Consider the following 72,089-nt stretch of genomic DNA (forward strand, 5'->3'; position numbering starts at 1 on the left):
GAGCATCCAAGACTGATTCATCTTTTGTGAGCACTTAGACATAACTGTAGCTTATGAGACATAAGAGAATCTTTCATTTAATACATTAAGAGAAAATAAGTCTTTGGGAACAAGTTTTGTTAATTAAAGAAGCATCTAAGAAAATAAGCAATGGAATTAGATACTTTGGCCTAACTAAAATTTAATACACTAAAATGGAATAAATCTTTAACCAAGTTTTATTGCTAACTCTCCTAATACAACTCTTTGAGGGTAGAGGTCCTGCATGGGAGGTTAGTGCATGGTGACTCCTGTTGTTAATTTTAAAACACTCTTATGTATGACCTCAGTGATCACCTAGGGCTCTTTACATGAGCTGCCAAGGCTATGGAAGGCTTTTGAATCCAAACTCCATCAATAAGGTTGTCACCAAAGTGGAAGTTCTCTCCTCCCTTCAGGAAAAAGTACATCCTTCTATGATGACCACTTCTTTCCACTGGGATCTCATCCATAGAGGTCTCTCAGGTAGGACAGTTTTTGCCACAGTCTCTTAGCTTTCCATATCTGAAATGCTGTCATGGTCTTTTCAGCCAGTATCTCTCTCTTTAGGCCAATTAACATTTGTTTTAAATAGCCAGGCACCTTGGTATTGGGTGCATACACATTTATTATAGTCTAATCTTTGTGTTGAATTGATACCTTAATTATTATATAGTGCCCTTCGTTGTCTCTTTTAACAGTTATTGTGTTAAAGCCTATTTTATCTGATTTTAGGATGGCTACACCTGCAAAATTTTGCTTTCCATTAGCATGGAATATCTTTTTCCATCATTTCACTTTTAGTTTGCATTTATCTTTGTTGGTGAGTTGTGATTCTTATATACAGCAAATAAATGGGTCTTGTTTTTAATCCATTCAGGCATTCTATATCTTTTAACTGGAGGATTTAAGCTATTTGCTTTCAAAGTTACTATTGATAAGTAATGACTTGGTCCTGTCATTTTCCCATTCCTATTGTTTACTTTGGGATTCCTTTGTACTTTTACTGGGAAATTTTCTGCTCTCACATTCATTCATAGCGATGATTATCTTTCTGTGTTTCTGTGTGTAACACTTCCTTAAATGTCTTTTTTAAGGCTGGATGAGTCATGACAAATTCTTTCAGTTTCAGTTTGTTTTGGATCTATTTCACCTTCACTTATAAAAGATAGCTTTGCAGGGTATATTATTCTGGGTTGACAGTTTCTTTTAGGACTTGGACAATTTCCATTCTGTCCTAGATTGTAGCGTTTGTGATTAGAAAACAAAATGTTATTCTCATTGACGTCTTCTGAACATTTTCTGGTGTTTCTCCCTTGCTTATTTTGGAATCTTTATGTTTGTGTTGAAAGGTTGACCATAGTGTTTCATGGTGAAGACCTTTTCTGATCAGGTCTGTTAGAAGTTCTGTGTACTTCCTGTACTCAGATGTCACTTTCTTTCTCCAAATTATGGATGTTTTCTGGTATTATTTTGATGAATAAGCCCTCTAATCTATTCTAAATTTCTGTACCTTTAGGAACTCCTAAGACATGTGTGCTTGGTTGTTTGATATTATTCCATGAATCTCGATCACTATTTTCAGTTTTTGTAAATTTTTCATCTTTTTTGTCTAATATATTTCCAAAGATTTATCTTCTACCTTGTATATTCTTTCTTTTTGCCTCACCAAGTTTGTTGTTGCCACCTTCCACTGTGTTTCATATCTGACATATTGAATTCTTCATTTCTAATATTTCAGTTTTATTTCTCTTGAATATCCCTATCTCTCAGTAAAATTTTATCTATATCATTCATGGATTTCTTTATCTCATGAATTTGCTTCTTGTGATTCTAAGTAATCTTATAATCATTGTTTTGAATTCCATATCAGGCATCTCATCAGTCTCTTCATCTTCACATTCTATATTCAGGTATTGTTGTGTTCCTTTTGGGGAGTCATATTGTCTTCCTTGTTCTTATTCCTTGTAGTTATGCTTTTATTTTTAGGCATTTTTGGAAAAACATGTTGGTTTTCTCCTCTAATGGATTTTATCTTTGAACTATGCCTGTATTGCCTTGTGGTATGTCTGCTCCTTCAGTGGCTATGCAGAGACATGGCCAGGGAGCTTTAGTCAATTCTCCAAGGTTGGGTGAGAGTTCAGAATGACAGCCAAGTTGAGCATGGTAGATCTCCTCTATTGTCAGCAGCAAGGTTGGGGTGGGGGGGAGAGCATAATTAGGTCTGCTGGCATAATCACAGCCTTACCTTCTCTCTTGCAAGGTGATCAGTGCTTGGGCTTGGCCCACAGTGGCTACAACCCCCACCCATGTAGGTGCATGAACTGCACAAAGGATCTGTGCAGTCCTCATTATAAGTTCAGAACTCTCTGCAGTGAACCACCCCAGGCCAGACACATTGAGCTACACCCCATGGCCTATTGTGAAGTCACAGAATTTCCACAGCCATAGTGCAAAAGGCTACCAAGGTGACAGACTACAGTCCCATGAGTCTTCCCTGTCCACACAAAGCAGAGGCATTCCCAAAGTTAGCTGTCTGAGTGCTCCACCTTGGCAGTTTGTGCCCCAGAGCCTGTGATAGGGTGGGAAATGAGTGTGCCTCACAGTCCTAAGTGAGTGTTCAGCCTCCTGCTATCCCTCCATGCCAGCCTCAAAGTCAGTGGGGAACACTGGTTTATCCCTCTGGTAAAATTCCCTAGTTGCATATGAGAGCCACTACAGCCTCTACTGGCATTAAGATAGCACTTTCTGCTGGTCACCAGCCACCCTTGTGGGCAGTTTGGGAGAAAGAAATCCGTTTTCATTTGATGGGGTTAGGTGGGTACCTTGCCCCCTACCAGGGCTCCAATGCCAGACTCAAAGTCTGTGTGGTCTGTAGGAACTCTCTGCCAATATGACCAGTGACACAGGGCTGCTGCAGTGTACTCTCATCTCACTCAGAAGCTGGTGTCTCCTCCAGCCCTTGGAGATGGGAGTATGGATGGAGTCTCCATTCGCTGCTGCATGTTTGTACTGTCCACAGTGCTCCATGCTGTCTTTTGTCTTTCTGTGGAATTTTCACTGCAAACTCTCTGCAACTCTCCCCTGAGAACGCACTTCCTTTACTTTTCTTCTGTTATCTTACCTTGGTCAAAATCGCATATCTTTTTCCTCTTCATCCACTTGGAATCTCATCAGGGTGTCATTATATCTGAATCTAATAATCATGTTCTTTGGAAAGCTAATTAATATCATGCATATATATCTATTCCCATACATCTCATTTCCAGTTAATTAACAGAAAAGTATTAATAGATTTTGAAATTGTTAGCACTTGTTAAGTTATAAGATTAAGATTATATATATATATATATATATAGGTTCAAATTCCAATTCCCCATGATGCTAACCAATGACTTAGTTTTTCTAAGTCTCATGTTTTTATTTGTAAATGGTAATTTGTGACAATTTCAGAAAGTTGTTATAAGCAATAAAAAAGTTATGTATAAAAATTATTATACTACTTGACATAGTACACAGTAATTATTATACACTTTATTTGCTTTCTTATGATAAGCATTCAAAGATGAATATTTTAGGTTGTTTTCTACTAGAAAGTTTAACATTCAGCTTGATTTAATGACATTTTTGAAATCAACTTTTCCTGAACTATTGGAGGATTTCTCTAAGAAAAATTTTTACAGGAGAAGAACACAAAGATAAATATTCTTCTGGTTACCTAACATTTTTAACAAAACAGAAAGTTTTGTTCTATCACTGTCCCTGATCCCAATCCATTGGCATGGTCTTTGCCCCTTTAGCCTTGAAGCATTCCAAACTTAGAAAAATGTTCTCTCTACTTATGCAAAGAGAGACAAGAGAATATTTGTGAAGTTCAACCGAATTGGAGCAATCTCAAGTCTGTTCTTTAGGCTTTCATATATTTTAAAGCCTGGTGACATAAAAGAGAACTATAGGGACAAACAGAAGGTCAAATATATCAAGGTGGATAGTGCCAGGGCTCAGGCAATCTTCCAGAGAACAAATAACATTTAGCAGTTCACACCTGTAAAGTATTTTGAATTAACTGCAAGTTTTCCAAGGCTGCATTTGATTTTTTTTTGTTGGCTTTATCATTTTCTCCACCATAGGATTAGGGTATCATTTCATATCACAACAGTTTTATGTTTGAACTCCTAAATCACTTATGTATTATTCTTCAGTCATAAAACATACCATATGTTATATTAAAGTCCTTTTAGTTTTATTAGGCTGTAACTATGTTGAGGACTGGAATTATTCCTGATCCACTTTTGCATATCATGGAAACTAGCCTTGTGCCTGCTGTTATTTACACTGACATGAGTTGAAAATAATGCCAAGAAGTTCTTTGAAGTCAGCAAGTGTCTGGAGCTTGCAGATTTTCCAGCATAGAGTAAATGCTCCTCCTTCTAGTAGCTTCTGTGATGAATTGTGCTGTGCAGGTATACAGGTAAATCCAGATATTCATGTATAAGTTTTTTTAAGAGTTATTTTATTTATTTAAAAGACAGAGTTATAGAGAGAGAGATAGAGAGAGAGAGAGGTCTTCCATCTGCTGGTGCACTCCCCAGATGGCCGCAATGGCAGGAGCTGCGCCGATCCGAAGCCAGGAGCCAAGAGCTTCTTTTTGATCTCTCACGTGGGTGCAGGGTCCCAAGGACTTGGGCCATCTTCTACTGCTTTCCCAGGCCATAGGAGAGAGCTGGATCGGGAGAGGAGCAGCCAGGACTACAACCAGCGCCCATATGGAATGCTGGTGCTTCAGGCCAGGGTGTTAATCTGCTGTGCCACAGCGCCGGCCCCTAAGGTTTTTTTTTTTTTTTTTTTTTAATTTATTTTGTTTATTTGAATGAGTTACAGAGAGAGGTAGAGACAGGGAGAAATGTCTTCCATCTGCTGGTTCACTCCCCAGATGACTGCAACAGCCAGAGCTGTGCCGATCTGAAGCCAGGAGCCAAGAGCCTAGGGCCCAAGGACTTGGGTCATCTTCCACTGCTATCCCAGGCCATAGCAGAGAGCTGGATCAGAAGTGGAGCAGCTGGGACTAGAACCAGCGCCCATATAGAATGCTGGTACTTCATGCCAGGGCATTAACCCGCTGCACCACAGTGCCGGCCCCACATGTATAAGTTTATATATGTGGATGAGAGTATCATCAATATGTATTCATTTGAAATAAAAAATTTTTATAACCCTACAATAATTTAGATTATTGAGGAAGAGGCTCCTATAAATCTTATCATTCTTCTGAAGTATTTCTCTTGGCAGAATGCTATTAATAAAAATTCATGCCCACTTAATGAACCTCAAGTTATTACTTCAAGCAATTCATCAGGGAAAACATAAGACATTCCCAAAAACTTTTTTTTTAATTGTGAAAATTATTCCAAAATCCTGCAAAAGAAGACATAAAATAGTGGGCTGTGACTGGAAAATGTCTGCATGCTTGCATTTTGGCACCACAGCCAACCATGGTAAAAGAATCAACATTTTAAATAAAGTGAGAAAAGGAAATGACAGCTGTCTGCGTCATCTCTTGATCAGGGGCCTTCTCCTCTAATCACCCTGCCTTCTACTTTACTTTGTCAACCCTAATCGCTGTGGTTTCCTGGAGGGTTCTCTATTACATTCTTTGGGTAGACTTGGGAGTTAAGTCCCTACACAGCTACACTGGAGCTGCTCAGCTCCGTTTATTCCCAAGGAATCTCTCAGAACTCCTTTGCCTTGGCTCTGTCACAGAACAATATTCTTCTGGAAGAAAATTGCTGGCTGGCTCCCTGTTATCACCTAATTCGCTTTCATTTGATGAAATCCTAGATCGCTCTTTCAGAGTCTCATTGAGAGACTGGAGTTGGAACAAAGTGAAATATCTGGAACCGAAGAGTACGTGACATTACGCTTCCTCTGTGGCATCCTGGGAAGGTGTGGAAGCTTCAGCTGCCTCCGTGTGAATGTAGTTAATTGAGAAAGTGGCGCTTTGCAGGATAAACACATTTCTTCAGTGTTCTATCAGGGAGGCAAGTCTTCCACGGGGAGGAGACCTGGGTGTGAGGTGATGGCAGGTGCTGTGGATGGCTTCCCCATTGCTCCCCACCCATCTGAACTCACCTGCAGCCATGAGGGACAGTTTCCTGCATGTTGATTCTCACCTGGTTCTCTCATTCACCTGAGGATGGACACTGGAGCCCTGGAACTTACTCTGCTGCTCAGAAATGCGAGAATGTTTGGTCCCCAACATAACCCTCACTGCATGGTGTATAGAAACCCAGTTTGCTAATTCCTTTGTTAGATAACTCAGAAACATGATAGCCATGGTTCAGCAGAGATTCAGCAGTAAAACTGAGTACCAGTGGCCCCAGGTGGTAACCCACACTCTAACATACATCCCCAACATAACATCCTTTTATTGGATTGTTTTTCCTTCTCTGTCTCGCTTTCCTTATTCTCACTCCTGTTTCTGAGAAGCATTCCCCCCCCCCCCCCAAAAAAAAAAAAAAACTATCTGAACACAAGTTTTCATCTTAGGATTTGCCTCTAGGAGAAGGCAAACCATGACAGGGTCCTAGTTAGCTCAGGCCTCTGCCTAACAAGCACAAACTTTGAGGTGGTTATTTGCTTTGTTTGGCCTAAGTTTCTTCATCTGTCAAATGAGGCAGCTGGACTAAATGGATAATTTTTCTATTTGTTTAGCTACAGAACTGAAATCTTAAATAGAAGCCTATAATTAAAAATAGCTAAGCGCTGAACATTCAAATGGCGTTTTGGCACAGCAGGTTAAGCTGCTGCCTGGGACACCCGGATCCCATTTTGGAGTACCTGGGGTCAAGTCCTGTTCCCGCTCTGATGCAGCTTCTTGCTAATGGGCATCCTGGGCAGAGCAGGAAATGACCCAAGCACTTCAGTCCCTGCCACTCACATCGGACGCTTGGACTGAGCTCCTGATTCCTGGTTTGGGCCTGGCCCAGCCTTACCTATTTCAGGCATTTAAGGAGTAAACCAACATATAAAGGATCTCTCTCTCTCTCTCTCTCATTCTGTGTGTGTGTGTGTGTGTGTCTTTGAGAGAGAGACAGAGAGAGAGAGAGAGAGAAAGAGAGAGATTCTGCCTTTCAAATAAACATCTAAAATATTGAACATGCTTCTTGGGTAGTGTGTACCTTTTTTTGTTTGTATGGCAGAAATTTATGTCTTTGTAGATTACTGTGAAATATTCTTGAGTTCCTGAGATTCCTAAGATTATAGCACAATTTGAGAACAACTACACTAGTTGATTTTTTTTTTAATTTTTTTTTTGACAGGCAGAGTGGACAGTGAGAGAGAGAGACAGAGAGAAAGGTCTTCCTTTTGCCGTTGGTTCACCCTCCAATGGCTGCCATGGCCGGCGCACTGCTGCCGGCACACTGCGCTGATCTGAAGCCAGGAGCCAGGTGCTTCTCCTGGTCTCCCATGCGGGTGCAGGGCCCAAGCACCTGGGCCATCCTCCACTGCACTCCCTGGCCACAGCAGAGAGCTGGCCTGGAAGAGGGGCAACCGGGACAGAATCTGGCGCCCCAACCGGGACTACAACCCGGTGTGCCAGCACCGCTAGGCGGAGGATTAGCCTATTGAGCCACAGCGCCAGCCTACTAGTTGATCTTTAAGGATAATGGAAATTATAAAGTTCTGGGATTTTTATGGTGGATGAAGCTCCCCAAGGAGCTCTCTACCTCCATCATAATCTCTAGGTGAGTTCTAGACTCCAAACCCACAGAGATCCATATTACATTTTTTTATCTCCACATCCCTGTTTTCCGCCATTAACCAATGGCTGTGTGTTCATGCACATGTGTGTGTGTGCACATATGTGTATATTTCCAGATTCCAAAGAACAAATCTGAAATGTAACTTCCTGCTTCCTGGCATGCCATAGTTTCCCAGGAATTTTAGCATGAAGGCTACAAATTGTGATGATAAGCTAGATGCTTATGAGGCAAAAAAGGAGTCCTTTTTACTTCATCAATAGAACTTTTAGGCATTTTTTTTTGAATAGCAACAAGTTAAGCAATATTTTCAGCTTTAACATGGATTAATATATGCAGAATTTATAAATGCTTCAGAGAGCCCAAGTGCTATAAAAATGTTTGTCATTCTCAAAACCTAACTCTTGGCCATTAATGTCATTCTCAAAAGTTGTTTTGCCTTCTGCACCAAGGTATTTTGACTAAAGTTTTAAAATAAGATGACTTTTTCCTAGAAGTCTCCACATGCCTGTTTATTTCCGCTGTTCCCACACTTTCTGCCTCAGCTGGGATTCGGGCTTTCATCAGCTTGTCTCCTTCCCCTGTGATTTTTCTGAGAATACTTCATCACATCCCAGTGTCCTTCCAGGTAGACCACTAAATCTCAGCCATTTGTTTTCTGTGTGATTGGTTCAGGCACATCTTTCACCTTACCAGACTTTCTAGGGATACTTCCTCCTCAAGTCTTAATCCCCAGACATTTAGTGACTTGGAGATATACAATTTTAGTTTTTGAAGAAATCACTATTATCTCATTTCATCAACCGTTTGCCTTTATGGTCACACAGTGTATAGTTCAATTTTCCTTGCTATAATGAGAATTCTTGAGCCTGGGTAACTCTAATGAAAGCATTATTTAGCCCATAGTTCTGGAGGTTCAACAGCTTGGCACCAGTTGGCAGATGCCAATGGAGAAAGAAATCACATTACAGGAAACCAGTGGAAAGACAACAGAGGGCCTGGCATTTCAACCTCCCACTAGGCCCCATCTCTTAAAGTCCTCATCACCTCAACACCGCCACAATGAGGATCAGAGAGAGAGGGAGACAAAGAGAGAGAAGTCTTCCCTCTGCTGGTTCGCTCCCCAAATGGCCAGAGCTGAGCCAGGAGCCAGGAGCTTCTCCCAGGTCTCCCATGTGGGTGCAGGGGCCCAAGCACTTGGGCCGTCTTCTACTGCTTTCTCAGGCCATAGCAGAGAGCTGGATCCAAAGAGGAGCAGCTGGGACATGAACTGGCAACATTATGGGATGCCGGTACCACAAGTGGAGTTTTAGCCTACTATGCCACAGCGCTGGCCCAAACTCAGCATTTCTTAGTGAACCTGAAAGCAGTGAGAAAGAAAATTATTTTTATAGTCCTTTTCTAGTCTGTTGAGGAACAGGTTTTTTTTTTTTTTTTTTTTTTTTTTTATACTATCTGTTGAACTTTTTATTTAGTGGAGGGCTAATCTTATGAGTATAAAGTAAACTGAAAATAGACCCTTTATAAAAATTAAGAGTGGGAATAGGAGAGGAAAGAGAAAGAACGGTGGGAGTGTGGGCAGGAAGGAGAGTAGGGTGGGAAGTATCACTATGTTCCTGAATCTGTATATATTAAATACATGAAATTTATATACCTGAAATAAAATTAAAAAAAATAAATTCTAAAAAAGTTTAAAAAAACTCCAAAAAATAATAATTTCCATAACCTTCTCAAACCATCTACAGCATCTCACTTTAGCAGGGAAGTTCATGGTTGTCGTGCCTTTTACAAGCTATTTATTCACCAAATTACTATAGTGTTTCCACGCTTTGAAATATAGGGCAGCTGTTATGTCAACACTTAACATTCTGGAGAACACAGACTCCCTCTCGTAGGCAGCATCTTTCTTGAGTTAGCTAATTGCCTTGTCTTTTAAGTTATTTAGCTTCTAAGCTCCTGCCTTTTTTTTTTTCTTTCTTAAGCGATATACTCTCCCAAATGGTATCATCCAGCTGTCTTTCTCACCCAAACCACCCATGCTGAGGAATGTGTCTCTCCTGCCCACTCTGTACCGTCAGTTTCAGCAAGGAAGCAGGTCATCTCCCAGAACTAAGCAATATATTGGGTCCATGATTGCTCCTTCATATATGCTGGCTGAATCAAAAACCAAATTACTGCAACATATGTTTTCAGAGTTACTTTTGGATAGGGCTTCATTAGGAACTTTCTGAAGGGCGCAAGATTTCGTGATTTGGCTGTTTTCCAGAAGCTCTGACCAACTTTCTTGTTGTTTCCCGTTCCATCCATGAATGATGTATCTGAAGTTTCTCTCCTCCTGTGCTTGGCTTTGATGGCATCCCAAGCTTTGAGCTTTCTGCATCTCCTTGTCGGGTAATAATACTTTATCTCATTCCTATTCTGGCATTTCCACCTGAGACACTGATGAGAAAAACAAAATCCATGTAATGGCATGTCCTTCTGCCCTAGGCACCCCCGTGTTTAGCTATGGTCACATCAAGTGTCAGCACATAGCCTGTGGAGATGACCAGAAGTGCTGTGACATAGGCTAGGCTGTTGATATCCTCACCACAGACTAGGTTGGGGGCTTGCCAGTGAGGGAAACAACTATTTTCTTTCCTGTTTTTGTTCCAAGATCCTTCGGTAAATTAAGCCAGTATGTCTCTACATTGTGTTTTATATTATTTCTGGGCAGGACTCACTACCGCTGCATTATCCCCTATAGCACCAATGCTCCTAACAGTTGGCCAGCTTTTAGTGATAGGTACAGCAGCTGACAAGTTTCATATGTTTTTCCTCATTTTACTTCATCTTTTTTCCTTTGATAGAACTTCTCTTGGCACATTTCTTTCTAAGGTGCTTTTGTTCTTTATTCTTTTATTATGATACCTACCAAAAGATGCTGCCAGGTCAAGATCTTAGGGTGCTGGATTGTTCTGGGAGCCTCCTGAGAGTTACCTATTAAGTTAGCATTATCTGCGGTAGGGTGATAGGAATATGGAGGCATTTCTAGAAGAGTTTCCACATCTGTTCTCTTCCTGTTTCGCTAATCATCCCAGTTTGCCTCTACAGATGACGGCAAAGTTGGAAGGCACTTGCCCATGTTATTAGCTATATTTTTAGATGGTGGATGACAACAAAAATGATTATCTGCAACATGCTAGATCTATGCCAGGCAATGTTCTATATGTTTTACACACATTGTTTAATCAACTTCTCCAGCAACCACATGAATTAAATGTTATTCACTCAATTTCTCTACAGACCTCTGGTCGTTCTTGTCTGTTTGCTAATCTGGTATTTCCTGCTCATTCTTGCCATTGTACATTTATTTTATGAGCCTGAATATTTTAGTCTCATCTTTAAAACACCATGTCTGTTTTATGCGCTATTGATTGAGGGAGATCAGTGGGGGATTATCACTACTCATGATATTTCATTTTCCAGTTCAATGGCTTTGGTGCTGCTCATAAATCCAAGGCAGTGAAGAGAAGAAGAGGTAAACTGGCACATGGAAGTTCTTCGCTTTTGTTTCTTTCCATTCTAAGGATGCCATCCTACAGTATTTTAACCTTACTCTTCTTCATTCCCACTCATCCTGCCCTCGTACTTACCACGGTTTTACATCTCTGTTGCTCCCTGCCTCCTATAACGTTTTTCAACACAGTTATTTCCTTTGTTTGGTTGATGAAGACGCCGATGAAGAAAGCAGCAAAACAACTTTCCCAGTACAGAGAAATATACCAGAGAAAGTGATGAGCCTTGAAGCTTATCCTTCCTGAGGTCCAACTCAAATCCCACAGCCTTTGGGGAATCTGTCCTGAGTCCGGAGCCCTCCCCTACGTTCTCTGAAGGCAGAGTTACTCCCTCCAGGCTGTGTTATCTTGTGTCACTTTATATATCCCTCAGCACAGCATTAATCTTGGGGTACAATGACTAGAGGTTTACTTCTCCTCCCTATTAGATCGTGAGGCACTTATAGCAAATGCTGTGACATTTATCCTTGTCTCCTGGGCCTAGAACAGTGCTTGGCACATTGGGCCTGCCAGATAAGAATTTGCTCTGTGAATGACTGCATCCATGCTGTAGAGTTGGCTGCTCGTGTTATTCTCGTTTCCTGAGGTCCTGCGTCATACGGATCCTGTTGCTTTGGGGGTATTGATAGATGAAGGAAAGTACTGCCATTGGTTCAGAAAAATGTGCAACACAATGTGGGTCCCAATCACTGAAGCTTCATTACCAAGATTCCATTTTTAAGTTAAAAATACGTAGTTAAAAGCCGGGCCTAATCCGCTCATGTTATGGAGTTTTTTTTTATAAAAACTATAAGATGACTTTAAAGAAGGTCAAATTTCAAAATAAAAAGCTCAATATTTATGGTTAGGGATTTTTCAGGCAGTGAGAATTTTGTGTATACACAAACCCACATGTACACACACACATATTTGCTGCTTAAGGTCATTTATGTGGCTTTGTAAGTTTTTAATTTACATATGAAATACTATCAAATTGTTTACATCCATGTATTTCCGACATGATTTTAGCTTGACCTGTGGTAAATTTCCCCATGTAGGCACAGAAAGAAACACACCTTTCTACCAGATTTTGACTCACGGGCAGAAGTAAGTTATTAAAGGAGGCAGGAGAAAAGAAAAAGCAATAGCTATGCTTCTAATAAAAGAAAGCAAGCAAACTCTGATTTAATCAATTGATTTACTTTTAAGTAAGAGAACAGATGTTTTCAGTTAGCTCCCTGGTGAAAATTCAGTAGGCGCCAGTGATACTTTAGGACCCATGGCTTCTGATAAAATTCAAAATGAAGGTCTGCACTGTTCCTGCTAAATGGGCTTTTGCACAGCAGGCCTGTCACTGTGGTGAGATTTTTCTCTTGAATAAGAGTTAGTTCTCCCTTCTTTGGGCATTTATTCTCTCTCTCTCTCTCTCTCTCTCTCTCATTGCCCTTTCACTTTCACATTTTATCTCTTAGAGTAGGACACTTTTGTAGTTTTGCATTGTTTGAAAATAGTAATTGTAATGTATTGGATTCTTTACCAATGCATTACTATCTGAATCTTGCATTTTCAGGCCCAGCAGAAATATGTATGGTGTCTTCTGACCTTCTAAGTGTTGTGGCCTCCCTTTGAGTGGTTGGGTTCACAGAGTGGGTGAGGTATTCATTCTCTTGATGCTGTCTTCATACCCTGTCCCCAAGCCTTGCAATGGAAACATTAACCAGAACCCCACTCACTAAAACTTCAAAGACTTCCTCCAAAGATTTCTGAGTCTACATTCTCCAAAGTGCCAGCTTTTCTTTTTCAGCTTCTTGAAAAATCACTTGCAGTAATATGAGCCCTTTCCTCCTCATAAACACTCCAATTATGTTCATATTCTTGGAATTTCTTTGCTGAACATAATTTGTTCTTACACTTTCAAGTACTACTTCATCTCCCTTGCCATTCCTTTTTTCCCATAAAGTCACTTTCTCAACTATCATTTGACAAAGAATTCTGCTACCCTGTAAACTCCTTATGACCAGGGAATGTCTGTATGATTTTAGATCCTATGCGGAGCATGGTTCCCAGGACACAGTGGGCGTGCAGTAACTGTTGGTTGAATGATGCCAGATGTCTCCTGAGGAGACACTGTTTAGGAGAACCCATGTTTAGGCAGGCTATCCTGGTTTATCATAAACATCCTGCAGAGGAAATCAAGACAGCCAAAGAACCAAATTTTTTTTTCTTGTTCATATTTGCTGTCATGAAGTCTCCTGTCTTCCATGCATTTTGTATGATCTGATAATCTTGGTATATAAATCCACTTGCTTACAGTCTGTATCAGACCATGATAACATCTAGAACTAAGCTGGTATTGTTGATATATATATATATATATGTATATAGACAGATAGATAGATAGATAGATAACTGAACAATTCTCATTTTATGAATAACCATTGTTTGATACCCAGCCAGAATAGATTGGTGTCTGTTTAGATCAGCATCTCATTGCTTGACTAAATTGGATGGAGAGAATGACATAAAGGATAGTATTGAGATACATGGACACTCTTCCATGGTTCCTTTTTCAATGCAGCTGAACTGAGTCTGTTCACCTCTCAGTGTCATCTTTTATCCCATCCTCCAAACTAAAACATCTGCAGTAGGAGCAGGAGAGTGTTTCTGAAGCAGGGGCCTGAGGAATGCTTGTTGAATGGAGCTGACTTCGTACCCTCCCCAAGGGGCACAGGTGTTGATAGTTTCCATCAGTAATGACCTCATAGGAAAGCTGTGTGCATCTCAAAAGCCACCGCTGCACCTGGCTCTGATTCAAAGAGAAGCTGGGGCCTGAGTTGTGGCGATCACTGAGACAGAACTACCCTGTCTCCAAACAGGGTGATCTGTAGACTCCATCTGGAAGCAGATTGGGGAAAACTATGGAAGTCTTTTCAAGTTGTTATATCTTCTTGCTGGAAATGGAGCACCTGATTTCCCTACCTTAAAATATTAATGTGCATAATTTAGAGATATTACAATAATTTTCTTCTTTCCTAATTCATGCATGCATGCATTCATTCATTAGTCAATCCATACATAGTGAGCACCTACTATGATGTGTAACGCAGGAGTTCTACAGTGGACAGCAAAATCAGAATTGTCTTGGCCCTCATGAAGCTTCTGGTCTATAAGAGAGACAATTCACAATGGAATAATCACTCAGTTGTACAAATGGAGATACATACTATAAAGGGAGAGAATGCTGTTCTAAGAAACTATATAACAGGACAAATTGCATATGTGTTGGGGTCAAGGAAGACTTTTTTGAGCTATATCATTTGTAGAAAAAATGGAAATGAATCAGATGTAAGGGATGAAGAGGGTAGCTGTCCAGGCATGGTCTAGGGGCCCTGTAGCAGGAGGCAGCGTGGAATATTCAGGAAGTGTGCAAACATGGTTCAGAAGAATCTTGAAGGAAAAGCAGGTGGAGACTGTGCCAATACTTGTTCTCTTTCTGTATTCTTTTTTACAACCCAATAGTTACTCTTGACATCTCTCCAATGTTCCATTAAAAACTCTGTCTGGAATCAACCCTTGGGGCATTTGGATCTGGCTAAAAGGCCCACGAGAGTCTCACAGGCAAGGAAAGCCAAGACACTGTGGCAAAAACGACCTGAATGAAAGATCTCGGTGAACAAGATCCCAGCAGAAAGAATGGGCCATCAAAGAAGGAGACACCTTTCTCTGGAGGGAGGAAGGAACCTCCACTGTGATATGGCCTTGACTAAATAAGTTCAGAGTTGGTGAACTCAAGGGGCTTCCATAGCCTCGACAGCTCATGACGAAGGCCTCGGGTGATTACTAACGTCATAAATAAGAGTGTCAATTGTTAAATCAACAATGTCACTGTGTACATGCCCCCCACGTAGGATCTCTGTCCTTAATGTGTTTTACTATGAGAGTTAACGATAACACTACTAGTCGAACAGTACTCTATATCTTGTGCTGTTGTGTGGGTGCAGTCTGTTGAAATCTTTGCTTAGTGTATACTAAGTTGATCTTCTGCACATAAAGATAACTGAAAATGAAACTTGATGAAGAGTGGGATGGGAGAGGGAGTGGGAGATGGGATGGCTGCGGGTGGGAGGGAGGTTAGAGGGGGAAAAGCCGCAACAATGCAAAAGTTGAACTTTGTAAATTTACATTTATTAAATAAAAAAAGAAAAAAAAAAAACTCTGTCTCCAACTGGGATGCAGGAAGAACTGATGAGCCCATGACCACGGCTGAGCCTCTGCTTCCTTCTAGCTTTGGGTAACATTTCTTGAACTTCTGCTTCTCAAAACACAACAAAACGCTTCAGAAGTAAGGAATCCTAGGTAGAGAGGAAATACAGATGACTAGCTGCAACTGTTTTCCTATGTTTGGGCTGAGTCCTTAGGAGAACAACTTCTGTAGAATGGGAACTTCATATTTATTCATGCAGGAAGAGCTTCCAGGTTTTGTTCCAATTAGCTTAAGCCCTTGTCTTTTGTTAAAGTTAACTTAAGTTTCCTTTTGTGAAATTCTTAGTACAAATGGAAACCAGTGGCTTAAAGTCAGGCATTAAAAAAAAAATTCTTAATGTAATTATTAAGAATCCTACCCTCTGCACTGTGAAATAGATCTAAAGCCTCCGCTTTCTAATTAGAGTTGCATACTCATCTGGGTTCTATCCTTTCCAGAATCTCATCTTCCAAACCTACCTTTCATTCTTGCTCCTGTTTAGTTCTTTGCTTTCCTTGCAGCCAGAATTGTTTTTGTCATATGCAACACTGCCCACACAACTTCTTTGCTTTCAGCCATTCAGTGACTGTTTTTTTCATTAACTAGAGGACAGAAACCTAAATCCCATGAGAAGATGTTTAGCTCATTTCATCTCTCTACATAGTCTCTGTCTGCAGAGGAATGGGATAAACTCTGGAAAGGAAGTGAATGAATGCTTATACAATGTGAAGAAGAGCAAAACTTGGGCCAAGGTTTCAAATAGGTGAGATAGTGAGTATAACCACAAGGCACTGTTCTGTCACAGGCTGATTGTGGACCATCTTGCGTGAGAAAACAGGGTGGGGTGACTAGAGAGCAGAATTGGCATGTTCAAAGTCAGAAACAAGTGATGGGGTCCGAGGGCCTTTACTGTAGCCATAGGCCATTTCAGTGTCTTCTGCTACTTTGGGCTAGGAATAGGACCACCAAGAAAGTACTGACTTTCATCATGTTATAGAATGGAGAATAATGGTTTCATAGTATAAAAAAATCATAATGCCCACTGAGTTTTAATATCTGAAAATTTTTTGTAAAGATTGCAACACTGTAAATTTCAATCCAAGTAGAATAAAATGCAAGTTCTAAGACTTTTTTTTTTCCTAAGGATATATTGACTGATGTAAAAAACTACTCTGAGTTTCTGAAAAATGTCGAATAGCTCATAATGGTTTACAGTGACTAACATTAGTTCCCAGAGCAATGCTGAGCACACAGTAGGGACTCAAAACAATTGATGACTTATTTAAAAGCCTTCCTTTTTGTCAGAGCAAGCATTTTATTTTTCGTCAGCTTCATGTTTTAGCAATAGCTTCTATATTCAAAGGGCTTGAAAACAATTTTGGCTTAGTGAAATAGTCTAACAAATATTAACATTTATTTTATATATTTATAAATAATAAAGATGATAAATATTTAGTAAAAATTCTAATACCGAAATAATAGAACTTGACTTTTTATAGTCATCCAACTTTATTGCTTAATGTGGTAGGTAATATTTTATAGGTGTTTTTTATTCCACACAATCATGAGTTTCCCACAAAAAGCTGTCATCTATAATGTTCTACTCATAGAACCAGAAATCAAGTTATAAACAATCTTGACTTTTTTACTTTAATTGGTTTATGTAGTAGCACATGGTATTTAATTGTCAAAGTGGGAAGTTAACAAATATAACATATAAAATAGATTGTCTCTTCCTGCATTGAAAATAATTTATTTTCTCCAGATGTGTCACAAACCTTTTATATGATTTTCTCTTTTGCCTACAGCTCTGTAGTCGTGCATACCATAAGTGACAGAATTGTTTTGAAAATATTCATTTAGAGTTAAAATAGTCTAACAGAGAAAGAGTTCAAATATGATTAGCTGAAAGCCAGAAAGTCAAGTCAGAATATACATGACCAGTTTAAAGCTCAGGCCAAAGCAAAGAAGCTTGTATCATTATAGCATGGGTTTACAATGAAGGCATTTTAATGTGACACATTTCTCTTCTTTGTGAAGGCAAGTGGTGACAGATTTACTTTATTTTGTGCAAAGCATTTAGGATAAAGAATGTGGGTGCTGTATTGAAGTTAGAATAAGGTTTCAGGAGATACTATGGGGAACAACTGTCCAGTTGCCACTACTGTGTCTATTGTCAAGTTAGGGTAAGTCAGAGAAAGCTGGAAATATCATTCAGCAAACCTAGGGGCCAAGCACCTCCTCAATGGACAAGTATGTCAAAGTTAGTGAACACTCTGCATGCTTTTTTCTTGCTCCCAAACCACAGCCTGTTAGTACAAAGCCAAGGGATTTCAATCAGTCAACTAATGTCTGTTGAGTTTAGCTACTTTAAATAGTATATATGACCGGGGTCGGCGCTGTGGCACAGCGGGTTAGAACCCTGGCCTGAAGCTCTGGCATCCCATATGGGCACTGGTTCTAGTCCTGGATGCTCCTCTTCTGATCCAGCTCTCTGCTGTGGCCTGGGAAAGCAGTAGGAGATAGCCCAAGTCCTTGGGCCCCTGCACCCACGTGGGAGACCTGGAAGAAGCCCCTGGCTCCTGGCTCCTGGTTTCGGATCGGTGCAGATCTGACCATTGCGGCCATCTGGGGAGTGAATCAGAGGATGGAAGACCTCTCTCTCTGTCTCTACCTCTCTTTGTAACTCTGTCTTTCAAATAAATAAAATAAATCTTTAAAAAACATGACAAAGCCACTAACTAGCTGTGTGTCTTTAGGTAATTCTGTAATCTCTCTGGGGTTCTAAAATGTGGCAGTGTTTTGATTTATAAAATTATCAACCTTTTTGGTTTCCACAAATCCTCAAAGTAAAAATATACTCTATTTTCCTTGGGACTAAGGATACATTTGTGGCAACAAAGGAAATAATCTATACATATACCAAGCTGTAAATAGTTCCATTTATTAATATATCACCAGTGTGAACTTGAGGACAGGCACGACCTCGAGATGTAATTGTTGACCATTTGGTACCTTGTGATGCAGCTTTCTCAGCATTTAGGGAGTATGATCATGCATGGGTGGCACTCCATAGAGCAGGGGTGCCAAGCATTGTTTCTGCCAAGGGCTGCTTGGACATTTCCAGCATTCATGGGCCATACAAATTTATCAGCTTAAAAATTAACAGGCTACATTTGGTCAAACATTTCATTAACCCAGCCCTAATGTGATGGCTAGAATTGCTTCTTCTCTGGGGTGAGGCCTGTGATGTCAGCTGGGATGTTGCAACTCCCAACTGTTTTCTGGGTTTGTGTCGGTCTGGCGCTCAGTCGACTTTTGGCGATGGTGTTTTGAAAAGAACTGCTCACGGCAGTAATTTATTCCAAACACAGATGCCTATTTCAATGCATCACTCCTCAAAGTGGGAGATTCATCACTGTTTATGTAACACTGATGGGACTCAAACAGTGGGAGGTTGTTGTACCTCGCTTTCAGCTCATCCTCCCTTTGCAGCTGTTGTGGGTTATCAGGTACATCAGCTGCTTCCACACTGAATGTGTAGCAAAGATGTTCAGTTCCATTTGTTTACTTGTCACCTCCTTGAATCTTCGATTAAATGCCTCCATTAGCTTTGCACATTCACTGATGTGTTCAAGTGTTGTAGACAGCTTTTGTTCTTCTAGAGTGGAAATGCACCATGTCATTGCTTGTGAGTTGGATTTTTCACAGCTTTAATCGAGCTTCAAATGATCTTGAAAGCCAGGGGCTGAGGTTGACCTTGAGCTCAGATGTGCTTGGTAGTGTCCACCATGAACGCTGGATCACACAGCCCCCGTTACCATTGAGTTTCTTGACAGGTTTCCCTTTCATTTTCAGGAACTGCGTGACTTCATCCTGAGATTCGTAACGCCTCGTGACCGTGTTCCCACGACTCAGCCACAGCACTTACAGTGATAAACAAGATCACCATACTTAAACTGGTGGCTGTTAAAGCCTCTGCTTTTAACAAAAGTTACGCAGACACTACCGTTGACATCGCATTGTTGGGCTGCACCGCCTGTGCACAGAGACTTTCTCAGTGCTCCATGCAGAGTCATGTAAGTAAATGACTTGGCTCCAGACAGAGATGATTCCGTTCTTTCTTGACAAATGCAGTGAACCCTCTTCGGGAGCCACGCACCGCTAGGCCTCCATCTGTAGTAAGGCCACTTCACTTTCAAATGTTAGCTTGTTTTTTCATTGGTAAAGCAAGTCTCAAGTCTCCCTCTGCTGTAATACCAGGCATGGCTTCCAGTGGCAGCATTTTCTTTCGTGTGTCACTCTGCAGTTATCCCATGAACGAACACGGCCAGTCGGGCAGTATTTGTTATATCCTTTGTCTTGTCCTAAGCCAGGGAGAAAAATTGAAATCCTCTGCAGAATCTTTCAGAGCTTTTTCAATACCTCTTGCTAAGTCAGTGATCCAATCTGGACAGTACTTTGAGACAAACTGACACTCTGAAGCAATTTTACTTTGCATGCTGCTAACAGCTCTGCAGCAGCCACCATGCAGTCTTTCCCACACTCTCTCTCTATAGGGGCCTCAGCTGCTTTGTGATTAGCTTGGTCCCTGCACAATTCGTCTGAATACTGTCTCTGCCACAACAAGGCCTGGTCAATGTGACTGGCTGTGATTGCAAACTCTGCTGAATAGCATTGATGTTTTAGAAAGATTTATTTATTTATTTATTTTAAAGGCAGAGCTTCTGGGGTGGGGAGAGAATATCCTCCATCCACTGGGTCACTTCCAAAGTGACAGCAATGGCCAGAGCTGGGCCAATCCAAAGCCAGAAGCCAGGAGCTTCCTCTGGGTCTCCCATGTAGACATGGGGGCCCAAGTACATTAGCAGGGAACCAGATTGGAAGTGGAGCAGCTGGGACTTGAATCAGTGCCCATAAGGGATGCTGGCACTGCAGGTGGCGACTTTACCCTCTAGGGCACCAGTGCGAAGAGCACTGATTTTATCCAGATGCATTGGCCTGCTAATTTATTAAATTTAGCACGTTTTGAGCTCTAAAGATGCTCCAAGTTGGCTTTTTTCATTATAGCTAATGCATTGCCACAAACTAGGCATATAGGATTGCCTCTGACTTCAACAAAAATATAATCATTTGTGCGTTTCTCTTGGAAAGATTGACACTCTGCATCAACTTTTCTTTGTAGTTTCCATTTCTAAGATGTCACACAGCTTAAATTGTGATAACTATCCAATGGGGGTATTGCCAGCAATGTGATTATTTTGCTTTGATCACTGCATATTGGATTTGGAACACAGCCAACATTTGCATTATTGACGCTTGAATTCTTTTCTATGTATGCTAATTTCCTAAACATATTTTCATCTGAGATTCAGTTTTTGTGAGGATTGTTGATTGTGGATATGTGGATAAAGGCTGACTTGGAATTGTTTTCTGTGTTGACAAAGAACTTGGACAACCATGTTGTCCATCATCACAGTCTAGGTCATCGATGTGGTGAGGAATCGTCTTGCTGCACCTTGTCTCATCATTCCCGAATTGCCATTGTTTCACCAGTGTTAACAGTTTCACAATATGTGTACCCCAGCCTTCCTGGTGCTGACTATTCTTGGAGTCACCATGATACAGGAAGATGGGCCACACGAAGAAGCCAGCAGGAAGCATACCTGACTGTCCGGTCATGTGCTTATATGTGATCTCTCTTCTAAAAGGGATATCCCTTGCTTGTCCCTCAAAATTTATGTTACTATTATGATTCAGTTAATATAAATTTATGTTGCTATAAAAAAAACCTCCTAGGTTTATTGAATTTTGATTCTTGCCTATGGTTGACTTGACAAGGCCAGATCAAATGATTCTGCAGGCTTGTATAGCCTACAGGCCATACGTTCCCCATCCCTTATCTAGAGGAACTTATCTGGTTTTTGCTTTTCTTCAAATGTCACATGATTTATGTAGTTCACTGGTGGGGAATGTCTGACCCACAGGCCGTACAAGGCCTGTGAAATCATTTGGTCTGGCCCTGAAAAAGCAACCACAGGTGGGTCTCAAAATGTAATAAATCTATAGCACGCTCATTTGGTGAATGATGTTATAAACATCCTTGACAGTGAAAAGGTTCTCCATCCCTGACAGGGCTGCTATGGACTGATGGTCCATATAGTTAGAGCCAATAGTGACTGCTGTTACTGCTTGGGGATATGGCCCCTGATGATTTTCATGTAACGTTATTTAAAAGGTAAACCTCCTCCTCTGTATAATGTGACCTTGTCTTTTTTGAAGGTCCTGAATCCCTGGTGCAGACTATATTATCACGCTGGCTGCATTGTCATGATGGGGCAGACGCTTTGTGCAGGACAATCACGTGCTATCACAAGTAAACAGGAGAGGGTAAGTGACAACATTTAAGGAATTTGTTTAGTATCTAATTGGATCTTTCTGAGAAGCCAAGCAGGTCCTCTGATCTCCCTATCCTAGAGGAGGAAAAATTCAGAGAGCTCTCACTGCTTCATTTGTGAATGAAGTTTATACGGGTTAGAAGTCTGCTGCAAGTAGGTGCCGCTCCCAGATACTAAGGGAAAAAGTAGCAGGTCAGGTGGGAAGGGAACAAGACCCTTATTTACATGAAGTGTCATTTTTGGGGGTGGTTATAAGAGGGATGGTAGCATTAAAGTAACAAGTAACAGATGCAAAAGATACCTTGAAGTGTTAGAAGACAACACTCAGTGATGTGCTGATTGGCTGGGACTAAAAGAACTCATCAGAGTCGGGCCCTGCTGAAAAGGAGACATGTCTAACTCGTCTGAGTGGAATAACTAGGATTTAACTTACGATTCTGCTGGTGCATGATACTCTAACGATTGCATTGATTTTAGTAATAGTTGCTATGGATATGAAAATGCTAAAATGTCTATATTACTAACAGAGAAATTCAAGAAGTTTCAAAGTACCAATATTCTAACTCCTCTTGAGTTGCTATCAGGTCAAAGAAAAAATGAAAGGAATGTAAAAGGTAGAAAGAATTACATACGATAAGATAAAGCTTTATTCTTATGGTATGCCCTTGTGCTCTGGCACAGGATGCATGCTGAGAGAGAGGAAAAAAGAAAAGAAATGAAATATGTGTGCGTTCTCAGTCAAAGGGATAAAGAATGTAGTGATTTAGTCATAATTTTGATTGTTTTTTTTTGCTCCCAAATATCTTGAAAAAATAGTCTTCCAAAGATAAAACTGAAAAACCAATGACTCATTATTCAATTAAAATGATGCTCAATATTCTTTAGTATTTCTTTCTAGTATTTTTTTCTTTTTTATAGGATATTTTCTAGATTTATCTTAATAAAACTAAATTCAGATTTGTACCAGAGATTTTTTTTCTTCTTTACTTAATGTTTTACTATGAGTCTTTACTTTTTTTTTTTTTTTAAACTTCAAGCATTGCCATTTGTAATGGCTCCAGATTAGTCCAGCACATGGCTGTGCCCTATTATGTTTGACCATTTCCCCTGGGTTGGACACTGAGCTACATCTATTTTGGGGGGCATTTTAAATAATACAGAAATGCTCCTCAGATATATTTTGCATTTCTCTGCCTCAGAATGTCCTTAGGATAGATTTTTCGAAGGGAAATGGCTGTAAGAATTGGGAAATTCTCACAATAGAAGTCTGAATACTTTATTCATGAAGTTTTTGAGTGAAAGTTGCTGAGTTGAGGTCAGGCTGTCTTTTACAACCAAATGTGACTTCCTCCTTTATCTTGAACAACCTTGAGTGGTAGCATTACACATGAGGTTCTCTGCTCTGTAGGATCAGTGGTCTAATGCTGTCATGTCTGATGGTTATTTGTCAAATATTCTGTTACTCAGTTATTTATTTTAACTGACATTAAGTCCATGTGCAGTAATAACTGGTATTCACAAGGTAATATGGAAACACTATAAAATTCCAGTCATCAAAAATGGATATGTTATGTTCAGATATTATATGTTTGTTATCTATAGAGAATTTATAATGTATTTGTTTTTAACTCTAATATGTTTTATGTCTATGAGCATGTTGCCTTTTGATTATTGATAATCAGTAGTCAGCTGATCGTAAAAGCCAAGGTCATATATTTATTTAACAGAGTTTATTACAGAGTATGATGCATTTATTCACACTAAAGGGAGCAGATAGGAGCACTTGATAAGTCTTATCCCCATGCTATGTCATTTTCATTTTCCCCAAATGAACTTTTCTCAATTTCACTTAAAACATTCTTCATTTGTATTGAAGTCCATCAGAATAGACATAAGACCTGTCAGACAGCCTTAAGGGATTAGAAAATTATAGTTTATTTGAAAAATGACAATTTTAGCAGGTCAATGTTCCCCTCTGGAGGCTAAAAACTATGCACCAACTATACTAAGAAGAGAGATGTTTATTTGAAACTTATCCAAACACTCTGAAACCCCAGATGGAAATCTTGAAGAAAAAGGATTTTCCACACAGATTTTTACGTTCCCCTTCCTCACTTTTAGATGTTCTAGGAAACGTGTTAAACAGCCCAGCCCGGGGTGAATACAGACCAACAAATGGTGTTAATGGGAAAAAGGAGAGAGAAAGAGGGAAGACTCTCTTAGAAATAAGTTGCATTTGGCCAATACTTATATTAAAGAGAGAAAGCAAGGAGGGATATTATAACTTAGACAAGGAATAGCTGGGCTCACTTTTGACATAGAAAAGAAATGCATTGAATTGAAATTTAAACTTGTAAAACATGAAATAAATCTGGGTTCAAATCACCCAGTGTTACCTTCCCCCCATTATCTATGCCATAGGCAATGGTAAATGTGTAAATTTTTACTCAAGGAATTTTTCTCCAAGTGTGCCAGAGGAGAACTTGTTTCTTTTAAAATAGTCCATTTTAGATTTCAGATTTCTTTCAAAGTCCAAACTGAACAGAGGTTTGGTCCTTGTAACTTAGGCTGTATTATGTAAGAATAGCTACTGAAATAAGATTTTTTGAATTGCAGTTTTCTACTTACTCACGTTGGGACTTTTGAGAAGTCAGATCATGGTTCCTGACCCATTATTTCTCTGTTCAATAATGATAGGATTGGGGGAGGATCTTTAAGCTCACTTCCACCAGCTATTCCTTAAAAAAAATGAAAACCTCAACAATTATAGTCACTTGATTCATCTATTTCATATCTCATTGTTCTCCTTTCCCATATTTAAAAAAATTTATAATTGTTTGATCATTTCATTACTCTATAGCATGTACAAAAATCAGCTAAATTTAATCCCCCCCTCTTAGTTTCCAATGTAACTTAGAGTGGAGATTGTTATTCCTTTTGTGCCTTGCTATATGGTCTGTTTTTCTGCATGGCGTTCCTAGCTGGCTGTTTTTAACTGACTGACCAATTCTTCACCGGTGTCTCATGGAACACTGAAGAGAACAAACAGACGCATTTGTGAGATTATTGAGCCCTACTGCTTAGTTTGTATTTCAGAGGTACCAGAGGTCATCTTAGAGCAGTCAAGGTCATTATCCTATTTTTCTTCACTTAAGAAAAATAAAACACTCTTCTAGGTTTCTAATAAGAGCTAAAAGTGCTCATGGTTGAAAAAAAGAAAAAGAAAAAGAAAAAAAGGTGGGATGTGTGTGTAAATATGCATGCCTCTGGCACTTAGGGCTGTCTGCCTCCAGAACCATTTGCTCTGTGATAGCTCTCCCTAGGGTCATCCGAGGAGGACAAAGCTGTGATTAATCATGCTTGCCACTAGAGGTCAGTGCTGACCATTCCTGGAGAGAGGGATGCCAAAGGCCTTTGACTCTTGGAGTTCAGAGTTAGGGTTTTTTTTGTGCCATGGTGGAGACTGCATGGTGCTGGATCCATTAGAAATTGTGTGTTATGTTCAGACTCTATTAGAAACAATTTGAACTTGGCTGATGATTATATTTCAGGATATTATTTAGTAGGTCTATCCTCTTCCTGGCTGCCAACCAACTATTTTGGAAACACAAATTCCTGCTTTTAGGGATATCTCAACAGGCTCTAGGTTTCTCCAGTTGCTTCTCTTTAAAATGTTATAATAATTGTCAATCTATAAGTAGAGTGGTAAATGTAGAGGAAGGATGGTAATCGAGGTCCTTTGATAAGGTTCTTCCATTTGCATACTACCTGAAACACTTTGCCACCTTTCTGGCATGGAGGTTTATCATCCTATTAATAGGTGTTAGTTCTTTTAAACCAAATCACTCTGCTAAAAGTTCTTTCTGCTAAGAATATCTGTTATTTCCATATAATAAGATTTCTGTCTTGATTTTGAGGTTCAAGATCTCACTTATTTTAAATATTACCTGAAAGAGGTAATTCTGGGGTTTGGATTCTAGTCTATTTTTATTTGATAGAGTTTTTGTACCCTACTGAACTATTTTTCTAGGATTAGCTTTGGTCAGATAGGCAGGAAGGACCAACATTTGTTGGATGTGTATTATATACAGAGTGGTTTTTTTGTGCATTATCGGCTACCCATGAAATTGAAATTATGTATTATCTCCACCTTACAGAGGAAGACACTGAGGTTCGGAGTTTAAATAACTTGCTGAGAACCACATATCAGAGAAAGGGCAGGGTTTGAATCTAGGTCTGCTTTTTTCCAAAGACCATTTTTACCTCTAAATTTCAAGTTTTCTTCTGCAGTATTCAAAATGAAGCCATGTTCTTCTTCCTTTTACCCCTCCTACCTTCTCCGTGCCAGGCACCTTAGCATCAGATTTGTTCTGGGGTTCATGATTTCTAATTCTTACTATTCCAGCCTCCTGTTCTGATAAGAAGTGGCCTAACTCCAAAGCACAGTGTAATGTTAATTATAGTCAGTCTTGCATTGATTCAGGTTGTTTAATTGTTATAGTGCCCTCATGTTTCCTTCAAGGTAACTGAAACAGTCAAGGCTGAAGGGGCACAGTTTGATGTTTTTTGACAAATGTGTGTAGTCATGTATGCAATAACACTGTCCAAAGAAAAAACAGGATGTGTTCATCATCACCAAAAGTTTCTTTGTGCCTCTTTGATTAACCTTTTTCCATATCTATCCTTTAGCAACTACTAATCTAATGACTGAATATTGTTTTTTCTTTTCCAGAATGTTCTATGAATAGAATTACATAGTGTGTTGCCTTTTGCATGTGGTTTTTAAAATTCACCTACATTTTTGCATGTATCAGTGATTTACTCTTTCTATTGCTAAACAGTATTCTGTTGTATGGATATACCACAATTTGTTTATTCATTCAGTAGTTCATGATACTTGAATAATTTTGACTTTCTGGCTATTTTGAATGGAGTGTCTTACATACCTGTTATAGGCCAAGTGTTTGTGTCCCACCAAAATTTGTATTGAAGCCCTTACTCCCAGTGTAATGATGCTACTTGGAATGGATACTTCGGGAGTCAATTTAGTTAAATGAGATCATGAATGAGGTCCTATCCTGATGGTATTGGTGCTTTCATAAGAAGGAACATCAGAGATCTTGCTTCCTCTTTCTTCACCATGTGAATCCACAGCAAAAAGGCAGTGGCTACAAAACAAGAGGGGAGGCCTCAAGATGCAACCTACTTGCTGGTCCCTTGGCCATAGACTTCCTAATGTCTAGAAGTGTAAGAAGTAAATGGAATCCACAGTCTGTCTATGGTATTCTGCTGTGGCAGCCTGAGCAGAGTGATATATCTGTGTTGGAAAGTCTATGTGTGAAGACATATGTTTTTATTTTTTTGGTGGGGGGTAAATACCCAGGAGTGGGGTTCTTGGATCTTATTGGAAGTCAAGTATATCTGACTTCTGAACAAACTATCAAACAGTTCTCCAAGGCAGCCCCACCGTTCTGCATGGCTGTCAGCAGTGCATGAGAATTCCCTATTCCACATCTAAGTCAATACTTGGTATGGTGACGCTTGAAACCTCAGGCATTCTGAAGAGCGGTGATGTCTAATTGTGATTATAATTTCTATTTCCCTAATAAATGTTGATGTTGAACCTGTTTTAAGGGCTCATTTTCCATCTTTTCTTTGGTGAAGTGTCATTAAGAGTTTTTGCCCATTTTAAAACTTGAATTGCTTTCTTCCTGTTGATTTGTACTGGTCCTATATGTTGTGGATACAAGTCCCTTATCAGGTATACTTCGCAAATATTTTATCACAATTTGAGGCTTGTCTTTTTGTTACATAACAGTATCTTTTGAAACACAGACGTTTTAAATGTTACTGTAGTTCAAAATCATTTTTTCACATTTTCTCTTTTTTTGTATCCTGTCTAAAAATCTTCATCTTATCTAATTTTACTGTGATTTTTCTAACATGTTTAATGTAAATATTTTGTGGTTTTAGATTTTACATTTAGATCTATTAAACACCTGAGGTTAATTTTTGTATAAGGTGCTATGTGGAGTCAGCATTCCCTTACTTAAATGTAAAGGCATGTCTTTTCAATTTTTAAAGAGTAAAACATAGAACTTGAATCTCCCCTTATCACCACTTGGTAAGTTATGGTTATTTTGTTCACAAAATTGAATAAATTTAGTTTCATTTTGATTTTAAAAAATATTATCTGATTATTTCATTATAACCACATCAGTACTTATATCTGCAGCTTCACCAAATTATGAACAAAGTTTATACTTCATCATTAAAAAAAAACTGAAACAAAACCATCAACTGAAAGAAGAGAGTTAAGAGGGAATGTCTTCCCAATATATTTTAATTTATCCTAGAATCCTGAGATTGAGGCGGTACATGTTATGAGAGAAAAGGCTTTCTAATGTGCAACTGTAAGGTGCCAATAGAAATCTCTCAGTTGGAGTTCCTTGAATTTAAATGTTTTCAGTAAGAAAGTGTAAAATATGACTTTCAGTGGTATGTGAAGTTGTTCGTCATGGTCAGATTACTTTAATACACACTGTAAAAATAAACTGTTAGATAAAAGGCAAAGTGTCAGAGGAAACTTTTTTTAATAGTTGCCATGGCATTGTGAAAATGTTTTTATTGTAGATTAAAGACTTAAGTATAGGAAATGAAAGATGAGAATAAATAAGCACTTTCTTAATTTGAAGATGGTAATGAGGAGATCATCTAGAGAATGCTTCTAAAAACTATTAACATTTTAATAGGTTATCTGAATAACAAAATCTCCAACTGAAGTCAGAAATTTTATTTGTATTGAAGGGTGCCAAGAACAGAGAAATAAATTTAAATATGAATTCTTAGATGTGTGAATGGAAAAAAAAACAGAAAAATGAAATTAAATATGTCTATGGTAAGGTATCCATTTAAAGAAAGAAAATAATAGAAATGATGATTTTGAGGTGGGCGCTATACCGAGGAAAGTGACTTAGGAATACAGTATTTGCTGTCAGTTCCCAAAGGTCTGCTTCTTGAAAAAACAAAATAAAACAAAACTGGGAACAATTCAAAAGACATCGTCCTACAGTTGTGTAAGAACTAGAATTTTCTGTGTTCCCCTGATCACTACTCCTTAGACAAAATAGACCTGGAAAAATCCCAAAGAACAGTAGGTAAAATGATCAAGGGATTTCCATATGAACATCAATTAAAGGAATCTGGGTGCTTTAGGCTAGAAACATGAAAGCTAAGAGGGAATATGATCAAAGCCTTAAAATTGTCAAGTCTATGGCTAGGTGGAACACAGGCTTAATTCACAAAATCACTAAATATAAGCAGTTTGAATCTTGATATATTGTACATGGCATAGCCTTCTAAAGTACTGCCTTGCAGATAGGCAGTGCGCTTAGTGATTACATCTCCTTCAATGCTGATTAAAGTTGAATGAATGAGTAGTTTCTGGAACTAAGATCATTGATGGTAGAGGTACAAATGCCAAGAAGGTTTTGGTAATATCTCTAAACTTTAAGAAATATAATGTATTTTTCTCAGTAAAGCATTGTTTCTTCATTATTGAACACTCTAAAATGCAATTCAGACACTTGTGTCCCATATCAGATACCTGGGCTTGATTCCTCACTCTGATTCCTGAATCGAGCTTTCTGCTAATGCAACCTTGGGAGGCAGTGGCGATGGCTCCAGTAACCAGGCTCCTACTACCCACGGGGAGACCTGAGAAGCTCCTCTACCTGGCCAGCTTTTGTTCTGGCCCAGCCTCAGCCTTTGCAGGCATCTGGGGAGTGAAACAGTAGGTTGAAGCATGTTCTCTCTCTCTCTCACTCGCTCTCTCTCCTTATATGTCCAATAAATTAAAAAAATAAATTAAAAAATAAAACCATTACTTGTACTGTAATTAAAAACACAGAGAAAATTTTAATGCTTATTTTCTCCCATGATTTTCTCCATTCATAGATCTTTTGTATACCTGTGTTTATATATATGTAAAACTTATTAATTATACATATAAAACTTACATATATAAATTTTCCTATATGATTACAAAATTTTATAATAATATTATATTGATGATAATTGTATGAGCTTATTATAACCCACACAGCACTTTCTCTATTTCTAAACATCTAGGTTGATATTAAGTTAAGTAAAACTTTTTTAGGTTTATACTAAAGAAAATAGTCATGTTTCGTAAAAAAAAAAATCCATTAAACATACGTCCAAAGTAGAATGAAAGGGTGGAAAATTTGGGGAAATTAGGCTATAGCAAGATGTTCTGGAATTAATATTTTTCTAAGTTATAGACAAAATAAATGACATATGCCACAGATATTTTTTATTTTATGAGAATACTACTATAATTAGTAAAGTATAAATTCAGTATCATGGAATGCACAATATCTTTCATTAAGTTTTGTGTCAAAAGTACAATCACCAGCATCAAAAGATTGCATATTATTTTTAATTAAAATGAGATTTTCATGCCTATAAAGATTAAGTATAATTGCTACATAGTCATCTTTTTTAGTAGGAATTCCAGGAATAGCAATAGCTTTACTAAAAAGTTCATTGAAAGCAATATTGCTTTAATATAGTTTGAACATTTTATTTTCCCTTAAAGTATTTTATTTGAAAAGCATAGTGAAAACAAGAAATGTTTTTAAATCTAACAGATATTTTCTTTTAGAGATGAATAAAGATAAATAACATGCAGTCTCTTCCCTCATGATGACTGCAATCTAATTGGAGAATAAAATATATACATAAGAATGTAATTATGATTTCTATAAGTATGATAGAAAGTCCAAGAATAAAAAGTAGAGGACTTCATGGATGAAGTAGAATTTAAGTTGGGCATTGAAGGATAGGTATAGCTTATGCAGGGGAATAGGAGTATTGGAAATGTTCTCTTGGGAAGGCATGGTATGCAAACCAGTAGGGATGTTAATATCATAACAGAGGTAGGAGTATTAAAAGAATACTTTTGCTGGAGTGGGGGAAATTCATTCTGGAGAGTGATAGAAAATGAAGATGGATGAAAGATTTTAGACTTCATCCCTACATATAATAGAGCCCTTTGAAAAGTTACTTAATAGTAAGGTGAAATAATGAGTATGATATTCTTAGAAGATTTAATTTAGTAATGGTAGGTAAAATGGGCTGAAGAGGGACTGAACATAAGACTATCAGAACCATTCCAGAGATAAGAGAGACAAGGCCACTGTCTATGTAAGTTCAGACAAAGTTTTAGCTTGCATTTCCCTATAAGAACAGGCTCAGCCAAGACTCGTTCTCTTATGGGTATGGGTTGCTTCCTGTACTTTCCTTGGATACCAGGAAAGATACTGGGCTTTCTTGCAACATTGTGGTTTCAGGATGATACAAATTCTTACATGGTGTCTGCTTTCCTGCAGTGTGAATTTTCCAAGTGAATCCAACAGAAGCTGATGGTATGCTAGGTCATCATGTAGCATCACTTCTGCCGTGTACAGTCAAGAGTGAGTCACAGGACTAGCAAGATTTATCAGGGCGTGTTACACAACAGCATGGATACTGGCACGTGTGCTTCATTGTTTCTTTTAGAGTCAGGCTGCCAGGGTCTGCCATGTGGTCCACAATGCATCGAGTCCTTGCATATACAATGTCCTCTCGCTATCAGCCCAAGATACAGAATCAGATTTCCCTAAATCAGCAGCAGCATCATCCAGTCAGAAGTACAGGATCTCATCATCCAATCAGATCCTGGTGTGAGGAGTTTCTTCCTATGTTCCTCAAGTGTGGTTCTTCTTAACAGGAACTTCTGTGATCTAGAGAGGAATCATCTACTCCTACATATGCATGGTGGGGCATCCAGAAAGTAACCACAGGAGATCCTTTTGTCCAAAAAGGGAGAACAAGAACCGCAAGAGATACTTTTGTCCAAAAAGGGAGAACAAGAACCGCATGCTATTCACTGGTCAATGCCATTTATTAAATCCAACCAGAGACTTGACACCAGTTCCTTGAATAGGATCCTGTCCTGTTCCCTGGCCAGGACTCTGTATCAGTTGGGAATCAATAGTGGAAGTGGAGCCACTGGGAGTGAAATGGAATAAAGGACTTGCTATAGGGCCCAGACATTATGCTAGTGGGCAGTTGGCACCCAAGCTGTTTCTGCTTCTTTATCAGATGGTTATCTGATGTTCTCATAGATCAGTTCTATGGAGGAAATGCAGGACATGAAGCAGAGGAGAATAAAGACAAACTAGAACATATGAGGATATACCGGCCACATGAGGACAAATGGACCCTTGTTGTCTCCCACCTTGATAGTGCAGGTATTTTGCAGAAGCCAGTGCTCTTTTTTATTTTTTTAATTTTTATTTTTTGACAGGCAGAATTAGACAGTGAGAGAGAGAGACAGAGAAAAAGGTCTTCCTTCCATTGGTTCACCCCCCAAATGGCCGCTATGGCCGGTGCGCTGTGCCGATTGGAAGCCACCAGGTGCCTCCTCCTGGTCTCCCACACGGGTGCAGGGCCCAAGCACTTGGGCCACAGCACAGAGCTGGAATGGAAGAGGAGCAACCGGGACAGAATCCGGTGCCCCAACTGGGACTAGAACCCAGGGTGCCAGCACTGCAGGCGGAGGATTAGCCAAGTGAGCCACGGCACCGGTCAACCAGTGCTCTTCTTTATGGAGCTGAATGCACCTGGCTCAGGACTCAGAGAAACTGAAGGTGATGTGGTGGGAATTTCTGCCTCTCCCAGCGCACGAGCCAGTAGATGAGTGATAAAATCCATAGGCTCCAGTTACACCCAGCGCCCACAACAACTCAGAGTTTGACATTTGTAGCTTCTCTTTGGCCTTTCAAATGTCACACAAACTTCTCTTTTGGCCATCTCTACATCACTTCCATACAGGGAAGAAATTTGAGCATGGTTATCTTCTTAGAATTCTGTCTATGAAATACATGAATTCTGTTAATCTTTATATTAATAAAAAATAAAAAAGATATATGTTACAAAAGAGAACATTGTAGAATTGTTTATAATAATAAAAAATGGAAAGACCCTAAAACACCAACAATAAAAAAAGAAAGTTCTGGGAAACATAATTCCAGCTGAGTTGCATTACAGCACAAAACATCAAGAAATTCTTCTTTCCTCTAAAGATACAAAATCTTGCCTTTCAGATGCTGTGAATATCTCTACATTTCATTGTTGGGGTGAATTTTAGAGATGTAATTGGCTTTTGGCAAGAAATAATAGCTTTTTTGGAGCTCATTATCTCAGAGAAAAGCTCTTCATTGTTTAGATATTTCTTGACCTTTAAGTTTTTTTTCCCTTTATCTCACTAGCAGCTGTGATTACAAATTTTGCATAAATTGCCTCATTAGGTAAATGATCTATTTCTACTCTTATGTAGGTTCAAATGGAAAATAGTTTCTCCAGAATATTGCTGTGGGTAGAGTTCAACTGAATGTGGCTTTGGCTTAGAATGTTATGCATTGGGAAAATAATCTGAGTGCTGCTGTACTGATCAACAAGACCTCGCTGCAAGAATATGTTCACTCTTAGTGTTTCTACAATAAACCTAAGAAAGTAGGTCAATCAATAATTATCAGGCTCTTTCCTACAAGCAGATGTGAAGAGGAAGTGAGCCATAGAAGTGCAGCGTTTTGATGAGACATCAGTGAGGAGACGGAGTCCTGGGGAAAGGGCCCTGACTGCAGTGGAAGGAGACTTACCTTCTGACCAGGCTGACTCCTAGACCAGAGCCTCACTGTCAGGGCTATGGAGTCATGGTCCCCAAACAGTCATCGTCATGGCAACCGCTGCAGGAGAAGATGACTGGTGCAAAAGTGAGAAAATGAAGAAAGAAGAGAAAATAACAGTCGGTGTCATTTCACGCTTTGTCCACAATACTTGTTTCACTTTTTAAAGTGCCTGGTGTTGCATCCTCCATTTTGCTCTGCCCATATGTGTGAATTAGGAAGACTCAGACAAGCTCTTCCCCCGTTATTAGTTCCTTTAGGTGGATCAAATGTTTGGAAAAAGACTGCACTGAGAGGCCTTATTATTGAGTTTTGATGTTTCTCTAAAAGAATATTCTGGATATCAATTGTTACTGTAAAGAATATTCTAGATTTGTACATTGGAAATATAACTTTCTTTAAAGCTGTTCTGGCTTTCATTACTATGGCATGGTTCTTTTAGTGAAAAAAATATGGTGTAATGTAAAAACATCATATAACACTAAAAGCACAAAAAACTGGAGTCTTGACTCAGCTAATAGCTGAATGACTTGTAATGATCCTGGAGCTTGGTTGCCTTATCTGCATGAAGGGTTGCACTAATTATGTCTCTAGAAGTAGTTCAGTGAGAATATAAAAATTAACTAGAGGAAATATGGGCCTGAGATTTTGTTCTTCCTTCAAAGACAGTCATGTTCACTTTTTTTTTTTTTTTTTTTTGACAGGCAGTGTTAGACAGTGAAAGAGAGAGAGAGACAGAGAGAAAGGTCTTCCTTTGTCCATTGGTTCACCCCCAAAATGACTGCCATGGCCGGCGCTGTGCTGATCCGAAGCCAGGAGCCAGGTGCTTCCTCCTGGTCTCCCATGATGGTGCAGGGCCCAAGCACTTGGGCCATCCTCCACTGCCTTCCCGGGCCACAGCAGATAGCTGGACTGGAAGAGAAGCATCCGGGACAGAATCCAGTGCCCCAACCAGGACTAGAACTTGGGGCGCCAGCGCTGCAGGCGGAGGATTAGCCAAGTGAGCCGCGACATCATGTTTACTTCTATCCAGTGCTACATGGGTATAATATCAACCTGGTCACAGAATTGCTGTCCTCTTTAACCTGCCACAGCTTACATCTCCATTCATCTCTCAAACCTAAAGCTGTCGATACATCCATAACTCTTCAAATTTTCCACTTACCTGGTTTGAGTTGCAGGGCAGAAGAAAAATAAATGGCAAAACAAAATTATAAGATCATGTAGAAGACAGTAATAGTAGTGACGTCTGAAAATTTTAGGCTTATATGTTATTTTAATATCCTCTTTGAAACGTTTCCAAACTTACTTTCAATATATAAAACAATCAGAGAATAAACTTCAAATGAATATATAAATGACTCATAATAAATACTATCATAGGTGAAAATCCCTTCCAAATGCAATTAAAGTTATTTTCATTTTGGTTGATTTCAGGAGAGGATCTAAATTGCCCTTTAGTTGGGATTTTTTTTTTCTTCTTTACCCTTTAAAAGATTAAAACTTAGGGAGATTATTTTAATCAGCACATAGACCAAAGCTAAGTATTTAGCAATGTTTCCTTACACTGTTAATAAACCCAGTCTAGGAAGATCTTTATGGATTTGACAGCAGATATCTCTGTTAGCTGAAGGTTGTCCTGGTGAGTGAGGCTATTCAATGTATTATTGCCAGTTTTCCACCCCTGTGTTTTTAATGATCATAAAAAGTCAGTCCTAAGTAGAAAAAAAAATCAATCATTGGGGCCAGCTGTGGCATAGTGGTTGAAGCCGCCACCTGCAGTGCCAGCATCCCATAAGGGCACTGGTTTGAGTTGAAAGTAAGTTTGGAAAGGTTTCAAAGAGGATATTAAAATAACATATAAGCCTAAAATTTTCAAACATCACTATCATTACTGTCTTCTCGATGATCTTATAATTTCATTTCTCCATTCACTTTTCTTCTGCCCTGCAACTCAAACCAGGTAAGTGGAAATATTGAGTAGTTATGGACGTATTGGCAGCCTTAGGTTTGAGAGATGAATGCAGATGTAAGCTGTGGCAGGTTAAAAAGGACAGCTCCACTTCTGATCCAACTCCCTGCTGGTGTGCCTGGGAAAACAACAAAAGATGGCCCAAGTACTTGGGCCCCTGCACTCATGTAGGAAACCCAAAAGGAGCTCCTGGCTCCTGGCTTTGGCATGTAATAGCCCTAGCAGTTGCGACCATTTGGGAGTGAACAAGCAGATAGAAGATTTTCTCTCTCTCTCTCTCTCTCTCTCTCTCTCTCCCTCCCTCCCTCCCTCCCTCCCTCCCCCCCTTTCTGTAACTGCCTTTAAAATAAAATAAGCAAATCTTTAAAGCAAACAGTCATCACTAGCAAAATTCCTATTGACTTTTGATATGATGAAGTGATGTGTAGATAATTATTTACAGATAGCAAAGTCCTTTTCAGTTCTTTTAGGTAGACTGCTCCTTAACTGAAACATTCAATTTTCTGCTCACTTCAACAGACTCTTCCTTAATCAGAAAAGTTTCAAGTGGCTTCTAAACAAAATGGAAAGTACCAGAGGATGACCAAATTCATTTCTATTTGGCAGATACTTCAAGCTCAGTCTCTTTGAGGCTTCAATCTTTTTTTCCATTTCATGTTAGTTTCTGGCTATCATAACACTCTGCTATCTAAAAACAGGGTACATTCCTCCCTCACTTGGAGTCTTAGAGTGCTTTACTCCACAAATAAAAAACAAGTAACTGCTTCCAAATGCTTAGATCCTCTTTCCTGTGCTTGTTAAAACTTTCAGTTGGGATGCCAGCCTGAATCCAAGCCACAGAAGTGCCTGGGTGTGCAGGGAGGCACGTCAGCTCTCACACGCACTGCTGGGCAGGACCTGTGTGGCCTGATGCCACTCATGCTGACAAGGTGGATCTCAGAGAACCACTTTCTTCACTACCAGAGCACCAGTCAGCTGGTTCCACCCAGTGTGAAAGCCAGGGCGGCCTCCGGCCACTTCTGTGCACCAAAGAAAATGCGTTTTTCATTTAGCTTGAACCTATGTAATTTCTCTCAGGGTTGAAGAATGTTTACTCTACTGTTTAAGTACTTTCCCTTTCTGATGTTGATCAATGTAATTCTTGCATCCAATTCTCAAATAATCAGAAGATTTTTTTATGAAATGGGGATTCATTTAAGCAAAACTGTAAGCTCAATGAATGAATTGCAACTAGTTTTGCTCTGTATTGTCTATCTTAACACTTAGTTGGCGATTCAGAGCTTAAAATAAAGTGGTTTTCAATGGGCATATGATGTCAACAGTCTCTTTGTGTGACAACTGATGACTTAGTGAATAATAATTATGTTCAGAATGTGACTTAAGCAGCCTTGTCACTACTGAAATAGTCATTTGAATGTATCTCCCAAGGATGGAAGTGATATCTGAACTAAAGAAATTGTGGCGCTATTTGTAAAATTTCCACATCCAATAGTAAAGCAACATGATTAATTAAAAGCATAATGATTAATTAAAACACAATGTATTAATAGGAGAAGGAAAATCAGTTCCAAAAGATGGGCCACAAATAAGCAAAATAGAAAGTAACTCAGGGATATCAGAGTGAAATAACCTTGTCTCTGCGGTCCTAAGTAATCTCAAAAGTGAGAGTGTGTGTGTGTCTGTGTGTGTGTGTGTATGTATTAGGGGGTACTAATACAAGTTGGAAAGAGATACAGAATGTTCACCTGCTGGGCCTTGGTCCTGTCCTAGCCTCTGGCAGCAGTGCCAATGTCCCATTCATGTGGAAGTGTGTTTGTGTGCATGTGTACATGCACTGATTTTGACTTGTCTTAGTATTAGGGATTGAAAAATTCAAGTCAGCTTTTCTGTGTTGCAATCTGTTGGCTTCGGTGTTTTAAGGTTGTGATGTGCATGTCAAGGAGGGAGCTACAACCTGGAAGTGGCCAGCAAGGTAGTTGAAGGGAGAAGTTGTCTATAGAGGCTTATGGAAGGCAATGAATCTTGAAAGAATATTTCATGAATCTTGAAAGACTATTAGGATGAACTTTGGTTAAAATGAGGAGGAAGGCTATTTTTAGGTTGAGAAAATGACATGTGAAAGCACACACAAGGGTGAGTGAGAGTGATCATTTTAGAGGCCCCATTTGGTAGGGAAGATAACAGAAAATAAAAAAAGTTGTAGGCAGAGGTCAGATGATGAAATCCCTGGATGTTGTACTCCCCCAGTTCAAATTTCATCCTGAAAACAGGATGGGGAACCAGTAGGCAGCTGGACATGGTGATATTCTGCTGTCACTTTGGTAAAAGTTTTGGAGGGTTGATTAGACAGAGTCAATTGGAATTAGCTAAGTTATTGTAATGATTTATATTGACAATTATGAGGTAGCATGCTCTCCTAAACAAATTAAAAACTAATCAAAGATTTCTCATTAAAATTGTAGAATGGTTGGTTTTTGGCACTTTTATATCAAAACAATATTCTGGTTTCTAACAATGAGAACTCAAATATTATTTAATCATATATATCATATATGCACATCACACTAGAGTACTTCAAAAAGTTCATGGACAATGGGATTAAAAGATAAGCTAATTTTAGTGTAAAAATTTGAAACCATGCATAATTTCTCATGATATGTATTTCTCATGAACTTTTGAAAGATCTGGTTCATGGGCATGGGTTTTAATTTTTTTTGCACCAAAATATGTTTATATTTAAAATTTCATATTCCATGTATATATTAAGATATCTCATATAATACACATGTAATTACATATAGCCCTAATTTATTTTCATGTTTGTGTTAGAAATGATTAGTAAATTTTCTAGATAGTTATTGAATTAATATTTTGAATGCTCTAAATCACTTACACTGTAACCTTCCATTGCAGTTCCTGATAGAGTTCCACTGAACATATTCAAACAGTGCAGCTCCCTTCTATTGTAGTTCCTTCCAGCCTTATATCTTTTGCTCCAATTTAAAAAGATAAAATAAAAATTCAGAATTTCAAAAAAGAACTAAGATTAAATAAAAGAATGCTAACATTTTCTTCAAATAGAGGAAATCAAGTTGAAGTGACCATTTAAAAATAAGGAAGTAAAAGGAAAGTTTTTATTTTAGCTCTTGAAAGGTATGATTTAATAAGACCCATATGTTATAAGGAATGTTGGGTTTCTAGCAGCAGTTACCTTTGTCTCTTTGAAATAAATTTATTTCTGAAGAGTTTTTTTTGTTTTTGTGAAAAAATGAATTTTAAAAACAGTTATGTTATTATTTAGGTATAAGAAAACCTCACACAAAGAGTGAAATTACAGATTTTGGTCCACATTTTACAGGAAGAATCCTTTTTTAATAAAAAAAAAATGAGTGTGAATTATCTAAATGTTAATGTTTTTCGAGATGAAATGGAGACTGACACAATCATTTGGCCACTAGTGGAGAAACAAAGAGCACCATCATTGGTGAGCCAGTGCAGTGCACAGCACTGGTCACGTCATCTGCTTGGCTCCTGTATCTACTCCTACATGCAAAAGCACCATGATACGTACAGATGACCAGGATCTCTTTCCCATACACTTTTTAATGCTTGGGTTTGTCGCCTGGGTAGAATGTGCAGTCCCTAATACAGAATGCTTTTAAAATAAGGTCAGTGGATCTTCATCATACTAAATCCACTGATAAATTCTTCTAAAGAGCTATAAGATACAGCATCAAGAGCAAAAGAAGAGATATTCTTTCATCAAATGAAAACTGTTTCTCTATGATTATTTCTCCTATCTGTATTTGGATATTTTCCATGGAGACATTTCGTTCTCTAAGAGGAGATTTCAACTTGTCATTTTCCTGAAGACTTAAAGGAGATTATGAAACCCCACATAGGAAATATATTATCTTTGCCTTAAATTTTTCTGATAAAAAGGCACATCAGGAAAAAGACAAACCAGAAGCTGAACAGAGATGGTATTAGAGTACACAATAATGAGCCAAATAATATAATAAGTTTGCAGCACGGCTCTGCATGGCTCATTCTCTTCTTCATGAAACCAAACTTCAAGTGGAGCTGTATCGCAATCACAAGGCTCCAATAACCATGGAAATATTTCTATGATTGCTTCCTGGAAGTGCCACAGGGACACTGTGTTTATATGTCTGAGTGTCAAGGTTTTCCAAATTTCTTTTGCAACACCACAGGCACAATCCAATAACCGTGGATATAACAGAAATTTCTATAAAGCAAAACATCTCTAGGACACAGCTAGTAGCCTTCTCTTTTTTAACTAAAGCAAAATTCACATTTGTCCAGAATGTAACTTGTATTTAGGCAATTCACATTTGTCCAGGATTTAATTAGTATTTAGGAAAATCATTTCCATACGTAATTTGAAGATGATCTGAACTCTCCTTGCAGACTGAAAGCCCTGGTAGAGAAGAGAATGAATGAAAAAAGAAAAATAAGAGAAAGGAAGAACATGAGGGAAAGAGAATAAGTGAACAGAGAAAGAGATGAGACTCAGCAGGATGAAAGTTGTCAGGAGTAGCCACGCTGGAATTTAACACCAATCAAAGGGTCTAGCCAAAGGGCGCAACCAGACTGGAAGTAGCCTACTCCCCAAAGGAACCGATTAACAGGCCATCAAGGAGAGAGGCGCCTTTCTCTCTTTTTTTTTTTTTTAACTTTTATTTAATGAATATAAATTTCCAGTGTACAGCTTATGGATTATAATGGCTTCCCCCCTCCCATAACTTCCCTCCCACCCACAACCCTCCCCTCTCCCGCTCCCTCTCCCCTTCCATTTGCATCAAGATTCATTTTCAATTCTCTTTATATACAGAAGATCAATTTAGTATAAAGATTTCAACAGTTTGCTCCCACATAGAAACACAAAGTGAAACATACTGTTTGAGTACTAGTTATAGCATTAAATCACAATGTACAGCACATTAAGGACAGAGATCCCACATGAGGAGCAAGTGCACAGTGGCTCTTGTTGTTGACCCAACAAATTGACACTCTAGTTTATGGCGCCAGTAACTACCCTAGGCTGTCGTCATGAGTTGAGAGGCGCCTTTCTCTGAAGGGAGGAAGGAACCTCCACTGTGACACGGCCTTGACTAAACAAGTTCAGAGTCGGTGAACTGGTGAACTCAAGGGGCTTCCATAGCCTAGACAGCTCATAGCAAGAGTCTCGGGTGATTGCTGAAGTCATAAATAAGAGTGCCAAGTGTTAAATTAACATCCGGAGTCACTGGGTACATGCTCCCCACGTAGGATCTCTGTCCTTAATGTGTTTTACTATGAAACTTAAAAACACTACTAGTCGAACAATACCCTATACCTTGTGCGGTTGTGTGAATGCAGCCTGTTGAAATCCTTGCTTAGTATATACTAAGTTGATCTTCAGTATATGAAGGTAATTGAAAATGAAACTCGATAAAGGGCGGGATGGGAGAGGGAGAGGGGAGGGCCACGGGAGGGAGGGAGGTTGAGGGGGGGGAAGCCATAACAATACAAAAGTTGCACTTTGTAAATTCACATTTATGAAATAAAAAATAAGTTTTTGTCAGGTACAGTTTGACATTTTTGGAAAAAAAAGAATTGTCTTTCCTTTGTTTCTTTTGTTGTTTAGTACAATTTTCTCCAACCGACTCTACACACTAAAGCACAAATAATTGTGCCACATAGACATCTTACCAAAATATTTTATAAATTTATTTGTTCTGATTTTGATAATTATTTTGTGTTTTTATTGTCAATATATCCAAAGTTCCAAGTTTATTTTAATACTGGGGTTTTTTGTTATTGTAGGTTTTTGACTTGGCAGGTGGTGTGGTTTTGGGGATGTTGTGGGTTGATTGCTTCAAGGCTGGTGTTTTCCTGCAAAATTATTTTTTGTCCAGACTATTCCTTGATTTGAGAATGTCATTAAATTTAATTGTCCAGAGGACACCAGATCCTCGAAGACTCCTCTGTACTGTACAAAATTGTATTAAATTTTATGGTAGCCAAGGCAGTGTGTTTACTAACTTATTCTAGTGAGGTAACTAAAATGGTCCACATATTCTGCTCATGACCAGTTAGGAGCAATTATTCTAATGCCTTTTACTATGCTTCAAAGAATTTATATAAATCTGGGCTGGCGCCATGGCTCAACAGGCTAATCTTCCGCCTTGCGGCGCCGGCACACCGGGTTCTAGACCCGGTCGGGGCACCGGATTCTGTCCTGATTGCCCCTCTTCCAGGCCAGCTCTCTGCTATGGCCCCGGAGTGCGGTAGAGGATGGCCCAAGTGCTTGGGCCCTGCACCCCATGGGAGACCAGGAGAGGCACTTGGCACCTGCCTTCGGATCAGTGCAGTGCACCGACCGTGGCGGCCATTGGAGGGTGAACCAACGGAAAAAGGAGACCTGTCTCTCTCTCTCTCTCACTGTCCTCTCTGCCTGTCAAAAAAAAATAATAAAAATAAACAAAGAATTTATATAAATCTAAAATCAATAGAGTTGACTAAGGCAAAGGAATCAACATTCAAACCCTTGTTTTGGTAAAAGCAGACTGAAAGATGTAATTGACCTACGTCTCGGGAGCCCACTGATGTTTCCTCCCAAGTGTTGGTGATATTCTAGCTAGTAAATTAAATTTGAGATTGGTGAGCTCTTTCTATACAATCTCTGCTTAGTCTCTCCTCCCTGCCTTACATCATGGTCATCTACACAGCATCAGGGTCTACTCAGACCACTACCGTGACTTCTCTGGTGTTGTACCTGCTAAGTGCTAACTAAGGCTGGATTTGGAAGCGGGCTGAAAGTGAATTCTCTTTTGCTTTGATTGTTAAAGTTAACTGCTGGGGTGGGCGTTTAGCACAATGCTTAAGACTCAGTTCCCTACAATCTATGTGGGAAGCATGGATTGAGCTCTGGGCTCCTGGCTTCAGTCTGTTCTGTCCATAGCTGTTGCAAGTATTTGGTAAGCCAGTGTGTCCATCTGCCTTTGTCTTCCTTTATAAATACTGTTTTTAAAGTCTATCTGTTGGGGCTGGTGCCGTGGTACACTAGGTTAATCCTCCGCCTGCGGTGCCGGCATCCGATATGGGTACCAGTTCTAGTCCCAGTTGCTCCTCTTCCAGGCCAGCTCTCTGCTGCGGCCTGGGAAAGCAGTGGAGGATGGCCCAAGTGCTTGGGCCCTGCACCTGCATGGGAAACCAGGAGGAAGCACCTGGCTCCTAGCTTCGGATAAGTGCAGCACCGGCTGTCGCGGCCATTTGGGGAGTGAACCAACGGAAGGAGATCTTTCTCTCTGTCTCTCTCTCTCACTGTCTGTAACTCTACCTGTCAAATAAATAAATAAATCTTTTTTAAAAAGTCTGTCTTTCTTTTAGCTTTGTGTGTCCATTCTAGTGAATGTTGATATTCAAATATGCAAGATTTAAAAAAAAACTATCCATAGCGTTTTACATGCTATGACTCAAACATTTCTTTACAGACTTTCCACTTATTTATTTAGGCACTCATAAAATTGAATGTGTAGGAAAATGGTAAGCACTTGTCTTGGGCATAATTATGTCTATTTTTAGTGTATCCATTGTACTGTAGGCAGACTAAGTATTGTTTGTTTAAAATATTTCATGCCTACAGGGTCCCTCCCAGAAACCACTCCCCCTGGAAGAAATATTCTTCCAAGGCAAATGACAGCAGTGTTGGCCGTCTGACTTGCTTTAGCAAATGGGATCCATTTCCGTCACTGAGCAGGTTTCAAAGCTGTTACCTGGTCCTACCATTGTTCTTCCTCTTCCTGGAGATGAATTTTTTCCACATTAGGGCTACTCTTTCTGTTTTCAGTCACAAATAAAGAAAATCATGAGGCATGGTCGCAAATAACTCACAGAACTAAACTTTAACGTTGTAAGTCACGGATATTTGCAGGGTTCCTTCTACTACAACATCATATAGCAACTATGACATTTCCATGAAGTGAAGTCATTGATGATATACAGCACACGAAGGCTGTTGACATATTTCTCACAAAAGATTTTGACATATTTCTAAATTCACTGGAAATTGTTAAACAGTGTATAGCTAAAGTCCTCATTTTATTGGCTACTAATCCTTTATCAGATGTATAGTTTCCAAACATCTTCCTCCCATTCTGTCATTGCCTCTTTACTACCTTGAGTGTTTCCTTTACATTGTAGACACAAATTTTAAAAAGCAGCAGGTAAAGTTTTTTCAAAAATTTGATATAATGATTTACTCTGAGAGGTATTTTTAAAAATAATTTTAGATTTATAGAATAATTGAGATGATTTAGTACAGGGTTTCCACATACCTTCTTACCCAGTTTCCCCTATTATTAACTTGCTTTCTATTAAATTTTTTTTATGTTCCAGGATTGCATGTAGGATGCCACATTACATTTAATTGTCAAATCTGTTGGGTTCCTCTGGGCTGTGAAATGCTTTCAGATTTTGATGTCATATAGTTAGGCACAAAACACGTTGAAGATTATTGTGTCCTTAGACAAAGGTTGTCTTTAGCATTATGTGGTGATTTCTCTTTGTCTCTGATAGTTTTCCTGGTTCTGAAGTTGGCTTTATCTTAAATTAACATAGCTACCTATTTCAACATTTATTTTTGATGGTATTATCAAGGTATATCTTTCTACATCCCTTTACTATCCTATGTTTGTATAATTTTTTTAGGTAGTAAAATATTTTATTTGTTTGAAAGGAAAAGAAGCAGGGAGGGAAGGAAAGAGATACAAACACACACACACACACAGAAAGTGAGCGAGGGAGAGAGCGAGCGATTATCCATCCAGTTTCACTCCCCAAATACTGTAAATAACTGGGGCTGGGGCAGGCAGAAGCCAGGAGTCTGGAACCCCATCTGGGTTTCCTACAGCAGTAGCTGGAACCCAAGTATTTCAGCCATCACCTGTTGCCTCTAGGGTGTGCATTGTCAAGAAGCTGGAGTGTAAAGTGCAGACTGCATCAAAATACAGGCATATCAGTATGGGGTGCAGGCATACCAAGTAGCTTCTTAACCATTGTGCCAAACAGCTGCCCCATATCTTTATGTATGAAGTTAATTTATATTTCTCTAATGAAAGTTTTGTGGGACAAAATAAGTGGGATTTTTCAAATCCATCCTTACTGTTTCTCTCTTTAAATTGTTATATTGGTGTTTAGACCATCCACATCAAAAGTGATTATTAAAGCCGGCGCGTCGGCTCACTAGGCTAATCCTCCGCCTTGCGACGCCGGCACGCCGGGTTCTAGTCCCGGTCGGGGCACCGATCCTGTCCCAGTTGCCCCTCTTCCAGGCCAGCTCTTTGCTGTGGCCAGGGAGTGCAGTGGAGGATGGCCCAAGTGCTTGGGCCCTGCACTCCATGGGAGACCAGGAGAAGCACCTGGCTCCTGCCATCGGATCAGCGTGGTGCACCGGCCGCAGCGCACCTACCGCGGTGGCCATTGGAGGGTGAACCAACGGCAAAAGGAAGACCTTTCTCTCTGTCTCTCTCTCACTGTCCACTCTGCCTGTCCAAAAAAAAAAAAAAAAAAAAAGAGTGATTATTAAGTAGTTTGATTAATGTCTAACGTGTTTGTAACTGTTTTCTATTTGTTATATTTCCTTTTGTCTTTTCTTGTTTTAATTATGATATATGATTCCATTTTTCTCTTCTATCTTATGATATCAATTATCCTTTTCTTAAAATTCTTTTAGTTGTTGCTCTAGGGTTTGCATTATAAATTTTCCATTACTTAAGCCTGTTCTTTAAATAACACTGTTCTGCTCTGTGGGTAGTGTTAGAACCTTGTAATCATATTTCAAATTTATCTTCCCTATTCCTTAAAAATTACTGTCACTCATTTCACTTATCTGTTTGCTACTATGACAATAATTTGTTAGTTATATTACTTTAGCAAACATTTATCTATTAGGTTAATGACAAGAAAAGTCAAAGATTTTTATTTTATATTTGTATTTCTTTTCTGATGCTTTTTCCTTTCTTATGTAGCTCTTTTTGATCCTATCATTTCATTTGTCTTTAAAGATCACCATTTAATAATCTGTGCAAAGCAAGTCAGCTGCCAACAAACTCCCTCAGTTTTCGTTTGCCTGGGGAAGTCCTTACATTTCTCTTTTATTTTTGTACAATCACTTCGTTGGGTGTAAGTTTATATATCGGTGAGTTTTATTTTCTTTTGTTTTTTCTTTCAACACATTACATATTTCACTCCACTCTGTTTTTGCTTTCATGATTTTCATTTAGTTTAAAGAAAAATCAACCATAAAACTATTACCTTTTTTTTATGTGTGTAATGTGATTTTTTTCTCTGTCTTCTTTCAAGACTTTTTGTGTTTGATTTGAATATGACCTGCCTTTTTATAATCTGTGGCTAGAGAAGCTTCAGTTGCTACTAGTGCCCTTGTTTTTGTGTCCTTTCTGTTTCTTTTTTTTTTTTTTCACCTGAAAGTAGTCTTCGTTATGGAGAATATGCTAAAGTATATTAAGCTGTTTGCTTTCCCTGTCAATCTGCCAAATGTAAGAAGTGATTTTTCTTGGATGATCACTATGAGAACACTGAATCTTAGAGGTAATATCTAAGGAAGTGGCTTTTCCTCCTCAAGAGTGCAGCTTAGTGGAATCTTGTAGAAATTCCTCATTCTCAATGCAGTCTACACTCTAAGAAAATCACCATTTTTGTTTAGAAATTTTTTTTAATATTATATGTTGTTTTCCCACTAGTTTATTGATCTAATGATTTTTGTTACAGTCAAGCTAATCTCAGCTATTTCTCTATATTTGTCTAACTCTTTAGATTGGGAATAATGATTAGCATTGTGTCCTCAGTTCTCTCATGGGTCCAGGAAGAGTCATTGATTTTCACTTTATTCACTTTTTTTTTTTTTTGGCAAGGCTTGAAATGATGACTTTCATGCTGAAGTCATGTTGAAGATGAAACTAGAAGTCAATACTTACATTTTTTTTTTAATTTCTTTAAGACACTTTCAAGAAGGGCTAGAGGATAAAAGGAATTCAGTAGTCCATAGAAATGTACAGGACTACATGAACAAATGGACAGACTGAAAAATAACTTTGTATAATTTTGAAAATAAACACATAAACTTGAAATAATAAAAACTCCATAGATAAAGCATGGTTTAGGTATAGGTAAAGAGGGACTTGCAAGATAAATCTGAATAAGTCATTCAGAATGCAACAGAGATTAAAGAAAAACATTAACACAAATTATGATTTCAGAAGGATAAAATGTGGAACTCTAATGCATATTTAAAAGGAGTCTAGAAGTAGAGAATAGAGAAAATCTGAGACAGAAAAAATTACTAATGCTTTGGTTTAGTGGAAAAAGCAACTGAAGTCTTAGAAAATAGAAATGTAATTTTAAACTTTCAATAAAGCTGGAGGAAGAAAGAGAGTTTGACTAAAATTCTTTTTGTTTGTTTCAGATTTTCATTACTGTACATAAAATTTTTGAGAATTGCAAAACATGTTTTGAATCCTCTGACTGAAAATCTATGTCAAGTCTCTAACAAGAGAAACAGAAGCAAACGTGTTTCTTACAAACACAGAAACTGCAGAACATCTGCAAAAGAGTAAGAGGAAAATCTTAAAGGCTCCTAGAGAGTCAAAACAGTGTACCATAAACAAACAATAATCACAATGACAAGAAATTCCTCAGGAATATTAATAGATCTCAGAAGACAGTGGAGTAATATCATCACTGAAGGTATTGCCTGCTTATTTAAAAGTAGATGCCTGCTCCTCATACTCCCAAGCCATTCAGGAGTTAATAGATATATTAAAGATAAGAAGGAATGTCTGGCTTGGGACATTCCCTCCTGACATAAAATTCACACAAATTATGTCAGCCAACTGTATGAAGGAATTATTCAGCAACTAAAGCAGAATTGTGGTTTTTGAAAGAAAGCAAACATATGAAGTCAGCTGTATATTCATTCTACATTTCTCCCTAAGAGAATTTTCCATATTACAGGACAGGGAAAAACAATGGCTTATTGGGTAAAAGAAACAAAGATAAAAATTTAGATCAAAACTCAGAGTTTCATCAAAACATTAATGTGTAAAATAAACCAGAGGAGAAAAGACGTAAAAGTAATTAAAGAGATAGAAAACCTCAATAGATTGGAATCAATAAAATCAATTAAATGGATATTACAAATTTCAAAATTATCTAATATATTAAACACATTTTATTTGATATGCTCTATGAAAGATTGTATACCAGATAGGATGCATATATATATATTTATTTATATGTATGTGTGTTTGTTGCAATAGAAATGCACAAGCCAAAGCAAAAAGAGAAAAATGTAATAGAAAACATGGAGAGAGCATACAGAATTGTTAGTCACACTCAAAAGCTTTTACATATGAGGGTATTTTAAAAAGTGTCTGGTTTGATCAGCTGAAGCTGGGTATAGTGTTGAAAACTACACTGCACTTGTAAAAATGTAAGAGTATTGCATATCAATAAAATTTTAAATAACTAGATGATTAGGAAAAAGTTAATGGAAAACATATTTGAGAGATAAATTTTCAAGAAAGTAAAATGATTACTTAAAATGTGCCAACTATATTATTTTACTCACTAATTAATAAGGGAACCAGTTAGAGTTTAAAAAACTGATTCGAAGGAGAATCTAAAGTTTATTTGCATTTCTGTTAAGAGAAATCATTGGAATCACTCTTTTATGCAACTTGCACAATTGTTTAATAATTTGATCAAACAAAATGAAAGTCAGTATAAAAACTAGATGCTATTGCATTGAGAGAAAACCTAGCATTTTTTTCCCATTTTCAAATTCTTTCACAATTTTTCCCTTTTATTTATACATATTGAGGTCTCAGAAAGAGTGATAAAAACGGCTAAGCATTCATATTAATTTCAAGTTTGGGTGGCACTACTGAGCTCCAAATTTTAATCCGTAATTATTTTTACTATGGCATGGACCACTAATATACAAAAATGTTTAATAAATTTATAATACAGAGTTTATGTCAGTATCAGCAAGTTATATTATGCAATCAAGTGATTTAGAATAGAGATTTCTTGACTCTGAAAAATAAACAACTTAAAATTAGGAGCTTGTAGCACATATTATTTATTTATAGAATCTAATATTAAAATCTGAAATTTGATGTTATTTCTCCTGAAATTTGGAAGAAATATTCTTTTTAATTATTGTGATTTTAAAAAGCAATCCATTAGAAAAAAATGGTGATAATTTTTTGTCTTTAAGTAAATTAAATATAAAGATATAAGAGCTCTGATATTAATAATAAAAAAGGAAAAACTCACAGCTCCTAGTTTTAAGAGAATATAGCCCAAATGCATCATTGATGTAACAGGACATAAATTTATCTTCTACAACTACATCAGCCACAACTAATGAATTTAAAGTAAACCCAGAAGGGCAAAATCTTGCATAACCTGTGAAATTAAATGCATTTTCTGTTGATCCAAATATTTATTCAGGTAATTAAACAATAAATAGTCTCTCTTGTCACAATTTTAACTATCCAAAATAGAATATGGATAAAGAAATTTTGCAAATTTATTTCACTGGCATTCTTCCAGATATGAAAATGAATCATCAGATCTCTGTTATTTCTACACCTAAAAAGTTGTTTTCTCTATGGCATAATCATCTTGAGAATTGGAGACAAGCAGCTGAAGAATGAGAATGATGGCAAAAAATGGGTAGCATTATGCACACTTTCTTTTTATAAATCAGGAAAGTGGAATGTATTCTTAAAATACTATTCACAATTTAAATCTGATTTAAAAATATAGTTACTGATGCTAGATTACTGAAAGCATATGAAAAATGAAAAACCATATTGGGGTTCTGTTTAATGATTAATGATTTTGTTTTTGCTTGACAATTTTTAGAAATCAAAGAATCATGCCAGGAAATATATGAACATGAAAATAGAAATTTTCTTACTTTGGCAGAGAATATGGCAAAATTTTATGATGTGGTAAAAAATTTACATATAAAAGTTGATCATAAATAATATTAGACATTGTTTAAGGAATGAAATTAAAACAGAAGAATAAGTATTATAGCATATGCAATTATGAAAATTTTCAACAATTAGCTTGCATATGCACATATATTTTTAAACTTTTGATTTGGGGATGCAACTTACTAATTTTTTTAAGGTAGCATATTTGTACTGACATTTATTTCTTATTATGATATTTATAATGATCATGGATATTAGCAATCAGTTGTGTTTTAGAGTCAATGAAATGGGGTATTACTCTGTTATTTTAAGTAGCCTCTGTTGTAAGTTGCAGAAAAATGGTAACAAGTATTTTAAGATTCATGGATTTCCATGATTCAAATATTTCTGTCACTAAATATTTTGGATAGAGAATATTATATGCATTTGGTATGCTATTAACCAATATGTGATACAAAAAAAAATATACTACCATAATGCCACAAAAATGAGTGGAAAAATATAAAGGCTTGTAACAGAAAATCATGCAAAAAATTTTAGAGCTAACTTCTAGCTTTATTCTGTATGCTCTTTAACTTTGTTAATAAAGAATACAGCAGTGTTTTTTTGTTTTGTTTTGTTTTATTTATTTATTTATTTATTTATTTTTTGGCAACACTCATTTTAATAACCATGGAACTACTTTCTAGCCTTAATGAAAAATCTAGACAATATTGAAAATACATCAATTAAACATCAATTTAAAGCTATTAATAGGTAGTAAAAATATCTTATTTTACCACTGAAAAGTAACAGAAGTGGCATGAAAAAAATCCTTTAAAAGCTATTGCATACTTAATAAAAACAGGTTTTTGGAAACTAGTCATGAGACTTTTAAAAAGTCCACTTTTAAAATTATTTTCTCGGTTCTAACTTGGCATGATTTTTAAAAACGACTATGTCAGAAGCAAAATTCCACATTTAGATGATCCTGCCTGGAAGAGATTTACAAGTGCTTTGAGCAAGTAATTATAATTGCATTGATATTGATACCTTTATACAATATAGACTGTACCAGCATAAGGGGAAAACATTAAGTTTATGATTAAACCATCTGCATTTTGAAAATCAAATCACTGTTTTCTGTATTGGATACTAGAGCATAATTCTTTAAAGGCAGTTTAATTATTATGAGAGGTTGTCTTCTTTTCAGTATTATATCTCAGCACTCCTCAAAGTTGAATGTTCAAAAGTATTGCTGATACATCTTGTTCAAATGTGGATTATGAAACAATGAGTCTGAGATGAGATCTCTAATTCTGCATTTCTAACAGTCTCCTGGATGCAACTCACTCACAAACTGCACTTTGAGCAGCAAGATTCTAGACTGTAAAATTTGAACACTTACATTGAAATTGAAATATTGTGACTGAAATTTACAAATAAAAGAATTGCAGATAAATCTACAATACCTTAGTAGAATTTTTCCTGAAATCTATTATTAATTTGCAAAAGTAGTGTAAAATATTTGCAGCAGTAATTTATTTCACATAAATCTGAAGAGAATTTTAGTTTAAGTATACAGTAGCTTTCCCCCACATTAGTTTTAGAATAGAATGGAGGGGCCTGGCACCATGGCTCACTTGATTGATCCTCTGCCTGCGGTGCTGGCATCCCATGTGGGCAGCAGTTCTAGTCCTGGTTGCTCCTCTTCTAGTCCAGCTCTCTGCTGTGGCCCGGGAAGGCAGTGGAGGATGGCCCAAGTGCTTGGGCCCTGCACCCACATGTTAGACCAGGAAGGGGCACCTGGCTCCTGGCTTCGGATCAGCGCAGCACCGGCCATAGTGATCATTTTGGGGGTGAACCAATGGAGGAAGGACCTTTCTGTCTCTCTCTCTCTCTCTCACTGTCTAACTCTATCTGTGAAGAAATAAAAAAGAAGAGAATGGAAACAGATTCACAAAATTAAAATTTATTTAAAAAGCTTGATATCTGGGGCCTGCACTGTGGCACAGCAGGTTAAGCCACACAGTGCTTACACCCAATATGGGTGCTGGTTGGAGTCCTAGTTGCTCCCCTTCCTATCCGGTTCCCTGCTAATGCATCTGGGAAAGCAGGGGAAGATGGCTCAAGTACCTGGGTCCCTACACCACCGTGGGAGACCTAGATGAACTTCCTGGCTCCTGGCTTTGGCCCAACTCAGCCCTGGATGTTTCAGCCAATCTTGATTGATTCCATATCTTAGCTGTTGTGAATTGTACAGAAATTAACATGAGGGTACAAATAACCCTTTTACATGCTGGTTTCATTTTGTTTGGGTAAATTCTCAAGTGTGAGATGGCTGAGTAATATGGTAGATCTATGTTGAGATTCCTGAGAAATCTCCATACTGTCTTCCACAATGATTGTACTAGTTTGCATTCCCACGAACAATGTATTAAAGTATCTTTTTCCTCCATATCCTCATCAATTTTTATTGTTTTTGATATTTGTATGAGAGCCACCATAACTGGGGTAATGTAAACCTCATTGTGGTATTTATTTGCATTTACCTGATGGCTAGTGATCCTGGGCATTTCTTCATGTGACTGTTGGCACCTTGAAATTCATCTTTTGAAAACTGCTGTTCCAGTTCTTTGACCATTTCTTTTTTAAGAAAAAAAAAAGATTTTATTTATTTATTTGAGAGGTAGAATTACAGACAGTGAGAGGGAAAGACAGAGATAAAGATCTTCCATCCATTGGTTCACTCCCCAAATGGCCATGACGACTGGAGCTGCACTGATGTGAAGCCAGGAGCCAGGAGATTCTTTTGGGTCTCCCACATGGGTGCAGGGACCCAAGGACCTGGGCCATCCTCTACTGCTTTTCCAGGCCATAGCAGAGAGCTGGATTGGAAGAGGAGCAGCTGGGACTAGAACCGGCACCCATATGGGATGATGGCACCACAGGCAGAGGATTAACCTACTACTCCACAGCACTGGCCTCTTGCCCATTTCTTAACTGGAGGTTTATTTTGTTGTTTTTCATCTTCTTGAGTTCTTCATAGATTCTGTATATTAATCCTTTATCAACTGCATAGTTTCAAATATTTTCTGCCATTCTGTCAGTTGCCTCTTTGTTGAGTGTTTCCTTTACAGTACAGAAGCTTCTTAGTTTGATGTTTTGGCTTTGATTGCCTGTACTTCTGGGGTCTTTTTCAAGAATTTTTTGCCTATGCCAATGTCTTGCAGTTTTTCCAAGGTTCTCCTCTAGTAATTTGATGGTATCAGGTCAAAGACTTATATCCTTGATCCATTTTGAGTGGATTTTTCTATAAGGTGTAGGGTAGGGGTCTTGTTTCCTAGTTCTGCACATGAAGATTCAGTTTTCCCAGAACTGTTTATTGAAGAGACTTTCCTTTCTCCAGGGATTGATTTTAACTTCTTTGTCAAAGATTAGTTCATTGTAGACTCTTGGCTTAATTTCTGGTGATTCTATTCTGTCCCACTGGTTTATGTGTCTATTTTTGTGCCAGTATCAGGCTATTTTGATTATAATTGTCTTATCGTATAATTTGAAATCTGGTATTGTGTTGCTTCCAGCTTTATTTTTGTTGTTTAAGATTGCTTTAGCTAGTCAGGGTCTCTGTGCTTCCAAATGAATTTTAGCATCACTTTTTCTAGATCTCAGAAGAATGACATTGGTATTTTGGTTGGGATTGCATTTACTCTATAAGTTGCTTTTGGTACTATAGAAATTTTGATGATATTTATTCTTCCAATCCATGAACATGGAATATTTTTCCATTTTTTGGTGTCTTCTACTGCTTTCTTTAATGTTTTATAATTTTAATTGTAGGCCTCTTTGCCCTCCTTTGTTACCTTTATCACAAGGTATCTAAATTTTTTGTAGCTGTTGTGAATGAGATTGAATAGGCTAATCCTCCGCCTTGCGGCGCTGGCACACTGGGTTCTAGTCCTGGTTGGGATGCCGGATTCTGTCCAGGTTGCCCCTCTTCCAGGCCAGCTCTCTACTGTGGCCAGGGAGTGCAGTGGAGGATGGCCCAAGTGCTTGGGCTCTGCACCCCATGGGAGACCAGGATAAGTACCTGGCTCCTGCCATCGGATCAGCGCGTTGCGCCGGTCGCAGTGCGCTGGCCGAGGCGGCCATTGGAGGGTGAACCAACGGAAAAAGGAAGACCTTTCTCTCTCTCTCTCTCTCACTGTCCACTCTGCCTGTAAAAAATAAATAAATAAAAAATAAATAAAAAAAGTTCTTAGCTATGGCATTGTCTATGTATACAAAGGCTATTGATTTTTATGTGTTAATTTTATGTCCTGCAAATTTACCAATGTCTCTTAGGAGTTCCAATAGCCTCTTAGTGCAGTCTTTTGATTCCTCTATACATAGAATCATGTTATCTGCAATCAGGGATAATTTGACTTCCTCCTTTCCAATTTGTATCCCTTTGATTGCTTTTTCTTGCCTAATGGCTCTAGTTAAAACTTCCAGGACTATACTGAATAGGAGTTGTAAAATTATGTATCCTTTTTCTGATTCTGACCTTAGTGGAAATTTCCAGCCTTTTCCATTCAATATGGTGGTTATGAATTTGCTATATATTGCCATGATTGTTTTGAGATATGTTTCTTCTATACCCAATTTACTTTTTTTTTGTCATGAAACAAGGTTGGATTTCTTTAACTCATGTATTTGCTTCTCATTTCTTCTGATTAATCCTATGATCATTCTTTTGAATTCTTTTTCAAGCATTTCATTAATTTCTTCATCTTCATATTCTAATATTGAAGACTCCTTAGGGGGAGTCATGTTATCTTCCTTGTTCTTTTTTCTTATATTTACATATTTACTTTTAGGTATTTGTGGAAACAACTGTTGGTTTTCTCCAATGATGGGTTTTATCTTTGAATTATGCCTCTGTGGCTTAGTGAAGTGTCTGCTCCTTCAGTGAATTCCCAGAGTTGTATGCTGGGTAGGGCCATGGAGCTCTGGTCAATGCTCAATATTGAGGAGAGAATCCAGGGTGACACCTATGTTAGGCATGGTAGATCTCCTCTATTGTCAGCAGAGGGAAGAGTATGAACATACCTGTTAGTGTAATCACAACCTCACCTTCTCTCTTCCAAGGTGATCAATGCCTGGGGTTAGCCCAAAGCGGATACAGTCCTCACCCACACTGGTTCATGAATTGCACAAACGACCCGTGAAGTCTTCCATTATGATCATGGAACCCTCTGCAATGACCACCACAGGCAGTCAAGGTGCTTTGAGCTTCTGATGCTGCACACAGTGTTGGCCCAGAGACCTCACAACACCTCACACACTATCATGAAGTCCCAGAATTCCCAGTCACAGAGTGCCGAGGATCCCACCTCAGCCCCATAAACCTGTCCTGTCCTCACAGAGAGCAGAGCCAGATGCCTGTGCGTGCTCTGCCTTGGCAGTTAGAGCCCAGGAAACTGTGATAGGTTGAGAGGATGGGAGCACCTCACAATCCGAAGTGGGTACTCAGGCCCTCTCCACCCTCCCATCCAGACTCAAGGTCAGTGGGAAACATGGATTTTTCCCCTTTGGTAAAATTCCCTGACCTGCACACTAGAGCCACCACAGCCTCTACATGTGTTAAGATGGCACCTTCTTCCTTCTGGTGGCCAGGTGCCCTTGTTGGGGGTGGGGCAGAAGAAGTATGCTTTTCTTTTGCTGGATTAGGTAGGTGCCTGCCCACTAGGGCTCCAGGCTAGACTCAAAGTCAGTGTGGTCCACAAGGTTCTCCCTCATGCAGTATCACTAGCGGCACAGGCCTCCGCAGACTACCCCCACCTTGCTCTAAGAAGCTGGCATCTCCTTCAGCTCCTGGCCTTGGGAGTCAGGTGTAGTGTCCTTGTTCTCTGTTGCACATCTGCTCTTTCCTCACAGCTCCAGGGTCTGACTCCTCTTTCTGTAGAATTTCTACTGCAAATTTCTCTCCCAACTCTCCCCTGGGAACACACTTCCCCTATTTTTTCTCTGCTATCTTCCCCTGTTTAAAATCAGCACATCTTTTCCCTATTCAACCATCTTGGAAATCTAAGAACTTAATTTCTAAGAAAACCAATCATGTATTTTATTATATATTCTAGTAATTAATTTCTAATTACTGTGGTTAAATTTCAGTTTTCATTACTTTATGATAAATAATTGGAAGTTTAAAAAGTATAAAGTTTATAGAGAATGTTATAATCTTGTTATGAAGAAATCAGTAGTATAGTAATGTTGTTACATGAAGAAGACATAAATTTTTCCAGTTCACAAAAATAAGGCATATCACGATGTCTTTGAAAATATAAACTGAATCTTCCAATTTTTCCTTTCATATCCTCATCATCAATGAAAAGTAATGAGAAACATTTTAAGATGAAAACTTTTCACATAATTCATATTTTTATTCTTTTCATATCTATTGGGAGGGTTATAATAATTTAAAAGTAACTATATACAGTAACAGTTAAACTAAATTTGTGTTAAATGAACAACTGTGTTTAGATATGTTTGAAAGACAGTGATGTAAGTTTTTCTCTGTACAATATATAATGTGTAGTATGTGAAATGTGAATCATGTAATATATATTTAACATACACCATGATGAATCTCTAGCCAGTCAATAAGCAATACATAATGCATGTATGTCATCATAGATAATTGTCATAATTCCTTCAACAATAATTTTTTAAAGAAATACACCTTGGCTCATGTAACTCTCTTTTAAAGTTTGCTTATTACACTCCTAAACATGTATAATTTTAAACTGAGTTTCACCTGTATTGGTAACCTACTTTCAAACTTCATTATTCTCCAATCTTTGTGCATTGTAACAGTTATGCCTGGACCCTAGCTGCCTTGATTTACTCTGATGGAGACTCAGCTGCTGTAGGAGTCACTGTGTGACTTCTGGAATGCAGGATATACATTGGATCTCAGCGCAGCATGAGTGCAGTTGGCTAAGGATCAGAGTTTGGCTGCAGTGGATAGATGGGGGCCCTCTGAGAGCAATTCTAATTTCAGGTATCTTAGATGTTGGAGGATATTGCCAAAATGTTTTTATTACTTAAAAACCGTTTCTTATTTTTCCCCTTCACTATTTCAATCCAAAAAATCCCCAAAGGAATCTTAAAAATGAAATATCTTTCAAAACAAAATATCTTCTCCCCATGATAGGAGAAACATTTGTTTACTGCTGGGTTATTTAATCAGAATATATCCATAAAAGTTTCCCTATAAATCTATATAGATGTTGCATGTTTTCAGGGAGTACAAGTAACTGATATTTTCAACCATGCTTTTGTTTGCTTCTAGATTAAAGGAGAATCATGTAATTTCTCTTGTCATTTGCTAGTTAATTACAAATCTTGGTCCAACATTCAATTCTTCATACGTTGGGAATGAATTTTCCTGAGAACTTTGAGGAACATGTTCTATTCTTTAAACTTTGATTTGTTATCTTTGAATCTCTAAACAGCTTTTACAAATGCAAAATATGTCCATCTTTCACCTGCTGATTCAGTCTCCAAATGCCTGAAGCAGCCAAGGCAGGCCAGTCTGAAGCCAAGGACAGAATTCAATCTGGGTATTCCATGAGGGTAGCAGGGACCCAAGGACTTGAATCATCACTGTATGCACATAGCATTGATAGCAGTGTTGGGACTCAAACCCAGATCTCCCACGCAGAATCTTAACCTCAGTGCCAAGTATCTGATGCTGTCACCTACCCCTGTGTGGTTATTTTAAGCATTTATTCAGAAATAATAACAATTTATTATATTGTACATATGTATAAATTTTATAATGTGATGGAATCAATATGGATTAACTTGTGCAAAACTCTACTGGTCAGTGTGGTATGCTCTTGTTTCTCTATTAAGTGTAAATTTGTATAATGATCTCTCCAGACTGTTAGATCTGTGCATGTGTATGTACAAACACATTTGCACATACTGCTATAGAGAAAATTGGTAGAGGGAATGAATGAAGCTGGGGTGTTCTGACACAGTTCAGAAAACAGCATTTGAGAGGCTTGAAGGAACCTCTTGGTGTAGGTAACTCTTTTCCACAAAAGGAAGGGGGATAATTTAGCAAAAGAAGAGGCTTTGTCTTTGTGTTTGACTGCCATTCATCCAGTTCTGTCCATTTATATGAAGTCAAAATCACTCTGATCTTCCAGTCTACTGTAAAGTATGATCCTAGTTCTGTGCTCTGTCCTACAAATATAGTTTAACATCCACAATATCTAGTGTAAGCTAGATTCCTAATACTTATGAAATCATGATACTTACACTTACCAAAATATAGCTTTCCTCTTTCGTAAACACGGATTTTTTTTTTAACCCATTTCAGACTTGCAAGACACCTAGGTTTTTATATCTGTGACTGGCTTTTATCCAGATGTCATGTGAAGAATTTATTAATATTACAATAATACTTCAGAGGACTGTGGAATGTACATTCTAGGCAGATTTTTTAAGCTCTAGGGGGGAAGAGCAGGCAGGACAGGGTGATGGAATTCTGGTCTCCGCAGGAGGGAAGTGAAAAGTTTTCTTATGCCACTTTTCCTGCTGAGGCTCCCTGCCCATGGCCTCCTGACATAGCATCAGTCGGTCGTAGGCTTCCTAACATGGGCTACTCGGCTTTCTAAGGACTCAGGAAGAGCTTAGCAAGTATTTAAAAAATGTATCTGTGGCAATAAAAATGTAGAGACTAACACTCATGTATTTTGTAAATGCATTTTTGGGGCAAACCAGTACTATTTGGGTAAAATAATAAGAAAAAATTACATTTCATTGTTCATACTTTCTTGAAATACACATCATTTCAGGCTTTGGCACAGACATTTTGGAGTATTAATTTTTATCCCTTGCAGATATAATAATTTAAATTTTTAAGCTCTTAAAGCAATAATAAAAGTTACATAACCAGATAATCAGACATTCCCAGTCGTTTCCAAAACTTACCCATTTATGAACATTTTCTCTAATACTTAGTCATGTAAGAATATTTTATTTACAATGTAATCACCAAATCCAAAAGTTTTTCCTTGGTTCATTTGAAATCGGACATGACCCCTAAAGTTTATACTAAAAATGCCCCTTAAGGTTCCCCAGAAGTGCTATCTGGGGTGCCACATGTGCTATCAGAATTTGGGGTGCCATATGATTTCACCATGGAATTACTACTAAATCCCCAATATTAATAAGCCCAACAGGGTTCTTGCCCAATATTTAGAGAAGAATTCTAAATACTGGCGCAGATAAACAAGGCAGCATGGTACGTTTTAGGCTTTTATTTAGTGCGAGAGGTAACTAGGAAAGTGAGGGCTTTAGTTCAGGTTGGAGAGAGGGCAAAGTCTGGAAACTAGGGTAGCGTCCCCACCACTCAGAGAGCAGACCAAAGGCCACGTGCAGCAAGCGCCTTGAGTTGCTATCCACCGCTTATCACTGGCAGCAAAGCAGAGGCAGAGAGCTTTATTTAAGAGAGAGAGAGGTAAATATGGGTTTATACCAAGCACCAGGAACCAGCCACGTGAAGGAGCATCTAGGCCATGCATCCTGGAGGCGAGGGGCTACAGCAAGGCCCCTCCTGGGAAGAGGCCAGGCAAAAGGGAAGGGGCTGTGCCACATCATGTCCCGGCTTTTAACCCACTTCCAAAGGGGAGTGGTTAATTGATCTGATTGGCTAGTGGGCACTCAGGTGTGGCCAGGTAGGGAGATGAGGTCACAGAGGGGGTGTGGTGAAGGTATCAGGTAGGGCATGATGTCACAGAAGGGCGTGATGAAGGCATGGTCTTCCAGCTCACAAATCTAATCAATTTTAGCCTGTATGCCTGCCTACTTCACATTTTACTGAAGTTTTCCTCATTTTTCTTGTTCAAACCTCATTCTTCCTTTGGTTGCTGTTAACAGCTTCCTCTCTGCTGCTTATTTTGCTCTTGTTTCCCAACTCCAAGAGGTCCTTTTCTACTTTGTTCACTGAGACTGAGCAGGGACCTCTACAAATCACATTTTCCCTTATTAGCTGAGTTCCTGTCAAATTCTACCTGAAGGCATTGCTAGGGAGGTCGCAAGTGAAAGAGAGGGGACTTCCTGTTTTTCCAGCTCAGATCAGTCTTGTTAACAGCAAAGCAGAAGGTTGACCCCAGTCTCCAGCTTCTTTTGTCGCCTCCAGCATCATCCTCTATGGGTGACAGGAATCCGATTCCTTTATGCGCCCCTGTATTCCATCACACTGGGGCACACACCCGTGGGTTTCTGCTGAGCCCTGCCTCCTCCAGTGTTCTCAGCCCCTGTCTGACTGGCTCTGCAGTGTCAGAACCAGCTTCAAGAATCTCCCCGCAAAGGACAGAACATGGATTGCGTGGGACCCTTCCTCCCAATTCTAGGTTCTGGTATCCACATCTCTGCTCCTTTGTTTCCCCAGTGCTAGGGACAGTGGGTGACCTGGGTGACCTCAGTATTGCTTTTCAGTCCTACAGTTATCCAATACTTGTTAACCAATTCCCTATACTAAAGTGCATTGTAGGAATGTCTATGGCAGGGGCTGGCACTCTGGTGTAGTAGGAAAAGATGCCACCTACAGTGCTGGCATCGCATATGGGCGCTGGTTTGACTCCTGGCTGCTCCACTTCTGATCTGGCTCTCTGCTATGGCCTGGGAAAACAGTAGAGGATGGCCTGGGCCCTTGGGGCCCTGCACCCATGTGGGAGACCTGAAGGAAGCTCCTGGCTTCAGATCTGTACAGCTCTGGCCCTGGCAACTATTTGGGGAGTAAAACAGCAAATGGAAAATCTGTCCTTCTCTCTGCCTCTGCCCCTCTGCCTTTCAAATAAATAAATCTCATAGATAAAATAAGATGAAGTTTATTGTCCTTTCTACTTTCCTGAGTGGACTGACAGTTCTTTGCTCAACCTCCTTCACTTGATCCATCTTCTGCCACACAGCTTTCTCTTCTTAGCTTTCTGGCTCTTAGTAAACCTGGCTTATAAGAGATAATGATACATTTCTTTAGCTACAAGCTTTCATGTCTCTACTTCTCTACTAGTTGCTATCTTCAAGTTGTTTTTTGTTCAGTATTTCTACTGATTTCCTATAAACTCATCATATTTACTGTGCTGCAGATAGAACTCTCTTCTCTCGTATGCCATGTCCATGCCTCACTAACATGCTCCCTCTTCAAACTGGATTTTCCCATCAGTGGTGCACTTCAGCAATCCCACTCAAGAATGCTTTACTATTTATTCATTTCATTTTTACTTTAATTTTAAATTCATTTTAATAGATTCAATTGTAGATGCAGTTCTAAAAATATGATGATAGTCCCTTCTTCCCTCTTTCTCTTTTCCCCTCTCTTCCTCCCAACCTCCTTCCCTCTCCCTTTCTTTTTTTAATTTTTGAGATAACATTTGAAATTTATGTTACAGTAAAAAGACTTAATGCTTTACCAAATAAGAAGTTAAATAAGTAAAAGGGAAAAAGACCCTAGTTTATTGGTATTATGACAATAGCTATAAACAATAATTGAATGGAAAAATGACCATTTCATTCATATACAGTCAATTTTAAAGTAATCACAGATCATGAAAACCATAGTAGTGTAACATTCTTTTTCTTTTTCTAAAATAAGCTTTATTTTATTTATTTGAGAGTCAGAATTATAGAGAGAGGGGGAGAGACAGAGAGAGAGGTCTGCCATCGGTTCACTCCTGAAGCCAGGAGCCAGGAACTTCTTCCAGGTCTCCCACATGGGTCCCTCTTGAAACTGGATTTTTCCCCATCAGTGGTACACCTCAGCAATCCCACTCAGGAATGCTTAACTATTTATTCATGTAAGCACTTGGGCCAACCTCCCCTGCTGTCCCAGGTACATTAGCAGAAAGTTGGATAGGAAGTAGAGCAGCCAGCACTCACCCATATGGGATGCTGGTGTCACAGGCAGCGGCTTAATCTGCTGTGTCACAGTGCTGGCCCCATATTATAACATTCTTTTCTTTAAATTTATTTATTTGACAGGTAGAGTTAGACAGTGAGAGAGAGAGACAGAGAGAAAGGTCTTCCTTCTGTTGGTTCACCCCACAAATGGCCGCTATGGCCGGAGCTGTGCCAATCCGAAGCCAGGAGCCAGGTGCTTCTTCCTGGTCTCCCATGAGGGTGCAGGGCCCAAGCTCTTGGGCCATCCTCCACTGCCCTTCTGGGCCACAGTAGAGAGATGAACTGGAAGAGGAGCAACCGGGACTAGAACCGGTGCCCATATGGGATGCCGGCGCCAGAGGCGGAGAGGATTAACCAAGTGAACCACGGCGCTGGCCCCTATGACCTTCTTAACCATTGGTTTCACAAAGGTATAAAACAGAGTTTTATAAAGCTATATTTGCAGCAATACTGTTACACACAGACTTTTTTTGTTTTTCTATCTTATTTTTACTTTGCTTGTATGAATTTTAGTATTTGTCTTTCTGGGATCAGCTTATTTCACTCAACGTGATATCCTCCAGTTGCATCAATTTTGCTGAAAATGGTAGAATTTCATTTGTTTTTTAATAGCTGAATATTCCATGGTGTATATATACTACATTTTCTTTATCCATTCATCTGATGATGGACACCCTGGTTGATTCCAAGTTTTGGCTATTGGGAACAGTGATGCTATAAACATGATGGTGCAGGTATGTCTTTGATACAGTGTGTTCATGTCTTTTGGGTAAATACCCAGTAATGGATCATATGGAGAGTCTATTTCCAGTTTTTAAAGAAATCTCTATACTTTTGTCCATAGTACTGAACTAATTTTCATCCCCACCAACAGTGTGTAAGAGTACTCCTTTTTCTTCATCTCATCAACTTTTGTTACTCTCTGTGTTTTGAATTTCAGCCATTTTGATGTGTGTGAGGCGATATCTCATGGTGGTTTTGACTTGCATTTCCCTGATGGCTAGTGATATTGAGCATTTTTTCATATATTTGTTGGGCATTTATATTTATTCTTTTGAGAACTGTCTATTGAAGCCTTTTGCCCATTTTTCACTGGATTATTTTTGGAGGTTTAACTTCAGAATTTTAAAAAGTTATTTCTTATAAGACCCTCAAATCCAATCAGTAACAGTGTCATCTAGATTATTCTTTTATACTATGTTTTATATTTATCTTTTCTTTTTTTAAAAAAAGTTATTGATTTGAAGGGCAGGATGATGGGGGCAACAGAGAGAGAGAGAGAGAGAGAGAGAGAGAGAGAAAGAGAGAGAAAGATTTTGCATTCATTGATTTGCTCTCTGAATGGCCATAACAGCCAGCTATGGACCTGACTGAAGCCAGGAACCATATGGATCTCCCCTTTTGTGTGGCAGAGGCCCAAGTACTTGGGTTACCTTTTGGTGCTTTCCCAGGTGCATTATCAGGGAGCTGGATATGAAGTGGAGCAGTGGGACTCCAGCCATCGCCCTGAGCTAGGGGGTGCCAGGGTCACAAGTGGTAGCTTACCTCATTCCCCCTCAATGTGGGTCCCTTTTCTTTCCTTTCTACTACTAACACTACTACCCTAATTTAGGTCATTAGCCTTAATCTCTGATGACTGAACTATAATCCAAATTGGTTTACTAGTTTTCACAATTATTTTCATCTGTTCATTGCTTCTAGGCTACATTTCATAGATGCCCAAATCCCTCTCCATAGGCCATCGGTGAGTTCTACAGCCCTCACAATAAAGTTCAAGCTCTTCCACTGGAAATCAATAAAATATTTGACCTTCTATCTCAACACTGCCCCAAACTAAATCTTTTGGCAAATTAACCTGCCCTATAATTTACTACTTTCTCCTTATCTATTTATATAATGCACATAATTATATCTCTACTTCGTGAAACCTGACAACGGCATGCAGTCAGAACTGTTATCTGCGCAGGAGGAACCACATCTCTGAATCACCTACGTGGCATTACTCATGAGTGCATGCAATATTACATTGAGAAAGGAGGGGTGTGTACATTCCATAGGAAGCAGAGAATTGATGGGCTGGTTATGCTATGTGTGTAGTGACCCTGTGGGTAAAAATATCCAGTGCTAGGTCAATTGACAAAGAGTCCAGCAATATCTGAACTAATAGTTCTTGGTGTCAATTAAAAATGTTTTTTTTTTTAATTCTGAAGTCACTGAATTGCTCTTGTGTTTTCTTGATATTTTTGAAGAGCTACAACTTATGAATAAACCCTGATATTTAAAAAAATCTCACTTTATGGAAGTATACATTCTATCTTTCATAATTCTAACATTTTTTCTTGATTCAAAATATCTAGATAGGGACAAATGTTGTGGAACAACAAGATAGGCTGCCAGCTGGGAAGCCTTTTTTGAGTCTCAGCTGCCCCACTACTGATCCAGTTTCTTGTTATTGCACACACTATGAGGTAGCAGATGATAGCTCAAATACTTGGGTCCCTGCCGTTCACCTGGGGTAGTCAGATGGAATTTCTGCCTCCTGGCTTTGGCCTGGCTCATTTATGATTGTTGCAGGTATTTGGTGAGTGAACCAGTATGTGAAAGTTCTCTCTCTCTTTGTCGTTCTGCCTTTCAAATAAAAATGAATAAACATTAATAAATCTGGCTAAAATAAAACAATATATCAAAAGCTGATACTAATTTCAGTAAGTTTTAAAGGCATTTAAAATATTTTGAGCAAGTCTTATCTTAGAAAATTCCCGTCACTTCCCAATCTCCTTTGTCTGTCCCTTCATTCTTCCTCATATGAAACAGTAATTTTTCTCCTAGAAGTCTGAAAGTATCAGATTTCATTATTAGACGTGAAGATGCTATAATTAAATTTGACCTATCAGATAAATGTTATGCAGTATGTTGAGATCTTGAGTGCCTCAAAGGAAAAAGAATTATAGTACATGAGTATATATTATTTTAAAACTACCAGTAAAGCACTGTGGAATACTCAGTGATGTATGAACAATTTGCAATAGTTACATATGGATTGCTGCCAAAGTTCAATAAAGAGATATTGAACCACGTAGATTAGGAGGGAATCTGAAAATAGAATATCTTAGTATTTTACTTTCAGGAAGTTGTGATATTACATCATTTTAATACAATTTATAAAAACTACTCAAGCACCTGTCGTGTTTCCACATGGTTAGTTATGAGCAGAGGCAGTGAGGCCCACTGAATGACGGGAACTGTATCTATCCACAGTATCTTCCAGGGTGTCTATCTTATACAGTATCTATCTTACATTAATACTTTGAAAGTCAAAATGATAATGAAACTATTAATTTATGTAAGCATATGTCTAACAATTAGATAACGAGACCAGTAAATATTATATTTCTCATAAAAATCCTTGTCACATACTTGATGTTGGCCAACAAGTCTTCAGTTCACAGAGTGAACTCATTTCCTGCTTTCCTGACAGCCCAGTGGGGACCTGCTGTCTCTATATACTTACTTACTCTTTTCTCTCTGACAAATGTCCCAGATTTGAAAATCTGGGAATTAGATGGGCAACCTTTCTACTAATCGGGCCCCATCCAGGCCAAATGATGCAATAATGAACCACAGTTTTTGAAGGCTGCCTTGATTGTCTTTTCTAAGTTGTCTCCATTGACAGTGAAGCAGGTTGTGATTTGCAAGCTGTGACACAGTGCAGATATTTCAAAACTAAAAGTACCTGCGTTCAAAGACGGCAGCATCAGACCCAATGCTGACAAGGGCCATTGAGGAATAACTGCATGAATGGAAGTGCTTCAAGATTGACAGCACTTGGAGGGACAGTCTAGAAGCAGGCTGCTGCAGCATTTATGATAAGCAAACGAATTCTGGTTTAAGAAATAAAATACCACCTATTTCAATCCCCATCAGAGGTCCAATTAGGAACAGAATCCTCCTCTGCTTCCTGCCCTGTGCTGTCATGTTGTTCTGGGCCGTGTACTGTTTAAACAGCTGCAGAGCTTTACCTTAGGGGCAACTCAAATGCTCTGCACTCTGTTGATCCCTGTATGGAGCTAAAACGAAGAGGAAACCTGATCGTTTGCAGAATGACTTTGGAACCCAAAAGTTCTGTCTGAGGATAAGTTAAGGAAGTCTAGAGAATGTGAACTCTTAGATAGTTCCAGTTGTGCTTGGTGGATTTCATGTTGGACTTTCTCTTTTCAGTAGAAACCAAGAATGCAAAAACCAGTATTGAAAGAAATGCAGAAACAGTAAATTAAAAGAAATTTAAATGTGAACTCTCAAACTCACATTTGAGTCTCTGGTGAAAGGAAAAGCGAAGGTGTTACTTGCTTCCTTTCTTTGCAGTTTTCCATTCTGTTCTGACCTCGTCCTTATTTCTATTACTTTGTTATCACTCAGATTCACTCCACTTGTGAGGGAGCAGGTGCCTACTCCTCACATTCCTATCTTCCATTAGTTCGGTGCTTTTCAGACTTACTGTGAATTACTAACACCCAGAGGACCTGTGGAAACACAGATTTCAAGGTGCTATTCCCAGAATGTTTGATGCTATAGCTTTACTGTACAGTCCCAGGATTTACATTTGTATCATTCCTGTGTAATATTAATGCTGCTGGTCTGAGAGACCACAGTGAAAATCAATGCTCTAGCAATGTAGTGCCTTAACCAAAGGCATTGGTAAAGGTAAGTTATTGTCAGAGAAAGGGGAAATTCAAATGCATTAGTTAGGAAATGCATATGAAAGAGAAGCACTGGCTATATTCATTGGGCCAATGAAAGCATCCTCAGCATGTTTTCCTCCATAACCTCCTTCAGCAAATCTGTCTCATTGTGAGTTCAGCACCTACAGGGTCCTAACACTAAGCATTCTGGGAAGAAAACCCATTCATTAAATTTTAATTTATTGATCTACTCAATGAATCCATAGATTTGAGGATATTAAATAAGAATACCTTTGTCACAATTGGATTCTAAATATGTGGTGGTATGATTAAAAACTGTTACAAATAAAATGTGCATTAAATCAAATTTTGTAGGAGACAGAATATGGAGACCTGGTTTTTGTTGTCCCTAGAATGCTACACCAACAGTACACAGGAACAGTGTGCATTGCTGTGTATATGTTGAAGTTTTCAATTAATTCTGTCCTGCCTGCAGAGTCTGCCTTTTGGTTTATATTTCTTTTTATTAACTACACTCTAATTTGTGTTTTGTTTTTAAAAACAGTACCTGAAATGCTAATCTCAGTAGTCATAATTTTCAATTACTGTCTCTATTTTACTCATTTTTAGTGCTCAGTAAGTTCTCCATCATTACTTTATCTTACTTTTTCCTTCTCCTCAACTCAAATCATATTTCACAATCTTTTACAATGTAATGGGTATCTAATTTTCTTTTTCTTTTTTTTTAAGCTATGGCTCATCTTGTTCAACAACATGTTTTGGGAGGTCTTTCAAAGATATATACAAGACTCAGAAATCTGTGCATAAATTAAAAATCAAAGGCTGTGAAAAATATAAAGCAAATTAGGGAAATTCTAGAACAAAGGAATGCATACTGTAAAGATTATATAATCATATATATTTTAAAAATAATTTTAGTTCTGAACTTCTTTGTATTTAAAGCAAAAGGGGCTGTGAACAGTTTTCAGAAATCTTATTATCATTGAAGGATTGGACATTATGGTTATTTGTAAGGCCAAGCACAAAGGCTCAAGTCTTCAGTGGGTTTTTGTATAGGAAATTCTGGGTGATATGGTAGGTGACATTTTAATAGGATTATGAAATAACAATAGTAGCCCATTTTATAAAACTTTTTAAAGGAGGTCTATGAATGTAAAATGAGGACCAAATATAAAAAAGTAAATGTCAGTAAAATGGTGACATCTTATCTGTGGCACCAACTATGCCCCAGACACCATCTCAAGCTCTGGCCTCAGTCACTACCTTGCACAGTAAGCTTCGGTCCTAAGCCCAGTGGCCCCATACAGGTGTCAGCCCCACCCCTACCCTCCTGGGATTCACTGCTCCTAGTTCCCTGCCTCCCCACAAAGGTTTACCAGGACCTGCTTCCTGCACATGCTCTCTCTCTCTCTGCAGATCTTTCTTCTTCATCCTCTCTTTCTGTTGATCTCTCTCTCAACCCCCTTCTGGCCTTCTTCACCCCTTCCCTCTGGCCTGTCAGATTTCCCTTGTCAAGATACATTTTCCCTTACTCCACTGTTTGGTGTGTTTTGTGGCATCCTTACAGTAAATGTCTTGTTGAAAAGTAAGAAATATGGTTTGAATATGCAGCTTTTTTTTGATAGTACAACATGATTTAAGGGTTAAACATTCGGATATGTAAAGAGAGACATGCATTTCATTTTTCAAAACAATTTCCAGGAATGAATTTCTTTCAAATGGTTTGTGATAGAAGTTAGCTAGCAAAAAGTTTTGAAGTATGTTTTCTGGCAAGAAACAATTCCTTTTAAGTGATTGTGGACAAGCTCTGTATTTTAAAATAAAATCAACTGAACAGGAAAGTTGACAACCTCTTTTGAAAACCAGACTAAAAATCAACACTACTCCTGCGGTAGATGACCATCCAATCTCCACATTGAGGTGGGCCCATAGAATAGGTGGGTCTAAGAATTTACTAAAGAAACAACTTCCGGGCCTCCTTAGCATATGAATCAATGAATTGCTAAGCCTCTCAAATTCCTCACCATACCACATGACCAAGAAGATTAAGACTGAAAAATTTTCTGGTCTGGCATCCTGGTATAGCAGGTTAAGCCACCGCCTGTGATGTTAGCTCCCTGTATATGTACCTTTTCAAGTCTTGGCTGCTCTACTTCTGATCCAGCTCCCTGCTAATGGCCTGGGTAAAGCAATGAAAAATGACCCACGTGTTTAGGCCCCTAAAACCCATATGGGAGACCTGGAAGAAGCTCCTGGCTCCTTGCTTCGACTTGGCCTAGCCCAGGCTATTGTGGCCACCTGGGGAGTGAACCAGCAGATGAAAGATATCTCTCTGTCTCTCAAATTCTCTATAACTCTGATTTTCAAATAAGTAAGTCAACCTTTAAAATTAAAAAGACTAGAATAGTTTCAAAGCATAAGTTACCAGCTACTCATATTGTCATAGAAAAAAAATCTCAGCAATGCACTGATAGAACATGCAATTTTAAGAAACTAGTTTCTTGGGAGCATCTGCTGAAATGAATTAGATAAAATATATGCTTAAATAACCACATATATTAATTATCTTGTTATATGATCTTGATATAATCAATTTTATTTTGAAAGATAACTGACCCATGTGATAATTTTGATCTTAAATTATTTTAAATAATTCTTTCTGATAATAGTGAATAGAATCAAATTTCCCTTGGGACCCCTGAGAGTTTGTGACATTTAGTCATGTCCTGAGTATAGAAAGAATATTTTATTTTCAATATTGGGAGGACATATTGTAGCTAGTCAGACAAATTAATGAAATATGTGAAAAGAAAGTGAACATAATTAGAACACAGAAAGCATTTGTGTCCTTTACAGTTGTTGTGAGAGTATAATTAGTTAGCAGACCATTTCTCCCAGCTCTTCTTCTCTCAGTGGAGCTGTCTAGAGCTCCAACTCTTGTACAAGGACATCTCTTAGCCAATATCGGCCATTGAATTTTGCCCAGAGTAAAAGACTGAAAGAGTCAACAAAATATGTTATTTGGGAATGACTTTGTCACAAATAGTTTTAAGTAAGGTTAAGATCCAACCAAATTTGTCACATTGGGAGTCAGAATAAACTGGCCTCTAAACAATTTTTTCTTATATGAAATATTGATCCAAGAAGTATATTTTTGTAGTTCATCAAGGAGAAAATTGGGATGAATTTTGAAACAGAAAATCTCATCTCAGAAATGCTGTGACTTCCGACACTTTAATTGCAGATTATCTTTTTAAAAATCTTTTAAGATTAAAAATTTGGGGTTCAGCACTGTGGCTTAGCTGGATAAGCTGCCTTCTGCAATGCTGGCATCCCATGTGGGCTCCAGTGCGTCTCAGCTGCTCTGTTACTGATCCAGCTCCCTGTTAACACACTTCGGAAAGCAGTAAAAGATGGCCCATGTGCTTGAGACCCTGCACCCTCGTGGGAGACCAGGATGAAGCTCTTGGCTCCTGGTTTTGACCTGGCTCAGCCCCAGTCACTGCAGCCATTTGGGGAGTGAACTAGCAGATGCAAGATTTCCTCCTCTCTAACTCTCCATCCCTCTTCCCCATAACTCTGCCTTTCAGATAAATAAATCTTGAAAAGAATTAAAACTTTTGCAGATTATCTTTTAAACAGTGTCTCTAGTATAAGGAAAGCATTGTGCTACTAATGGAGCAAGGAATTCTTGGTTGTAAAGGAGTTAAAGAGTTCTGAGTGACTGTGCCTAACAACTGGAATGCTTCTCCTTTCTCATTTTCCATTCCACTGTAGTCATTTAATGATAACCAAATGTCATTGAAGCTTTGGATACATGTGAATTGCACCAAAGTAATGTTTGCAGAGAGGAGCTAAATTTTAGTCCCTTTTAGGGATACGACACAAGAAAAATCAAGAAATTAATTGTGATCAATACTGAGGTAGGTGAACTTATTTTCAAAACAAACAGGAAGATGAAAGAGCTGAAAATTCATTGCTTCACTGAGTAGACAAATTATGATACAAAATATATTCTGCTCTTTGGCTCCAAATGCACCCTTTTGTGTTCCTTATGTACATTTTATGCATACAAGTACTTTGGTGTAATAATTTGCATACAACATGTTTTCACTTTAGAGCAATTGTTAAGTGTTCCCTTTTCCCATGAGATGGCTTGAGTAGTTAATTTATCTTAAGGGTAAGCGATGTGTACTTAGCAAGAATGAAATTTATCCTGCTTTTCAAATTTGTCTCAGATGGCCCTAAAGATATATGTGTGTTTATGAGTAAGCCTCTTAACAAACAAACAAAAACTTTTACATAATGTTTTTACCAAAGAAAATACAAAAATTATTAAATAATTAAATAAATGGCATAGTCTAGCCATCTGTGCTTACCAGATCTTGAATGGGCCACACAGGTTTTAAATCCCTCACTAGATCTACAAAGTTAACAGATTCACTAAGCAGATTGAAAATGCTCACCCAAGACTCTTCACTCCCTCCTGCCTACCTCTTTGGTGAATTTTCTGGATGTAGAGAAAATGTATGTGACAAATTTTCAGAGGGAAACTTGGAAAGGCCCAAGAATTGTCCTGTCTCTGGAGATGCATTTCTTGTTGTGTGCTGTCTCTGAGAAGTAAATTTCCTGCATAATCCTATATATCAGTTAATTCTTTCCCCCTTGAATTGAGACTCAAGCATGCTCCAGGAGGATAAAAATTGTTGTTGGCATGTGGCCCATATATTGGTGTTCTGAAATGACATTTGTCCCAAAACTTACTGGCTTCCGTGATTGAGCAGTCATTGAATAGCACAACACATCGCTCACATTGTATCACATTTATCTCAGGAAGTTTTGTTGTTTATATCCAAAGGTAAACCAGACAGTCACCGCCATATCCTATAACAGTACGTGGTGTGCTTTTGTATAGAGATGACCTGAAATGTTTTGGATTCAAATATGTGCCTCTCCTATTGGTCTATTGATAAGTAAAGCACATCATTAAAGCCAGAGATTCTTAGCAATGTTTATTATTCCTTAGAGTGCAGAAAGTTCAAATCACTGTATTAACTGTCTCTCACAAATCTGAAAGGAAAGTTACGTTAGCCCATTTGCTTTAGTTTTGTCAACATACCCTAAGCAATTGTTACATGTGGACTGGCATTACTTTAGGTGGAATTTCAGACTGATGTAATCATTTGAAATCGAGCTTGTTTTACGAACTTACGTGTTTATTCACCACTGAAAGCTTGTTTTAAAATAGTAATTGAGGTATAAAGTCACAGCCACTATCCAGGCAGAGAAACAATGACTCTCCTCTGGTGGGATGCCTGATCATGAAATGTCTTTTTAAAATTAAAATTACATAATTTGTAGTTTTGGGCTCTCAGAAACATTTCTGTGCCTCAGAGAAATTGTAGTAAGGAAGGTTAATCCTGCTTCACTAATTCACCAGTAAGACACGTACGTGACATAACTTCTACACTGAGTTATGTTCCAGCATTTTTTAGATCTGAGAACCTCTATCTGAGTGCCAAAGCCGGACAAATACTTCATTTGCTACAAACAGAAGAACTGATTTAGAAAGTATGATATAAACCTCAGAAGAAAATACAGCACTTCTTAGTAGTTAATATGGAACAATATTAAAAATAAGACCCTCTACTTAAATAAAATGTGAACAGAATGCTCTATCAGATGTGCAGCTGCATTAATTATATTTTCTTGTGCTTCCTTCATCTTGCTATTATAAGCCAC

This window comes from Lepus europaeus, chromosome 8, assembly GCF_033115175.1.
Source record: "Lepus europaeus isolate LE1 chromosome 8, mLepTim1.pri, whole genome shotgun sequence".
Taxonomy (NCBI): Eukaryota; Metazoa; Chordata; class Mammalia; order Lagomorpha; family Leporidae; genus Lepus; species Lepus europaeus.